This window comes from Paralichthys olivaceus, chromosome 18 (genome assembly GCF_024713975.1).
Source record: "Paralichthys olivaceus isolate ysfri-2021 chromosome 18, ASM2471397v2, whole genome shotgun sequence".
Lineage (NCBI taxonomy): Eukaryota > Metazoa > Chordata > Actinopteri > Pleuronectiformes > Paralichthyidae > Paralichthys > Paralichthys olivaceus.
The window spans coordinates 15,037,539-15,109,627 of record NC_091110.1 but is presented as its reverse complement, the minus strand read 5'-3'; the positions used below and the strand labels follow the sequence as shown (position 1 = coordinate 15,109,627).

General features: G+C 40.2%; 2 long non-coding RNA genes across 2 annotated transcripts; one reads left to right on the top strand and one right to left on the bottom strand.

Annotated features, from left to right (window-relative positions):
* The first annotated feature begins 15,810 nt into the window (after positions 1 to 15,810).
* LOC138405473 (uncharacterized) lies at positions 15,811 to 71,278 on the top strand. Its single transcript, XR_011239214.1, has 2 exons — positions 15,811 to 17,292; positions 70,009 to 71,278. It is a non-coding gene; the product is annotated as an uncharacterized lncRNA (long non-coding RNA).
* On the bottom strand, positions 52,473 to 53,997 carry LOC138405469 (uncharacterized). The gene is made up of 3 exons (XR_011239211.1): positions 53,735 to 53,997; positions 53,549 to 53,650; positions 52,473 to 52,800 (listed from the first exon to the last, which is right to left on the bottom strand). It is a non-coding gene; the product is annotated as an uncharacterized lncRNA (long non-coding RNA).
* Positions 71,279 to 72,089: the final 811 nt, after the last annotated feature.

Genomic DNA, 72,089 nt, shown 5'->3' with positions numbered 1-72,089 from the left:
GTTTTCAAAGTTACTTGATTCATACAATACAAATTTAGAGAAAAGAAAAGTGCATAAACAAATTTGATGGAAGGAGTGCACAGGCTCGAGTTGGGCAGTGAAAACTAAAGCTATCAGTGTGAAAGGTTCTTCTTATCACAGCCTGCTTTGTGAGTGGTGATGAGATGGGAGCCGGGACTCTTTGTCCACTTGCATTTCATTTCCCAGGATTGGAACATTTAGATGTAGTTTGTTGCAGACAGAGACAGAGAGACGGCACAGACACCTTTTCTTTTTAGATTGGTAGCCATACGGGAAACTTCATGCACTTTAGCGAGAGCTCTTAAAGTTGCATTACACAGAGCATGTCACACAGAAGATGTTCTCTTCAGGCTGCTTCTAACTTTATTCCTCAACACAGACACACCAATCTTCAACAACAATGTCTCTTCCCTTCCTGAATTCTCCTGGGGCTTCTGGGGTACACTATAAAACCTATTAGCTATACTTTTAGGTACCAGCTAAGTATGGCCGCACTATCTACGGCTATGATTCTCAAAGAATCAAAGCGACACTTTAGTAAACTGCAGATTTAAGGTTTTTCTTGTACTCGGTGTCCTCAGTGCTCCTGCACACAGAATCAAGAGTCTCCCACCTAATGTAACACTAATGTGATTTTATGTTATGGTCACTAATTTTGATTATTTGAACCGCTTTCCCGAGGAATGAGTTTCCTCAGGTTTTGCATTATGTTGCATTAAGTACTGCAATACCTGAGTCTCCAAGTAGCTAAGCAGAGTAAAAAATCTGAGCTGTAGTCAGTTTTAAATACTGATTTTTTTCTGTGAACAAAACACAACATGGTAGTTGATATATTTGCCCCAAACTGACACAGAATACGAGATTTCAGAAGTCAATTGATTTCAGCTGAAGTTTGTTATTGGTGTGAACCTGAGCTTCTCTTCACATTTTTACCAAATTATATATTTTCTGACTTTTATGATCACAGACTTCTTGCCTTTGACATTTTATGAAAGCAAGCAACAAGGAAGATCTGCAAGGACACACATGGTGCTTTGAGCTTAATGCTAACACTAGCATGGACCTTGTCTCTGTTTTCATCTTTGAAAGCTCGAAACATGTCTCTTAAATTTCACCTTTTGCTTTAAAGTCAAATGATAAAACATTGTATAATTTTTTGTAATGGTGGTCCATAGATTTTTTTCATTAATCTTCTAATGAAATGTATTTTAATCGCACAATCAAATGAAAAATGCAAAATCCACAGAAATTATTGGAACGAGATGGAAGACCTCTGCTTCCTCCAAGGCTAACGCTCATTGGATTCAGAAGAAATGGCACAATTACATTTTTAAACAACGAACAAATCAAAACCATCCGCAAGATACTTATTTGAAAAAAACCATCCAGCTTCTCTCCCTCATCTTATGAAAGCTAATATTTGCATCTGTGGTTTTAATTAGTGCTGTAATAATGCTACACATTTGAATTATTTAATCAAATGTAGGATATTATAAACTACAAATGAATAACTCTTGCAGATTCATCTTTTTCTTCATAAATGATTCAGTTTTTCCCCAGAGTAAAAAAAGGAGTCACACATCTTTGAATTCTTGCCCTTCTCTCTCTCTGTCTTAATTTGTCTCCCCGTCTCTTTTCTCATCTCAGCCTCAATCTGAGATCCCGCTGTCACTCTGCTGTTTGCTGTATTTCATCTGCACCTTCTCCCCCACCACCGATGCACTTTAAAAGTAATTTAATTCTCCCAAGCAGAGAGATTAGACTCACTATCACTTATTAACAGAGGTCGACATCTTTCAGCAGCTTTAAACTCCATCTAACTTTGCATTGGAAGACAGAACAGCTACTTTTGAACACGTTTTTTCACAGATACATTAGGGACTCAGGTGAGGACACAAGTTTGGGTTGTTAGAATTTAAAGTTTTAGAGAGACTATAAGTACTAGTGGTACGAGATATGTATAGTAATACATGTTTGGAAAGAGTTCATAATCTGTCCATATTCACGTACGTCTTTTGGGGCCTCCTGAAAGCAGTCAGGCCAATCACAGCTGTCTATTGGCGTCCGATGAGATTGCTATAAGCATTCTTTCATTAACAACCAACCCTGCAAAAGGTGAGGTCTTTTGAATCTGCTGTAGTAACAATATTTAGAGTGAATGCATATTTTCTCTTATATTCCTCGCTGTGTCACATGTTCTGTTGCCAATCCCCCATATCTGTAAAGGGGTAAACCACCATATCAGTGAAATGACAACAACATTAGAGCAATGCATATATTAGCCTCTGTACCTGATGGAGTAAAGACTGAAGAAGACGTGTCAGCCACATTTGAATCCTTGGTTTATCTTAACAATCAATAAATCAGTGACAATCCATCAAGTATCTGCTGCTCCAGAGGATGAAGTTTGGTTCTGATGTTGAAGCAGCACAGTGTTGAAGAACTAAGTCAATAACTTAATGTTTGATGAATCGCTTCTTTATATTCTCAATATGGGGGCTCTATATTTATGTGTGTCATTAAATTCACATTAATCATTTTCCTATCACTGTCTGTGTGAGCGCCTCAGATTATGAGAGGGGGTGTGAAGTGAGGGGCGTTCAGTTGGTTGGAACCAGCAAACTCACCGCTAGAGGTCCCTGAATCCTGCAGACTGAAATTAGTCGTAAAATAGTGTAGGCCGTGATTTGTTGGCACCGATCGGGCTGTCACTACCCGAATGGAACGACTGCTGGCTGCAGGGTCAGATATATTTTTCAAATCATTTCTTGCAGGGGGATAATGCACAGTTTTCAGGTATTCCTTCCGTCCATCTCATTCTTCTGAACACATTATCTCGAGAACGTCTGGAGTGAATTTCTTCAAATTTTATTAAAATATTCAGCTGTACTCATAAATGAACTGATTCGAATTTGATGGTCATAGGTCAAAGTTCAAACTCACTGTGACCTCAGAAAAGACTTGTTTTGCCTTGTGAATTCAATATCCACCTTTTTTCAAATTTGGTACAAACTTTCACTTGGACTCAAAGATAAACTGTTCTATTTTGGTGATTGAGGGTCAAAGGTCAAGGTTACTGTGATCTCACGCTTTTCAGAATGTCAATACAACTGGCTCAGATATTCACTAAGACACAAGGTTGAACTGATTTGAATTTGGGGGTCAAAGGTCAAGTTCACTGCCTCGTGAATACCTTATTTTAATATTAGGATTCAAACTGAAGATGGATGCTCTGGTAACGGATAGAGAATTGTATATGGGAGCAAAACTTCTGCTTTCAACTTTTCATACAGGGAGCCCACATGTAGAGGGATTGCCTCCAAGACAAGTACAGGAGTGATTTAAAAGAAAACATCTACACACAGAAAAACAACATTGGGAGAGCACTGCTTGAAGAAACTTTATAAAACTGTCAGTTTGTGGAAAAGAATCTCACACAAAGCAAAGCTTCTCTCTGCGTCTCATCTGAAAACCAAGTGTTATGGAGCAGTTTTATGTCTTTTCCAGGTCTGTCTGTTTCATATCTCCACTGCAGCGCTTGGCCTTTGAAATGAAACTTAGAATTCAGATGTCAGAAATGTAAAGAGGAAAGTCTGCCTGGAGTCTCCATTCCCTAAATCTCACACCCTACATAACCTCACACATGTAGCTGGCTTTCTATATTTACTGTGTATGGTGGTGAGTGTATATGTGGATATGTCGATAACATTCCGTTTTTGAGCCGTTATCCAACAGTCATGTAAAAATCAAAACTGTGCTGTGTCACTTGCTTCAAAAAGACAGTCTTATCAAATAGTTTGCATGTTCTACACAAAAGAACTTCATAATGTTGAAGGAGGAATGATGAGGAGGAACAGATGTAACAAAAAGGTCATAGTCATTGTTAAAATGTGTTTCCTTTTGACAGGCCTAACTCTGAAAGCTTTGTGTTACAGTTAGGCTCCAGGTATGGAGGTAATCAGGTGAGTGAAGCTGCTCCCACAGCAACACACACACAGACGTACAGGGAGAAACACCGGAAACACACGAGAAAAACAAAGGTTACAGCCGAGCGGTGACATCTGCTGTGTAAAAGGTCAAACTGGAGAATGATTGGTCTTCAAACCCTTGAGTTTACTAGAGTAGAGTGAGCAATACATTTATTCCTTTAAGATAAAACTTTTAAAAGAGTCCAGCAAAGTTTCTTACACCAAAGCTCACTGAATTCTTAAATGGATGGAGGCATGTCCGTGTGTCCTTCTTAAATAATAAGAGACAGGATTTAAGTAACTGTTCATGTAGAGTGTTTTCTTCCAAGTGGTGGCTATCACAGCTGTCAGATGTTCGATATTTTGGGACTTTGAATTACAGCGAGGAGGCTGACGTTGGTATTATTCCCACTTGGCTGCTCATTATTGCTGTCGGAACGCTACATAATGTAAACGTGACATAACAAGAGCGATAACGGTATAAATTCTGCCTGAACAGAAACAACAGAACACACAGAAGAGCTGCCAATCAAGCTCCTCTACCCACTTCTGAGCGCAGGTCTAACCAGGCACACAGATGAAAACCCCTGTGTGGGTGAACCAGGGATGTGACAGCGCACTTAAAATTAACATCACACACACGTGAAACTATTTTAATGTCCAACAAAGCGAAGATTAACAGCGGCAGAACAATTGATCTAAAATGTTGTAGTTTGTAAGGAACGATTTGTGCACATGTACAGTCACACAGTAGACAGCAGGTTATGGGTTATATTGTATAACACGTCTTTTCTGTGTGTGAAACAAATAGTGTGGCTTTTTATTAAAGTTATATGATAGATGCTGCTGTCATTAGTCGGTGGCTTGTATTGCAGCTTTTGTGTTTATATTTCTTTGAGCTCAGTGGCGCTGTACGTTGTTTGAAACTCCAGACGATAGTGACAAGTTTGTAGAGTGAAAATTTAAAAAGTAAAATTTAATTTTAAGCAATGAAATGGCTGTTGTTCAGCTCCAGAATTGTCTCTTTCAAATATACATCGGTGGTAACAGAAGAAAGTCATAAATCAGCCTCTGACAGGGGCAGCTGCCATTTTGCCAGAGGGCAGATAGAAATGCTTCAACTGTACCGAGAAGGAATAGACTGTGGATGAGAACGAGGGGGAGAAGCACATGTTTTTACATGTGTTCTCTCACAGCTGTACACTCCAGCTACTTCAACAACAACAACAGAGATCTAGACATCCACTGCCTCCTGGCATCATCCTCTAGATTTCTGAACGTGCAAACATGGTTTGAAACATTTTCTCTCTCTGGACCATCTATCAGATCTTAGACTTATTAGGTGTCAGGTGCAGTGGCGCTTAATCATCACAGCCAGTCTTGTTTTCTTTGTGTCGTTTTGAAAAATGAAAAACGGAAAAATGCAGACCTGACTTTATTCCAGGTGATTAATTCCGCCATTGCTGTTTATGCTAGGTTCAGGATTTGCTGAGTGATTGACTCCCTGTAGGCAGCAGCTAGAGTATTTCCACCGGCTGCTCATTCTATCATGTGTTCATCAATCCTTAATCACATCTGGACCACCACAAATACGCAAATAAATGGTACCTGCATGTCGGCAAAGAAGAATGAGATGTTTTAGTGGTTGGAGAATGTCCAAAATGTCCAGCTGAGTGAATTGATGAAGCATTTGTGCCTGAACTGTTTGAAATATATTCAAAATATTGTGTCCACAGTTTGAGGAACGTGCTTGTTTTCTTTCTTGGGGGGGATTTAGAGTATCTGCATTCATTTCACTTTCAATACAGAGCGAGGTAGCTTAGCACTGGAAGTTCAGTTAGTTGGCTCCTTGATACTGTCCATCACTACCATGCAGACTCTGGTTCCCAATGAAGTTAAAAGCGTATGATAGTAGCTCATGTATCCAGGATAGTGGCTCTAATCTATCTTTATAATCTTAACACTGACAGGCAGACATGTAGCCTCCCTATATGAAGCCATGAAGCATATGAATGTCCGCTGGTTTACAAAATGATAATCAAATGTTTTGCACTGGTATGATTCCTCTCCTTCTATTTGGTCTTTCTTTCTTTCTTTCTTTCTCTCACAAATACTGCTGTGGTAAATCAGGATATAGAAAAACAGATTAAATTGACAGCTTCAATCAATAGTCTTGTTCAGTGTCCTCAGTGTTATATACTTCCTCTCCTGCCTTCCTCTGCAGCCCAAAGCATGCACTACTTCTGTTGCCTGTGGGTCCAGACAGAGCCTGGGGACTGTGACTCCACACAAACACCATTATATCCTCCTTTACCTCCTCCACTCGTTCTCCTCTCCTCACATCCTTATCTTTCTTCCTCTCACCTCTTAATTTTTCCTCTCTTATCTCCTCCCTCCAACCCGTCTCCAGCCCAGGTGTTGGAATTATATCCTTTTTCCCGGCCTGTCTGCATGACACCTTGCAAAATCCTGTGGCAATCCACACAAGTGATCATTTCTCCCTAACTGCATGAGGAGGAGGAGAAGGAGGAGGAGGAGGAGAGAGACCTGAAGCTTAATGCTCTCAATGTATCCCACATCTGCGCCTGTCAGAGATGCTCTCAAACACAAGTGCAGGAGTAAATTGAATCCCACTTTTACAAAGCTGGGCAACAAACAACTGATAGAATCCATTTGTATGACAAAGCATGATGGAAAAATAAAACGGAAAGAGTAAAGTGAAATAAAAAGAGTTGCACTGGTTAATACATCGACGGTATATGATGTTTGATCTGTGTCCTTTCTGCAAACATGGTGGAGGAAGGATTTAGAACCTGTACAGCAGCCAGCCACCAGGGGGAGATCAAGATGCTTTGGCTTCACTTTGGTGGAACTGTCACGTCGTCTTTGTTTACAGTCGATGGAGAAATATTCCAAAACACCAAGCTCCAATTTACAATCTATTAAAACCCATCAAACAAGTTGGATAGGGGAAACATGTGGTCCACAGTCTGGATGAACCAGATAAAAGAAAGCCAACCTGACCCCCATCTTATTATTCCACCCTCGGAGCCCACAGGTTGATGTGAGACTGAGGTCAGTTCATTAAAGTAGACTCTTGTTCTCCTGAACACAGCAGCCGTCTCCTAATCAATACTCAGAACAGTTTCCTCATTGCAGCTCATATATGTGTAATCAATTTACCACAGAGCATCGCAGCTGAACTTCACCTCCACTGCTTTTACACTCCGGTGCAAAACAATCCTTCTTCACGCCTGTCACAGAGAGTTGAACCAAAGTGGTAAACGAATTCTTGAACGCTCCCAACAGCAGCTGCAGCTGTGCAGAGGCACCATACGCCGGCTGCTTTGTGCAAACAACGTGATAGAGCGAAGGTATAAGACAATAAATCATTTTTCACGAGGTAAATGTGATACTGAAGAGACGATATCTTTTGAGTGTCGAACACTTTACCTCCTGTCGGCCTAAATGGCAGCAGTAAAGGTGGTTGTTTGTGTTTCCTTCATTGAGCAAGCCTCGGTCACCTTGAGACAGACTTTGCAACAATAAACACTTTTTGAAGTTTAATTTAACATTTAAACTTTACTTCGTTGAGTGTCTGTCTCACGTCAGAGCCCCAACTTATTGAGTATGCGCTGTGTGTAAATGTTTGAGTTATCAAAATGTGCTGAGTGGTAGAAATATGTCATCTAATGAATAACGATCCTGAACTTTATCATATCTCACCCAAAATCTTTTACTATCAACTACTTTTTACACATCTAAATGATGTCTGCTGTTAGTCTAATTATTTTTTATGGAGTTCAATACTTCATTTTCTTAACTTCTAAATAAACTGTCATATTGCTGTCAACTGCGTCATAGATAAGACCGACTGAACCAGTGCAAACTCTAAATCATCAGTTTTATATTCTCAATCATTTACTGTGTCCAATTTAATGTGGGGTGAAGCGAAATCCCTGACGCACGGTTGTTGAACAAATTATCAGGTGATGAAATTTGGTTCTGTCATAAGTCATAAATGTTGAAGAGAATAAAAGAGAATGATTGAAACACCCTCAGTCATGTCCAGTGTGGGAAATATGCTTCAGTCTCTGTCTGAGTCTGTTAAACTGCTTTCCCGTTATACTCCAACCGGTTTACGATAAAGGATCTTTTACTGGAAACTGACTGTGGATCAGTCGCTGTCTTTTCTCGCATTAATACGAGAATATACAATCAGAGCAGAGTCTTCTAACAGCAACAATTTGTTTCCATGCTGTCTCTGTCCTATTTATCTGTTGTTGCCCCCCCCCCCCCTTCTTTCTCCAAATTATGTTACCGGAAGACTTTAAGCATTCATGCAAATAGAAATCAATAACTTAGCAAAGCTGCACTGTGAGTACACTGCTTCTGCCATGACATTGTTTAAATTTCATTAAATAATCACATTTCTCGCCTCATTAAAATGCTGAGTGTCCATTAAAAGTGCATCAGTCGGAAACTCGGAAACAAATATTTGCAGTGATGAAGTATATGTGGACCTGCAGCTCTGGGGAGTGGACGTCCAGGCTTCAGACACAGATGCATCTATACATCCTGAAGTGGTGGTCGGGATAAAACTAAATTTAATCCTGCTAAGAGCTGCTGTCTCACAGCATTTAAATTCTTCATGGGGAAAGGTCGATACAGGAGCATGTTCAGCTCATTATCTTCTCTTGAGTGTGAGGTCAGTATGAATGAATGAATCAAGATGTTGTACTTGACTGAGTGGTGCTGGGAAGACGGACTGAGGCTTATAAACCATTTGAATGTCAATGTTAACATTTTACGTCTGAGACCTGCTGCACACGAGGGTGATTTGTCCAAACGACGATTGCAAGGGCTTCTCTGAGAAATGGCTGATCTGAACTGATTCTTTGGCCAAATGATCCTGTTGTGTGAGGAGACATAAATTTAATCCAAGAAAACCTCTGGACAATAAAAGAAGGCTGAAGGAGGTTCTCCAGTCAGAGGGGGGAGGCCGTTGTAGTCCGCCTCCATGTTTATTTTCATTCTGAACTCGTGTTTGATCAAGTCAAGTCTCTGCTTTCATGCGTGTGAACACCAAATGTGTGATGCTGCGTCTCAACTCAAGTGATGCACTGATGTGTGATTTTTCAAGATTAAAAAGATCTGGTTGCATCTGTCATTATGTCTGTGGCCTCCCACGTTTTTTAAAACAAGTTAAGATTTGAAAATCCTCTAGTTTGCAGCAGGGATTATTTTCTTCATCAATAAACTCCCAGAACCACAACCACAGTCTGTTAGGTGGTAAACTCAGTCTTGATCATAAGTCACCCTCTGCTGCATTTGTGGCTCATTTTCAGCAAATGCTCCTTTAATTACGTTTCATTTGGAGACAACACATAAAGCGGCGCTGGCTTGAGCCACAAAGACGCTGATAAAAGCTAAGGGCTGTATATCTCTGGTGATATTTAATCAGTGCATTGATCACTTGCTCATTAGGAACACCTGAGATAAACAGCATGAACGCACAAGTACAAAGAATCTAATCCGCACCAGCCCTCCAAAACAAAATCCAGGTGGATTAGCAGGGTTTCATTAGGAAAACCATTGATATTTATAGATTCATTTCACACATTGTTTAACCTGAGTTTTTGAAAAGGCTTCTCTCTTTGTGAAATAATCATCGGAGCCCGAAAGGTTCATTAAACCCCTGACTAATCCCAGTAAATCCACCCTTACCAGAACTCTCTAATCTAAACTGTCTGAATTAACACTAAATAAAAGTGACACCTGGAGCATCAAGATGTTTGTCGATCTGTCCCCAGCGTTGCCAGATGGGAAGTGTTGAGGCATCGCACCAGAAGCTTACGATGATCGTATTTTGGGGAAAAATGATCATACGTGATCTGAGAAAACAATAATAGTAAATAAAGGAAAAGGAAAGGTTGACCTCCCGTTAAATGAGCAGGACGAGGAGTGTGATGTGTGTTTGACGTCCAAAGGTTTAAAGTTCACTCTTGAATTTTAAAACAGCTGCTGACAGAACAATCTCACTTCTTCTAGGCTCCATGTAGTTTCTGTTCTTGGGATCTAAATCATTTTTACACCAACATGCTGAGAATTCCTTGGTTTCCCTTTAATCTTGTCATCCTGGCCTCAACCTGGTAATTAATTATAGAAATGATGTGGATATTTTTGTGCCATAAAAACACTTTTGTGCAAACATGACACACGCATTCTGGATATTTTTGGCATCCTCTACTCCTCTTGTCACTGATGAATTCCAACATGCTGAATGCTGGGTGACAAGCAAATGCAAAAACGTAATGCGCAGGGTTTGCATTTTTTCAGTAATGCTGCATGTGTGGCAGGATGCAGAAGGTTAGAGATTCGACTGCTGAGACTTGGAGGATTTATATTTATCCCCTCAGAGGCAAATCTATCTAATGTGAAAGTTTAATCCTCTTAGAGACGCATTAACTGTGATCAAAGAAAGGACTTGAGCATTCAAACTTTTCCCCATGTCTAGTACCTCAACTCTTAACAGAAAGCCTAAACCCACCAGCTGATTGTTTCATCCCTCCTCTAACTCGCCTCTGGACTTGTACAGTAACTGTTCTAAACCTGCCTGTTCGGCCTGTGGTGATGCTGGTTGCAGCTTTTTTACTGAAACTGTAAAACTGACCTGAAGAAGTTGAGCTGCAGCAAGTGAAGACTCCATAAAATGTAATTAAAAGAATCCATTATCCTAATGCACACAATGGTGCTAATAGTTCCTTTTTGTGCTAAAATCATATGAAGGCCTATTTTTTCCTAAGATGCATTGATTGAGTCAACAAACAGGATATTGGGTTCAGGCCTTTTAGCTGAGTCCTCTTGAAGACAATTACGGGGGTAATTTGAAAGGCTCGACTGTGGCATTCTGTCACTGCGGAGAGCAAAACATGCAGCCAGCAACTGAGCTGGATAATCAAGGTATCTGAATAAGGACAATGGTGAGTGAGACATAAACGATTCATCCTGATGTCCTGCAAAGAAGCCTGATCTTTAAAAAGATGTCTCTGATGCTATGGATTTTATAAATGAACTAATAGAAACAGGTGTACTAGACACTGAGGTCTTCCCTGTAAAATAGCGATCCCATGCTTGTGTTTGTTTCTTTTGATTTTGTATTTTCTCTCTGTAAAGCGCCTTGGGTACCCTGAAAGACGCTATACAAACCCAAGTTATTATTATTATTACTGACAAAATTCTACACCATGTATACTGTACACGAGTTCACTACTCCTCATCGGACGTAAACAAGCTGTGACTCACCCATATTACAGCATTGGACCTCATTTGCAAACCGACTGTTACGCACATACCAGCATGTATAATTAATAAATGGAGCTCTTTGTTGGTTGTTCTCAGACTCGGAGGGCGGCAGCAGAATGCCATTCTGTTGCCAGGGACTTTCATCCAATTTTTGCGGTGTGTTTGACGGAAAGCACATTTGCATTCAGACGCTTATATGCACGTCTTGGGGAAAATGTTTGGGGATTGCAGGGGCCAAATTTCAGTCATCTTGACAGCTGGTGTTGGTTCCTGCTTGTCACTGTGCACACCCAGGGGAGGGTATCAAATACCCGTGTCTCTGCTCATCTCTAACTTGAAGACGACTCCTCATCAGGGACGCTTGAACCTCCACATGCCGCAGCATCTCCCCCAGTCAGATATAATGACGGCTTCCTGGTTCGAAATGAGCTTCCTCCTCTTTAAAAGAAACAAAGACAGGAGTAAATGGAAAGACTTAATTGCTGAGACACGTTTTGAGAATCCAAGCGAGGAAGGAGCGTCAGTCAGTCAGGTTCTCTGTGCCACATGGGCCATTTAGCGTAAAGCAGCTGATTTTCTTCCACACTGATCCCATCCTGCTTTCATTTAATTCTGCATTATCTTATGGAAAACTACCTTCATCAGAGCTACTGTAATAACTCATGTTCCATCTTGACATTAGAGAATCATGCTTTGCCTATGTACCAGTTTTTTTATTTACAGTGAATTCCAAGAGCAAAAAAAAACATTGAGACCTTAATTTAATTTCACTTTTGAGAGCAATGGATTGTCAACAAAATGCCAAGGGTCCAGCAGGGAGATGGAGGTCATGAATCTTTCATGCGTTCCCTAATGACAAGTGGAGCGCTCAGTGGCTGGAGAGAGAAGTGGTGAACGTCACTGCTGAAAAAATCGTGATTAATTCTTTAGTGTCGCTTTTGAAGCCATTCGACTATAAAATCAAAAGCAATTCCACACTTCAGACATGAACTGTGAAGCAGTGTCACAGGCAGAAAGGACTGTGACATGACGTTTGCTGCCGTCCACTCAACATTTTCTTCTCCTGAATGAATCTCTCTGTGGTAATAAAGTTGAATATAATGACTCCAAATTGAACCACCAGTATCTGTATGGGGCATCTTAATTTCGTCCATTTAGCTGCACTGTATTTGTCCTTTAGCTGTTATATCTGACCTTGAACTTTTCTGACAAATTTGTACTTCAGCTTTTTCTCAATTTATGGGCTGCATCTTTGCAGGCTGCATAAGAAGACACAAAGGCCCCGTTCAGATGCGGCTGACAGACGCGTCCTTCCATCCCTGAGAAATGGCCGCTCCAATTAGTGGAACCTTTTTAGGCCAACCTATGCTAGGAATCACCGTTTCTCAAAGAGGTAATAACGTCGGTAAGTGTTTGAGTATCAGGTTTAAACTCAACCAAACAGCTAAGAGTACTCACTTTAAAAAACCAAGGGGCACTGAAACTTCTTGTCGTGTCCAGATGCAGCTCTGTTCAGACAGCTGGAGAACACAGGATTTTGGTCCAGCCTCTGAATTGGGATATAGCTAAAGTCTGTATATGAAAATGGATGTAGACTCCAGGCCCGGCAGAGGGCAACTCCACTGGTAGCAAAAAGAAGTCTGTTTCTATAGGACTACACGTCTCGCTTGATTTATAAAGTCAGTAAATATTTTTCCAAAGAATTTATGGTCACTCATAGAAACTTTTAAGATTCTCTGCACATTCAGACAATAATCACTGTGGTTTCAAATATAGAAATTACACAATGTATCAGCCTCTCTTGTGTTTTCTTGTACATAACAGTCATTTGTCAACGTTGACTGAACGTCAAATAAAAATGAAGGATGCCGATGTTACATTTTTACCACACAGACACAAGAATTCTTCCCTTGAAATCAATTGAATTTGACTGCGATAAAGTTGAAGACTTTGTGGGAACCATTAATCATCTATGACTGATAGAAAGTAGTTTCATTGCATGCCGACAAGAAAAGGGAAAGGACAGCAACATGTGTTCGATAACTCTGACATTGATGAAATGTCTAATTCTGGGTTCTGTGTCGTTTTTTTTTTTTAATGAATCCTATGAAATATTTCCTCAAAACTGTTCTGGTAAAACCCCCAGGCTACAAAAATGTCAGCACATGTGGGAGCAACAAGGATATGTCGGCTGCTTGTATTGTAAAATCACAAGAGCGCAGCATTCTCTCCATTTAGTTCATGTTAAGGCCTTGATACCTTTTAAATCCTGATGTTCAGACTCAACAGTAACTTTCAGTTAAAGCTGGAATCCTGTGGTTCAGGTGTCTGGAAAAGGTCATTTTCTATTTCTCTTGTTTGAAGTCTTAAAGAGGAATTTACGCTCTTCAAGAGATTGCATCTCCTCTCTCTTCCCTCCAGGTAATGACGATGATTCATCACTGGAAGCAGAGAAGTAATGAATTATTGAGCCTTTCTTTTGCGCAGATTTCTGTGTGGATGTATTTTTCAGACAGCATCATCACAATAAAAATAAAAGTGCTGCATTGAAAGAGCTCCAGGAGCAAAATGACGTAGTTCCTCATCCACACTGGGACGTGGCTATAAGTCTAAGCTCACTGTACTCTATGCTGATTACGTCGCAGGACTGTTAGTTTCGATTTAAGTTATTTTCCTTTTCCCTGTAGATTTTTCTTGTTGGCATCATGTTCTGCAGTTTGTTTACAACACCATCCAGCCCGACTCGTTGTGAGTTGCATCATGGGTAGATAGCATCCTTGTACTGTCACCAAGAGTCGTTTTTCCGCATGATAAATGGAGATGTTCTCGCTCGCTGCCCCTCAGCGAGCATTTGGTTTTTGCAAAAATCCAAACATGAACAATGTGTCAATGTGATCCACTTCACAAGGCCTGTAATCATCACTGCCTTTGTGAAACTTGTTTCGTGCACATCAGAGACGTCTTGATTCAGCCCTGGTTCGTTGGATGATTGTAATATTTCTGACATTTGTGTCTGTATGTGTGAAGTCTTTCAGAAGGTGCATTTGAAATACTACACAAAGTAGCTGCATGTGTCTGCAGTTTACATCTTGTTGTTGTTATCTCTGCAACCTAAACAGAAAATGTGTGATTTAGTCTCAAACACAAAGAGTGACTTTACATGTATATATATATATATATATATATATATATATATATAACCAGAAATTTCACAGTTTCAATTGATCCCATGTTCGTCTGTCTCTCCTGCTGGCGACCATCACGGCCAGTGTCACAGCAGAGGTCAGTTTACGTCTAAGTGTCCACGGGGGCCTCAGGTCGAAACGATGCTGAAAAATAACGAGGCCGACATCTCTCACTTTCCGTCTCTTCAGGTCCACCATTACCTGAACCCCTGCTCGTCATAAATGAATGTCGTTCCGGGGCTTGTTCTACAAAATTAACAAGCCAAGGTTGTCACACAGTGAGTCACATGATCTTGTCACTCCCACGGACGAGGGCTGTAATCACGGTGTGCAATTCAAGTTTGAATGAAAATATGAAGTGCTTTTTTTTTCCATGCACACATTCTGCTCTTTATATTTTTACTTCAGTGATTGTGAAATCTCCTCTGAATCCTGTTCAGATGAAGAATGGATGGCAGCTACTCCCAGCCGAGTCCATTTTTGCGTGGGAGGAAAAAAAAAGAAAGATCTCATAGGAAGCTCTGATGAAATTAGTAATTAAGCTGGATTTAGGCCATTTCCACTGGACCTTTAACTTGCATGGTTATTACTTTTAACAAGCCTGCTCATCTGGTGAGCTCAGGCTGGAAATCCTCGCCTCCTCTCCACTTTAGACGTATTCATAAGGGGTTGGACGGCATTGTTATGAAATGGAACCATTTCACATTACTGCGTTCCATTACTGTGTCGACATTCTATTACGACTCCCACCTGCGCTGCTCAGAAAGTCATTTATTTTTGACGGAGCAGGGAGAATGGAAGCCTGCAGTCTTAAAATGAGACATAAAATGAGTTCTTTTTAGTAGCAGACAGTAGATCGACCAGCCATTGACGCTGTTCCCCTTCTAATCCAACAGGCCTTTTTTTCTCTGTGGTTACAGACTCATTTTACATCTTATATGGAGTGTGACACCTTGTTAATTTTCACAGTCGAGCCTTTTTTTTGCATTTCTGCTGCATCTGTCATTAAATCTTTCAAACATTTTACATCCCACCACATTCCCACCCCTCAACTATCACTGTTTATTTCTCTCAGCATGTATTTTGTTAATTACAATAATCAAATTAGGTTAATTAATAATAATATCGTGCAGTGTTAATTGCTCTGCTGAGTAAAATATGCGATATGAAACTGTGATGGTATTTGATTTTTAATTGGGTTCATTAAAAAGTCCATATTTCTAGTTTCTGATTTAATTGACTATCTAATCATCAAAGTATCTTTTTGATGTGACTAGGAAATTGAAGAAGCTTTTCAGAGTCATCTAAAATACTTCAAATATTTATCCTCTAATCTTCAGGAAGAGCAGTTAATTGGTAAAGGACAGAAAATAATAACTCAAATCCTCTTTGGATAAGCTCAGTACTCAGAAACTCCCTATTTCTCTAACTGGACACAAGTCATTTAATTGCATCAGTGGTAAATAGCATTCTTTGACTTCAAATCCAAATCACTGGTCTGCATATTTGCATATGTTCTGAACCCGACAGCAGCTCCGTAAATGCCTCAGATACCACCAAAATATGTTGGTCGGCCAAATCCCTTTTTCTTATCAGTCGTAAAGGAAAGTCCAGGTAACAGAATCAGCCTTTGCAGAGGAGGTCTTGTGATTAAAAGGCCGAAAACATCACAACTGCTGATATGTCCCTAACATCCGCTGGTGTTTGCATATATCTGCTGGAGGTAGGCAACTTGTCATCAACCTAGTGCGCAAGATCCTGAAACAAGGGCTACTCACCACCTTGCCCTATGTTTTGAAATGTGAGCCTGCAGTATTGTAAAGTGTAGTAAGTATCCATATAGACACACAGAAATGCTGTTTTTCAAGATAAGTGGAGAAAAGTTCGACTTCTCCCTCCACTCTACGTAGGAGGATAAATGTCCCACGGTGCCTGTGAGTTTTGCTGTCTGATTTTAGTTTGTTCTGTCTCCAGCTGACTGTGATGGAGCTCAAGACTGAAACATCCCCCCCGGGGGAGTGTGTTATTCACCAGAGTGTTGAGAAGGATGAGAAGGATTGAGGAGCCTCACAGGACCTTTGTCTGTGTGTGTGAGACTGGACTATAGTCAGAGTATAATGGACTTTACGGTGGATCGATTGATAACAGTGTTGATTTCTGTGGCATTTCTTATTCATGAAATACATTTAATAGTCAAGTTAAACCAGCTGTGACATGTCGAGTCCAGCAGAGGAACAAACCTCAGACATCCTCTTTTTTCAGCAGATCCTATTGTTTCAGCAGATCCTATTTTTACAGCGCTCTGCTAATCCCATCTGAAAATCTTCATAAATTAAGATAAGTTATTGTGTTGATTATGTTTTGAGAGGAACACAATTGACTGGATTATACTCACTGGTAACTGTTTTTCCCCCCTGAGGAATAAAGTGCTATATTCTTGTACTGACTCCAAGTGCAAGACTTGTGTCAAACTTTTGAAACCCTTTATATTTGTATTTGCACTTTTAAATGTGTTTGGAACTTTTAGTGGACTCCTTGTGTTGTTTTACTTGTTTGGATTTATATCTTTGCACTTTGAGTTCATTGTTTTATTTTGAAACCTCCCTCCTTGTGTGTGTGTTTCTGACTTCACTTCCTGTCCTTATGTGGTTTCCCTCCACTTTGCCGGCCTCCATTTTCTTCTCACCTGTGCTCTCTGTGTTTCCCTCTGTTCAGCTCGTCTCGTCAGTTAGTTTGGGAGTTTTCATTGTTTCTCAAGTTTTTGGATTCTACTGATTCTACAGTTTCTACAACCGACCTGCGTTCACCTACTCGTAAGTCAAAATCAACACAGTTGTTTGGCAGTTGCCTGTCCTTGTTTGGCATCTACATTTGGGGAGATTCTGATGTTGATTCTATGCTGAAGTTTAGGCAACATTTTCATTTTCAGTCAGTTCAATGTGTTTGAAGTAAAAGTGCCATGTCTTTGCTTCAAATATCTAAAGACAAGTGCTATAAATGTCTTAAAAACAACCTTTTGAAATGTTTAAGTATGCTTCAGTTGTAAGTGTGGACCTTTTTGGCAAAGTACATGAAATACATCCGTGAACATATTGTCTTTATGTTCAGTATTCACATTAACAGGTAAATTCATTAACTTAAACCAGGGGGCATCATGCTTTTCTCAAAAAATCTTGTAAATTAGTAGCATATGGCGGAGAGAGGCTTCCTGAGTAATATTAACCTTTACCTCTCCCCTGGAGGATTGTAATATATACTGGGTTTACTGTGACTTATATCCTCATAAATAACCATACTGCGTGTTTTGTCATTTAATGTGGCTCACTCTTGCATCTTGCACTTTTGATGTCATTCGGTGTGTCAGTCTGCTCAGGGGTTGAAAGTTTATTTGACATTTACTTGACTTTTTAGTTTGGTTCATGTCCCATCCACTTACATGGTTGTGGCTGGGTTTATTACCGATACAGCCGCCAGCCAGCACGGGGGGGTTCCAGGTGATTTGGTGACAGCTCACAATCTTATGTCGTCATTAAGTTCAACAAGTCTGTACATTCTGCACAATTACATCATACATGCAAGTTCTATACTCAGATTTCGTGTGCATAACATTGAATATGTGTGTTCTCCGTATTGTTAAAGTAAATTAGACTTCTAGCTATAAAAAAAACTATGAAGATGCTTGTTGGGTGACACAGATAAAGTATACTGAAAACTTTGTCACATCCACCTACACGCAAGTTACTTAGAATGTAAAAAAACATGCGCCAATTAATGCTGTGCGCAGTCTGCCGAAACAATCAGTGAAATAAAGCTACGGCCATTAGCGCCTGCTGATCCATGAGTGTTTACGTTCTCATTACTGGCGTCTATTCATCCCTGTGACAGCTGTGGAGGATGTTTACTGACCTGTGATGCGTCACAGAGAGGAAACAGTTGCAACCATTAAATTAGTCCTGGACGCTGAGGCTGCTTAATGTGGCTGATTGACGGTTGCTAATTTTCCAAAAACTGTGAGAAGCTGTTTTGTAGTTGTTGTCATACTTTAGTTTTTTTTATCAGAAAGAGAATCTTTTGTTTTCCCAGAGCTGTGATGAAGAGCTGCTTGTAAATTCATCTTGTGAAGTGGAGGGAAACTAAAAACCACTTATTTGTAGGTGTCATAATTCTGAAGGACTTGTGAGTCACACTGACAATATTGTGATAACAATGAGTCTTAATATAAAGCTGCAAATGCTTTTTCAACATGTGGTAGATTCAGCCCTCCCCATTTGGAGGTTTGTTTGAAGAGGATCATTCAACTAAAGCACTAAAGAGGATAGAAAACGTAAGAAAACAAAGATTATGACTTATGGTTTGTCATACTTGCTGCTGTTTACCCCTTTTTATCTTCTGCTCCTCTTTTTTGGTGAAGTTTCTTTTTTGCCCTTGAAGCTCTTTCCTTCATCATTTTTCCTCATCATTCTGTATCCTACCTATGTGCACAGCAGATGAGTGTCAGTGAATCTTGATATCTTGCACCAGCACCTGGAGGTGGAGGGACTAGGTGAAGAAAATTTTAAAAGTTTTACTTCTGCTTGTTTGTTTTCAAGTCCCCATAATTGAAATATCTCAGCAGCGAACTATAATACATGTTCATGTCTTTGTTTAGAAACGAATTTGTATCTGGTTGTCCTGTGTTGCATATGCGAGTGCAGTAGGTTCATTGCAGGCTCCCTCTAAATATAAATTTTGTCACAAACACGGTGTTCACACCTACAGCTCTGTGCTACATCAGTGCATCCCACTCCCTGCACAGAGCTGCATGGTGCATTGTTCCCGACTTCCCTCCTACACTTGGCCGTGTGTGCTACACACTGCATCTGATTCCAACATCAGCCTTGGGTCAAGAGCAACTGATGGCAAAGCTCACAAAGCTTTACATTCTCAGATGTTCCCCCCACCTCCTCTGTGTTTCTTTTTTCCAATTTGTGTTGAGAAGACATTGAACTGAAGCTGACAATCAACATCTAAACTCCACTTTAACACTTGATTCAATCATATTTTAGACTGTTGCTAGAGAGACTTCTCTTCAGACATCCATGTGCATCCTTTAAATCCGTGAACAGTTTTCTAACTGAAAAAAAACTAGCTCAAATTTATTAAATTAAATGAGAGGGTGGTGTTGGTATGTATAAAGACTAATACATGTTTCTGAATTATTACCTAAAACACACAAGACAAATGAGACCATAGGTCGCCACACAATACGACTGTTCTATGGGCCATAATAACCTGTTTGTGTAGATGATCTATGGGCTAATTTTTAACAGGACACATTTTTTATAATCACACACAATAAGACTGTTCATCCCATGCACTGCAACAAAGATAAACATATTAAACAAGCTTTTTCTCATGTCCCATCTGCCCCAACAGAACTGTCACAGTTAATTGCTGCTTAGAAAAGCCTGATCGTTTACAAGGGGGGGGGGGGCACAGAGTCTAATAACACATCTGCCCCCACTGGAGCCCCAAATGTGCATCCAGGTTGTTCATAATGATTTTCTTCTAATTTGTCCTCGCAAATGCAGCAGCGAGTTCGCTGCCAGTGCGCCTCCCTCTTTCTCCCCAAGCAATAAGTAACAGCTCCTGTGACAACAACCGCTCCATGCGCGGTCCCTGGATGAGCACATACTGCGCCTTCTGTCACCGTTAATGTGGCAGCAAAATCCACAGCTCTGTGCACTTTTCTTCTCATTAGACCTGCAAGGTTTAGGTCAAAGCTTATCTTCATACTGCATTGGTAATACTGCACTTTATTGGCTTTAATCTGGAAATAAATATTTATATTGTGGATTTAACCATCATTTCTAACAATATTGCGCGCATGGAAAAAACACTAATAACGTCTGATTGGGCAGGAAAGCAGAATGTGTGCACATGGCTCTGCCCTGGTTTAATGTGTGTAACATGTGCAAGATATTCTTTATATCATAAAACAGATTAATATTGTATATAGTATTACTACGTATTTGTATCTTATTTATTCCAGATTCTGTTTCTACATGAATACTTCCCCATCTTATCCTTTTGTTTTGTAGCATGACTCGAGCTGCATCTATGTCACACAACCCCACAGAGAAGTATGCAGGATTTTATTGTAACCATAACAACAATGAAGGTTTATTAATGGCACCAGAGTGCATCAGACCAGAGTTTGCATTCACAGTTGTGCTTGAACAGTCTGTTGGTTTGTGTTTATTAAACCAGACCACAATATTTTCCTATAATCCTAAAACTAAATACATCCATGATTTTCTTCAATAGTGACTTAAACTTAAAGGTACAGTGTGTAGGATCTAGTGACATCGAGTGTTGAAATTGCATGTTGCAGCTGAACACCCTTCACCTCACCCTCTCCTTCCAAACATGAAAAGGAACCTGTGGTAGCTTCAGTTTTCATAAAAACTCAAAAGGTGTTTAGTTTGTCCAGTCTGGACTAATGTAAAAAACATGGCGGCCTCCGTAGAGAGGGTCCCCTCAATGTAAATATAAAGTATTTAAATATAAAGGGCCTTTTCTGGAGTAAACATTTTACTGATTAATGTTCACCTGACACTGTAGCAAACATATCCTCTGTAACCACAGAAAGTCACAATGTTTCAGTCACTATGACATTTTCTGCAAAACATATTTGCAGTTGCAAATTACATGCAGACATAGTCATTTCAAGGAGACGGGGTAGATTTCATTGCTGCTTATATTAAAGGAAAGCTGAATTTCCACTTTGGTTTCCCTCTGGAAACTATTCCCAGACCATAGCCAACAGGTTTTACTGTGCATGTTTTCCTCTGATTAAACTCACTCTCAGCAGCGCGGTTTTCATCGTGAATAAATAAAGTTGATATTTTGAGTTTTGTTGACATATAAACAGATGATTTCTGAGATTACCCAGCTCACAGTGGTACAGGTTGTTCTGCTGGAGAACTTGATCAGTCAGTGAATCTGTTCCGTCAGATTTGTTGAATAATCCTTAGCTCATAATTTCTCGCTTTCCCCCAAAGTTCAAAGGTTTTGCTCGTAGCTATTCTGACAGCTGCGATGGATAAGACACTTTCTGCTCCTGCTTGCTGCTTAAAAGCTACAGGTGAATCCAAATTCATGCAGTTTATTATGTAATGGTAATTTCATATTACAATGTCTAAAAGGAAATAGAGGTCGGTCAAGGCTTGGTGAGATAATTTACATAATTTACAGCTCTTTGCAACACAAAGAGAAAAGCAGATGTGAGATTTCTGGGAAACCAGATAAATCTTTTTATTCCACTAATCGCCACACAGACCCTGAAAAGATGTGATTCATCACGAATAAATGAGGCCAAACACTTTCCTGACTTTTAAAACACATTGTGGGATGCTGAGAACAAAAATGAAAAATACTGCAGCAGTCTAATATCACAGATAAAATCACAAAACATCTGAACTTGCACATTATCCACTCACAGTGACTTTAGTATGAAGATCTTTCTGTATCGTTGTGTTTAGGCACCGTCAGCGTTTGGTAGAGGTATGAAAAGGATCATGGTCTGGTTTAATATTTTATGAATGAATAACAACTCAGTAGGAATTTCAGCTCTTAAAGGACAAACCATTCTGCTTGATTTGGCCAGCTATTTAAAATGTAACTTGATCACTTTCATGGGGTTAAAATACTCACATGTGGGAATAGTACACACCCAACAATGTGAAAGCAAACAGGTGTACATCTGTCATTCCTTTCAAAATCAATTCACACCCCCAGACAAGAGTTTCCACACCAGCAGAGTTGAATAACCTGCAGCGTTCCCTCGCCGCTCTCACCACAAATCATAGAAAACTTGCTGAATTACGTTGCCAGAAATGGCATCAAGCGTGAAGAGCACATGACCCTCGGTGAATAGGCTGATCAGAAATACATTTGTTTGACGAAACCTTTCTTGGTTTACTCCAGGGTTTAGTTGTTCTGCGATCCGGGAAGCAACGCAACACCTATTACAAGTTTCATTTCATGCTCCCCTGTCTCCTTCTCTGTTTGTCCCTGTGTTCATCTGTGAAAAACACAGATAACGGACCCTGGACCAACGCAATGACACACAGACACAACAAAACAGCTTCTGTGTCGTTGTCTTCTTAAAGCAACAATATCACTATTGAAAAATAATTGTTAAAATGTTTTCCAGTGTACGATTTGGTTACATTCACACAATTTAACAACTTGAGAATGGCTGCGGTCACTGGTCAAAGAAAAGAAACCAGTGTTGACACCTCATGTGTCTTGGGCAGATTCTATGTGATCTTAAACAAGCAGATTGTAAAAGCAGCTGAGAAGCTTTATTGTTCCAACCTCCTCCTTTGACAGCCATTTTCTAATCAGATGTTGAATCTATATATAATTTGTACTCCTTACACGTGTGATGACAACTGTAGGAAAACATCAAGAGAAAAATGAAACCATAAACGTTAACATCTGTAGCCTCCATGTTTCCTACCGACTTCGTCTCCTTGTTTACCTCCGTTCACAACGTGCTGCGTGTGACGTCTTGTTCTTCTGTGCATGCGAGTCACATCAGGGCCAGTTCTTATTGGAATCTGATACTTTACAAGATAATGTGAACACCTACATGGCTGAACTGAGCATTAAGACTTGCTGTGCGAACGTAGTGTTGATCTTGTTCAGAATTGGTGTGGTTAAGCAGTTTTCATGTACAGAAAACAAAGCCTGTTAATTTCTTGGAATAAACTCACACTGTAGAATAAGTAACTGAACCAGCTGGATATTCCCCATAATCCCCGGCCTCATATTTGAAGTCTTCTTTCCTGACAGTTTGGCTTTACTCTTGAACTTGATTCTGGCAGTTTAAACCATACATAATCCATTATCTGCACTATTATCCAGTTCAGGCGGGAGATCAGACCCACTTTCCTCACTAATGTATACATAGAAGTGAAACAGACTTCAGGGTTGGAGAGAGGAAATAAAAGAGGCTCCATTCTCCCTCTTTCGAGTCAGCGTACCATGAAAATGTCTTGGAATCTAAGGTAAAAAACACGCTTGGTTGAGGAACCTGCTCAAAGGGTTTTTTCATCTCCCTTAAACAAAAGGGACGTTTCGAGATGAACTTCAAATCTCCACTTCCAGTTTGGTTGAATTTGCTCAGTCAGTGTATGTCAGCTTTGGTTGAGGTATCCCTTAGTCATTGTTTCTAGTTTTCTTCTGGTACATGACTCATTCTTATTCAGACAGTTTTCACCAACCTCCCTCAATCCATCCATTCTCTATACTACTTATCCTTTGATGGTGTTTTCATCTCCCGGCTACCTTTATTTACTAGCTGGTCATAAAAAGCCAGAAAGCTGCAGTCAAATGAGAATTGTAGCTGTTGATATTTCTATGGTAATGGTTGCAAAACTATTTTAGAAGTTTAATAGAAGATTCTGTCAGTTTGCGGTTGGTGCGGTGTTAAATGAAAGCATTAAGCAAGAAAATCACGTGAGATTTCAGGACTGAGACATGCAGCAAACTTTTTCTTAAAAACCCGTCAGTGGTCGGTTTGCACAAGCAGGGCCCTTAACGATAAATAAAGATAATGAATGTTGATCACTGCGGTTTCACTCAGATAATGTGGGCTGCAGAGGAAAATGGTTGCCTGGGTATCTGCTCGCCTGTTTAAAATTTAATATGAAGCTATGAAACAACAGTTTTTGCAGTAAACCGTAGAGTTATAATCACACTGAGACTTTTAATTTAGAGGGATATAAGAAAAGTTTGGAGACCCGAAGCTCTTTGGTTATGCTTTCACTTATTTTCTTATCTTTAAATTAAAATTGTATTGAGTTTGCAATGGTCTGTGTGGGCTTGTGTGTGTGTGTGTTTTATTATTATTATTATTTTTACCTCATTAGGACCTTTTCCAGCATAAACACTGACCTTGTCAGGACCAGTAGACCTCATGGGGACCAAAGCCTGGTCATAATGAGGCAAAACCTACTTTCTGGGATCCTGGTTAAGGTTAAGGGGGTAAGATGTGAGTTGTGGTTGTTGGGCATGAATTGGTAAAGGAATATAAAACAAAAACCTAACTAAGGGCTTTTAACTAAGAAGTTAAAAGAATAAAGAGATTAAAACATTAAAAGTTTTGGAAGTGGGCTAAAGGAACATTAAATGGGTCAAAACGTTGGAAATTGCGTGAAAAATAGATGTTCAGGTGGGAGAACGGTTAAGATTAGGTGCAATGAATGGATAGTCGTAAATAAGGACAGCTCCTCAAACCTTAATGTGTTTTAGGTCTGTTTTTAAGAATCCTAGTGATCTCTGTCACCTGGTTAAATGAATTTATTGACTCCGTCTCTCTTGCTGCCAGAAACTGATTCATCCTTAAAAACACTTAATGGGGAAACTCCATCCTGGTTCATGCTGCAAAGTTATGAGGATAAACAGCCACTCAGACTAATTGGAGATTAATCATTAGAGCATGGTTACATTTACAAATTTGGCAGACGCTTTTATCCGAAGCAACCGACGGCTGAGGAGTCGCACTGGAGCTTCAGTGCAGTCGGAGACCTTGGAGTAAGCACCAAACTCTTAATCTGTTCAATAAGACAAAGTGTGAGGAGCTCAGGTGAAGGAGTGCACGGTGAGTTAACCATGTTGGAGTGTTAAAGGAGTTAGAAGAGGAGGTGCTCTCAGGGAAGATGAGTCTATAAGAGGTTCTAGAAGATAAAGAGGCTTGGATGGTATATGTTATTTATCCGTTTTCCCTTTTTCCTCATCTTTTCTTGGTGTGTCCAAAATGATTCACCTATATTCACTGAATAGGGAGTTTCCATGTAGAGAGCTGCACAGTGAGCTTCACAAAATCTAAAGACTTGTGGACAGTATGTGGGTATTTTTTTCTTTATGCACCAGTAAGTATGTAATTGTTAAGAAATGTTGGTATTTCACTTGCAGGATGACTCAAGTCTTTGTACGCCTGTAAGTACATCGTTAACCCTATTATACTGAACAAACGTTCCCACAAATATTTGGTGTCTTTTATGACGTTCAGTTCTTTTCAATCAAGGCTTTTCCATTTGTCTCTGTCCTCTATTGAGTCACATCATACATTGATTTCTTTTTATTTAGACATGCCATGATTTCTGTTTTCACATCACACAGTTCTAATTTTTTCCTTTTATCCGTCAGCCATCTATCTTTCATCAAGCCTGAGCACAATGCATGATGGTATAGCAGACACTTTAAGGACATAGGTGAGGAAGAGATGAATAATATCCAACCAACCCCAGCGGCTTGCGGCCGAAACGAGAAAGCTACTTCATCCCAGCGATTCCTACAATTGTCTATATTGCTCGCTGTGACCATCGGTTGACAACATTGCAAAATGGCAAACTCACTATATAGTGAGTAGTGACTGATTTTGGTCTCAGTCTTTTTGTGGTTACCGCTCTACCGCCAATTCACTTGCGGACCAGTAACTGTCACCGAGATGGTTCAGGCTCCAAGAACCAGGTCTCCTGGTCCAATAAACAAGATGATACAATCTGCTCTCTGGTGTCCAGAAAGTATTTGTTGCTCTTTTTTTCCCTTTTATTTATTTTTTATCTGAGATCTAATTACGCTCATGAGAATATAATATATCCGATACGAGCAGGCAGTTCAGCTCCCCTTTGTTGAGGCGCAGCAGGGTGGGAGCTGATGAAGAGACTGGGCTGAAAAAAGCTCTCACATCAAAGACTGTGAGCTGAGCTACATGCTGTGGTGGAGCTTTACGGCTTCTCTCACAGGAATATGCCAGCAAACAAAATTCCTAATTAGGTGCATAAAATGCCAATTGATTTAAGTGTTGTAAATCCTGTCTGGCCCGACCTTCTCCCCAGCAGCAATTACACACCTGCAATTAAATGGCAGTTTGTAGCACTTCACAACCTCATCCAATTCCAAAGCAGACACTTTACCTGATCTTATGTTACATAAAATCAAAGCGTTTGTGGCCTTCACCTATTTCAAAGCAGCCTGCTTCCTCCATCGGGACATAAACTTGTAATCTCAGTCAATGTGAATGGTTATTGTGGTCAATTCACCGCAGGTTTCCGATGGGTTGTCTGAATAGATTTTAAACTGTATCTTGGCTGAGAGGAGCATTTGTGGCTCGAATCTGTTATTAGACCGAAAAATACTTGGACATTATATTAAATGAATGACAATGACATTTTGCTACTGCATTCAATGCCAAGTGCCAGTGGTGGTATATAGTTCCTTCACTTAAGAAAATATCATCGCAACCGAAACGATTTCTTTACAAGAACAATTCCTGTACGAACATAAAGGTGGAATATTCACACAGCGCTCATTAAGCCAACTGTCTCAGCATCGGATAAACATTTTGATGCAAGTGAAAATGGTTTGCGCTTAAACAGCACATTTAACAACCTGCTCTACCGCCTGAGTCACAGCCGTAGTTACACCTGAGTCCTGCTGCAGACGTTTTGTTAAACCTGTCTTCCTCTGGTGCATATAACACATTCAGCTCCCTGTGGCATGTTACTCATTCTGTCATTACAAAGTCACAGCGAGGAATCGCCCTGCTGTTAGTTAAACGCCAACAGTTCCCATCCCCACCTGGGCTGTGTCACTGTGCCTGTAGTCTGCACGGTTTTGTTCCGCTCGTACAATCCGATTACTCCTCGGTATAAACGGTGTGATCCTCACTGTTTTTGAATTATTAGTCTTCATCAGAAGGATTTAAATCTGTAAACAACGAGACCTTTTCTTCAGCTTGATTCGATTTCTATTACCTCTGTAATGAGAAGGTTTACGCAAAAAACTACACAACCGAATTCCATGAAACTTTTTGGAGGGGTGGGGCGTGACCCAAAGAAAGAATTAAATACATTGTGGAGCAGTGGGTCCATACAAAATGGGTGGATCCAGATTTTTTTTTTTACTCTTCTAAACATGGCGAGATAGGACAATCGAATTGATATGCACTCTTCAAGCAACCCTCTAGTTAATTTGTTTTGTTAGCTCTGCTATGGATGGAAAGAACACATCAAATGTTGGTGCAGATCTGGATCAGTGAGTGGATCATGTACGCGGATCACGTTTTTTTGACATTTCAATAATATTTAATAATCATTTTCAATAATCCAGATCTATAGAATTTAAATGTGGTTTTATAAGAGAACTATTGTTGGAGGTATGCTCTCTACTCATTCTACAAATTCTGCCATTTGTTTTATTGTTAACAGGATTACGCAAAAACTATTTCTTCTATATTTCCACAATAAGAACTGAACAATCATGTGTAGGACTGTTCGGCCTTGGCAGCGGTATGCGCTCCGCTGGCTTTCATTCTTCTTTCTTTGTCTGTTTGTTTTCTCTTTAGTGAATATAACTTGGGTTATGCCGTTTTGCATTGGTTACTAGTTACATGAAGTAGAGTAACATGTTAAAACCTCAACAAAACAGTTTAAGATGTATAAAAAATCAGGCTGTAGGTTTTTGTGTTAAATCTAATACATTCATGGCATCACCTTTCCCTTAGCCTGCTGCTTTGAAGAAGTGCAAGTCTCTCCCTGGGTCCTCTGACACGCTGTGTTCAACCTGTCTTTGATGCCGTTATATGACTGTAGCACACACTCAAACAAACAGCAGTCGGTCTCATTGGCTTCACACCACAGTGCTGATTCATCTCCTCGCTGGGCCGGTCCCCACTAATCTTTCTGTAGCTGCGGAGTTCCACCCACAGCGAGGCTTGATCACAGGACTCCCGCCCACAAGGGGGACGACAAAACAGTCATGCACGCACCTCCAGCAAAAATCTTGAACTCTGAAACACCTTAATGAAAATTACCAACACGGCAGCCGAGGGGAGTTACATTTAGTTACAGAGCATGAGTACGAGAGCTCTATATGCAGATGGTTGCATTATGTTGCTGTCATTAGGGTGATGAATGCTTTTATTTCATTTGCTTGAAGAAATGCTAATTATGTCTGTTTATAATGGGCTGTTCTCTCGGCCTGTGGTAATCCTGGTTGCAGCTTTCTCTCAGATTTACTGAACCCTGAAGACCTGCTGCAGAAAGAGCTTTTCAATCATTTTAACATTGTGCTCTTTTGTACATTAGGTCCATTATTAAAGTTAAATTCTTACTTATTTTAGTGATAATTTGTAATATTAATTTAAATGGATTTCATATAAGACAAGTAGAGTTTTGGATTCTCTAACATTCAAATTGCTGCTTTTTGTATATGTCAGACAATATACTAACCGTCTCTCAAAGTTCGCTGTTAATTCTGTGTCTCTGCTTGTATCTTGACTTTTCCATTCTCAGCCCCTCAGCGCTGTGTGTGCGGGCCGGGAGCCAGGAGCACTCTGTACAGTTATTTTTTTTCACAAAGGGTTTCTACTTATCTGGTTCTCACAGACAGGTTTTCAGTGGCAAGCAAGCCACTGATACGGGCAATGTGAAGGTACTTCATTGATGTGTTGCGATAGAGGCTTTGCTTACCTTTTGCTGGCAGAGCAGTTTGCCAACCAGGTGACCAAGCAAAGCGTTTTGCTCTGCACTGTCTGATAAGTATAATGAAACCGCTGAAGAAATTAAGTGAATTTCACACACAGTTCTCCATGCAAGTTGTAAGTGAGCAGTCCCATACGCAAAGTCAGTGAGGAGTGTATTCTGCAGGATGTCTAATGCACATGTGCGCTACATAACTGGTTACACTTCTTTTACTTACGTCCTTATTTGTTTATGGGCTAATGCGTATTATTCAGGTTGTAATATTTGTATATAAGTGAATTCTGATGAGTACTTTTGATTAGATTCCACCAAAGACAAATAAGACATTTTATTTCTCTAGTCTCTTTCCATTCATTTGTTTTCTGCAGCTTCTCCAGGTTCACCAGACTAAGCAAATTGGCCCAAAGGCTCTTCTACCTCACTACCTCCCGCACCTAATCACAGATCCTCTCTCCCTGAGGCTTGATGGGATAGGTAGTAATCGATCTAGCGTTTTCAAGGTCTGCCCCAGGGTCTCCCCCTGTATTTAGATATGCATGGGAAACCTGCTGAGCGAGGCGTTCAGGACGATTCATAATTATTCCCCAACCAATGCACAGCGCCAGCAGTTGTGGCTCTTTGTTTATTTGTGATCTCCTAACCCTGTCCCCACGAGTGAGTCCAGACGACCTGCAAAGGAAACTCTTCTCTGTTGCCTGCATCAGCAATTTCTTTTTTTTTTTCCACAGACCCGTGAGCGTGTGAACATAAATCATCTAATAAATTTAGAGCGTCACACTCATGCTCTGCGTCCAGCACTGCATTCGAGAGAGGCTGCACTCACCCACCTGTTGAGGTTATCCACACTCTGACGCTCAAGGTGACATTTTTTCCATCCGATTCTGCGAGGGGCTCGGTTGCCAAGAGTACTGATGTGTGATATCACAACTAACTGAGAGCTTTATCAGAAGATGACAAACAGAGAGCAATCGACCATGTGTTTCTGTCCAACTCGCAACAAACAGGATCCGCCTCAACGTGTGAAAGTAAATCTTTAGAAACGCATGTGTTATACATGCACAGACTCACCTGACACACATGAACTTGCCTTACATTTTCTAGCTCTTTGCGCTGAATATCCTTTACTGTTGACTACACTCCTCTCCCTCAGAGAACACACTGTCTACTGTCAGTTGTCCAACGGCTTAAAGAGACAAAACAAAGTGTTTCTGACAGAGGTTGAAAAGAGGAGCTGCAGCAACGGACATCATTTCAAATTAAAATTATGACAAACGACTTCCATCTTGACATTTTTAGCTTCTTCGTCACTTTTGGAATAATCTTTCTACAAGGAATTAACTTCACAATGTGCTCATGATCAACATCTCTGAACAGTGACATTTGAAAAAGAAACTTTGATGAACTTTCATTGTGTCCATGTGTGAATACAAGTCACAAGACTGGGAAACAAATTACTGTGAAAATAATTGAAAGATAATATCAGTGTTGGAAGTTATTTTATATTTCTGATAGATTTGTGTTGACCAGATGTAATTTTGGCCTTCCACCGAAATTGAAAAACTGACCAATCTGACAACACAGCCCTGCTCCCTCTGTCTGGCAGAGTGATTGATCGTGACAGGACGGCATCTAAAATTAACCACAGGAAATATGAAACATGAGAGCAGCAATTATCTCTATCTGTCAAACTAAACTCACCTCAACAGGGGGCAAATGATTTAAAAGGACATGCTTTTACTGCCTGAAAATTAAATCACAAGAGTAATAACTATAGGGTTGACCACTTTGGTTTCATTATCCAGGCCTATAACTGTTAATATTTAATCTACATGAAATATAACCAGTAATTGCCACCAGGGTGGTAGTGTTGTGAAGCATGGCAAAAACCCTGCGGCAGACCTGTAAGATCAGTAATGGATTGATAGATGAACCTGTCTGGAACATGACACGATGAGGGACCTAACCTGAAGATCTTTTAAACATTTCATAGCAGGATCCACTTTTTAAGCCTCTTGGCATAATGTTGTCAGGTTGTCCCTCCATCCGTCCCATGCTTGTAAACACTATCTCAAGAACTGGAGGGAATTTCTTCAGATTAGGTACAAACGTTCAGTTGAACTTAATGAACTGGTTAGAGTTTGGTGGTCGAAGGCCAAGGTCACAATGACCTTAAGTTGTTGTGAATGTGATATATTAGGAAAACCCATTGAGAATTTCATTACATCTGACACAGAAATTTACTTGGACCCCAAGATGAACCAATTAGATTTGAGTGGTCGAGGTCGCTGTGGCCTCACAGAGCATTTTTTTCGCCTCTTGATAATGATCTCTCAAGTCTGCGTTTCGGAAAAGTTATCAAGTTTTGACTCAATCTTTGGGTCAAAGGTCACTGTGACCTTATATGAGTCAGGAAATAAAATGATGTGGACTGAAACTGCTCTGGTCGGCAGAGGCATATAACTGCAAGGGAGTAATTCCAGTTTGTTTGGAATTGAGTTGGACTTTTTTTGTTAAGCCTTTAGAAGCGAGTAAACACTTTTCTCACATGTAAGAATTTCTTCACGTCTCTCCATCACTTCGTACTCCAGGACTGCTGCTGAATCAGTTTCTCTTGACCTGCTTACCTTTCCCTGTGTTTTATTTTTTTTCTTCTGGCTTCACTCCTGACTCCTCTCTCCTCTACCCTTCGTTCCCTCTCTGGAAAAGTAATAAGCATAATGTCGTGGGCATTCAGGTTATGAGGTTTATGAAGTTTACTTTAAAAACGAACTTTAAAGATCAAGCTACAGTGAAGCAGCAGCTCCAAAAACTCCATGGACTGGTATTTGGACCTAAACCAACCTCTGCTCAAAGAGGCTCATGACTGGATACACACTGAAATATTAAGTGAAAAGAACAATGCAGTCTCCATTACTGAATGTGAAAAAACACCAAAAACATATCCCTCATCCATTTATTACCTAATTGTAACAATAACTCAATTCTATAAGCACCAAAACAAAGAAGAGATTATCCTTCACCTGAATATAATCCCCAAAGTGACTGAACCAAATGTTGCATAATTCTCTCATGTTCCGCTGCTGTTGATGAAAATGTCCCATCAGGTCGTTTTCTACACAACAAAACAACAAATGTGTGTTGGCGTCACGTTCCTGAATAAATCAGGAGACGGAATATGCAGAGCTGCAACAAAAGAGCACGGAGAAGGGAGCGGCTCCAGTGACCAAAACAAATTTCACTGATGGATGCCTTTCAGAGCCAGGGTCTTTGTCATCACCCGGCGCTGCTGCCTATCAGCTTCTGCAGAGCTGCTTTGTTTAGTCATTATAATCGTTAATATTTGCCGTCTTAAAACACGAGCCTTCTGAATCGTTCTGTTACAAATTACATGAAAATCTCTCTTTCAGTAAGTTGTGAAAAGTTAGAAGAGTATCAGCTATACCCAGGTTGGTTTGACTTGGTGCTGGATTTGAACCAAAACTTGTGGCATTGCGACTGGGCTCTGGGGCTGGAGCCTGTCGCTCTTTGGGCCGCCTAAGCATCCTCTTTAGTTTTAGATTTGGGTCATCGGCCATTTCTCCAAGAATTGTCAACAGTAACCACTGTCAGTGAGCTGAACATAAAGCGCCACATGGCGCCACATGACGCCACATACAGCAGCTAGCTCTGAGCACAGTCAGATAAGAGACAAACCCGGCGTCTGGTTGGTTTAGATAATGACCTAAAATGATGATGACAATCAGTTTGGACTGAAACACTGGTGTTTGGATTATTGAGCCAACTGATGATGGCTTTAATGTAGTTTGAACTTGTGCTCAGGCTCGTCACAAAAACTCTTCATGTCCCCATTCATCTTTCTACTGTGGAAAACATTTCAAGTTAACCTTTTTTTGGGGAACTGGATAGTTTTTGGCTGGCATGATATTTTCGAAAGGTGACTTCTCGGGAGTAGAAGAGTATCAGTCTGACCATCAGTCAGGCCACAGATGTAGATTACTGCATGTTCAGACATAAACAGATTTACTCCGTCATTTTGTCTTTTACATTTCACTTCATTTGAACGGCACCCACAAATCTGTTTATGACAATTGTTGAAATAACAGACTTGAAACACTGTGCAGGTTTAAATGAGGCAGAAAGAAAATCAGTCCAAGAATTTCTATTCAGGATAATGATTATTGTACGAAGGTCTCCCCCTGAGGTTCTGACATTAAAAACAAAGCAATTGACTATATTGACTGAAAAGTGCAGTGTTCAGGAGAATGCAGGTGGAGAGAAATGAAGCCTTCAGAATAATAAAATCCTTAACTGCAGAGTTTGTGTTACAGTGTATGGGGAATGCTAATGTTTGCTGGTGTATATAACTGCAGGACAGTTTCAGACACTGGTGCACAAATCAGCAGTACAGCACTAATGAAATGAGTGTCCCTCAGGGGATCTGTCGCAGATGTTGCTTCATCAATTGCAGACTTATACAATGATATCGGCTTTTTCTTTAACAGTCCTGTTAAAAACATAGATTAGGCACAACATTGATATAAAAGAGGAAAAACTGTGAAATGTATAGATCCTAAATTTCATATTTTCTGTGCTTATGGTCTGAATAGAAGAAACCGCAGGCTCTGGTTACCCTGTCTTATTTGAGGCTAAAATCTTTCCTAACCCTTGATAACAAAACACCAACACCATAACAATAGATGTGCTCTTACTATTTATCATAATAATCTATATGTCAATTAGCTACTGTATGCTCTTGGCACCATGTTACCTCAACTTGTGTCTACTTTTATTAGAGAACTTTATTTATCAGTTGATTGTTTTTTATACTTGCATCATATTGTTTCTTTCTGTATATCTATATTTTTTAAATCTTTATATGATGCAAAATGTTCATAATTTCAGAATGACAATGATGTTTTTTGACTTACATGAATTCAACAGAGAAAATGCTTCTTCTGGAGGTTTTTCAAATTTTTGCACAGCTGTTGCTTTGTTGAAAATTCTTTTAAAACTATGATGATACGTCGGCAATTGTCCCTGGGGACAGTGAGAGAAGTTGGACTTATTCACCAGAGATATTTATCTGTTTCTTTAATATCTGCGGTCTTTGTCTGTCTGAGGAGATTGCTTAAGGTTGCACAGAGCATGAAATGATTGTCTTTCCCTCGTGTGAAGACTGTCGATGACCTAAGAAGCAGATGTCCACTATGTCATTCTAACGTGTTCCCTCCCTTCCTTTGCGACCTAGTTTTACTGAATCGTCCTTCCTCTCCCTTTAAAGTTTTATTACACTCCTTTAGTTTTTGGCTTTTATTTCTTTTGCTGGCACACGCTGTCGTTTTCCCACATCCATGCACACATCTCCATAAAGTATTACAAAATCAGAGGCAGAGACGTTAAAATAAAGTTAAAAAGCAGAAACTTTAACAACAGCTTAACCAGAGCCTGCGGTTTCTTCTATTCGGACCACAAGCACAGAGTTACAGTGATGTCAAGCCAAGTGGGACACTTAAAAACAATCATGTAAAAAACAAAAAGACATTTTACTCCAACAATGTGAAGATATGTGTGACACAAACCTCAAGCGACACTCGACACTTTATTGTCCATCACATTAAGATTTTAGTTTTTTAATGACTATATCACAAGCTACTAAAAGCCTGCAAAGAGAGCAGAAAAACAGGAAAATGCACATGCCTGTTTTATATTAGAGTTTTGTGACTTTCTCTGTAACTGTTCTCACTCTTGTGGTCGCCACTTTTGGGGCAATAAAATGGGACAAAACTAAAATGACATGAGGAACAGTTAAGAAACGAGGTTACGGGAGGCCGCAGCCTCTGCAGCCCTTTAATTAGTTTATTCGTGTCTAAATAGAGACAGAAGATTTAAGAGGGCTCTCTTTACTTGTTCTCTGACCTAAATGGAATAAATTGGACTGGGATTAGTTCTCGGCACAACACTCGGCATGTGATTGGTGAAAAATGATTCCTCCCGCAGGACGTTGTCGAAGCCAAGAAATGGAAAAGCCCAAAGGAAATGAGCCTTCTTAGGTTAGCAACTTTCATTTGTTTCGGAATGACCCCAAATTACCATGATTTTCAGGTCAGATATTGATCATGTGCTTTTTTTATTTACCTGATTTATTTCATTGTCTTTTTGTTTAAAACATGAACATACAGCGTGTCCACCTCTGCAGGTGTTGGTTATTTTTCTTTTTAATGCATTGAGCAGCAGATGAGACCGACCACTGTTGCTATGGTGCTGGATCAGATAAATGAAAAATAGAGATCTCAGTTGAGGTGCTGCACATGTATTTTTCAGCGGAGAAGCCTGTGCTGTGGTAAACCTTATAGAAATAGTGTGTGTGTTCTACCACCCTCAAGATTTCAAATGTTTTCTTAGCTCCTCCAGTCGCTCACCAGCAAACATTAAGGGTTCCTATACAAATGGAATTGAAAGCACAAGTAGGTCCCCTGAGGAAAATATTGATCAGAGGAGACGTATAAAAAGTGATATGTGCTGGCGTCTTATTTCCTTTGGTTATGTGCCCATTATATAAAGATAGAAGGCAAGGAATGGGACTGATTTGTATTAGCTGATGTAATATGTTTTTTGTATGGTAATTTTATACAGCCAGCACACTTTTCTCTTCCATATCCATACCTCCCCCTCAATCCTCCAAGCTTTCATCTTTTATTGTTTTGTTTGTTTTTTTAAGATAAAAGCCGAACATACCTCAGATGGACATTTTGACATAAATCAGTTAGGATAGATATGCATAGAAAACAATACTGGAATGGTTATGTAAAACTAGCAGTGGGGTAACAGTTTCATTCTTTATCTTAAGACGAGGAGTGAAGTCTGATAGAAGGCTTGAAATAGCGAACTGTTTGAATACATTTACATTTACTACACTGATAAAAAGAAATGTTTCTGTAACATCACTGGAACTTTTGACCACCTGTTGCAGCATTCAGCACACCGCTGGTGGAAGTGATCCTGTGCTGTGTTTGACTTCACATGGTTTAGATTGACAATGTTGGTTTCCTTTATTCCTTTATTGCGAAAGAGAATGGCATACCATCCATTGCACTTCTGTGACCATCATGGAGATGGAAAACAAATCCTGAAGTCAGACACATTCAACTGACTTTCTAATTTATCCAGTTGATGTATCTGTTGTTGAATGTAATCTGTGTGATACTCATTGCTGTTTAAAGTCTATTAACATTACTGCAGATGACAAACACTTTGTCATCCTGCAGCCTTAAGTACCACGATACCTCCCTGGTGTCACCAGAGGAGACAGAGAAGATGAACACTGGTTGGTCAGAGACGCCAAACAGTTCAGTGAAATCTGATATTCCTGCAGAAGGAATAGGAACGGGAAGAGGATGGAGAGGAGTTTCATTACTCAGCATAGCAAAGATTCATCCTCCCCTGCTGCTCCAATGCACCTCATACTTTTTTGAAGGTCGTCTCATGGACGTATTTTGATGAGATTCGGAAGAAAAGAGAAACTGTTGCCAAACCAATCATCTAAACCAGATGTGGTAATGAGTTTGTGTTTGCACAATCGCTATTACAAGAATGTGTGCGTCAGGTGTACTCCTGAGATCCATGTGGCCTGTTCCTGCTGTACAGTAGCTGTGTGGTGACATGTTTTCTGGTATTTCCTGTGGTGCAGCTCAGATGTGAGCGTTGTTGCTGTTAAATTGACTGCAGCTCTGTGTCCTGCGACGCTCTGTTGCCGACAATGAGGCCTGCTCCTCTGGGAGGAGTGTCATCTCCGCACAGGCAACTTTGGCTTTGGCATCCTGCCTTGACACAACTCAGCCAAGTAATGAACAGCATTAGAAACCCATGGGCCAGCACATACAAACACACATACGAGCTCCCAAGAAAACAAATTTTGAATGCTGCAGAAGCTGTTTTTTGATTCACAGTGTTTTTTACACTTTTCTTTTCGTTTCAAACTTTTTATCTATGGATTTAATGAATGATGAAAGATCTGGGGCTACCTGGACTGTCTGATGGGTAACTGAATGCTAAAATTGTTACTGGATTCATTATGCATCCGAAGACAGAATCAGATTCTTTTTCTCCTCCAATGAACTCTCTCTGTTCTATGAGTTTGTCTCTTCCTGTCACCATCCATTCATTTACCAATTAGGATTCAAAGCCCAGGTTGGCTGTGCAGCGATGGTCAAGAGTCGACAGGGACAAAAATGTCTCTCTTCTAATGACTTGTTTTATTATGTGGAAGGTAGGAGGGTACAATCATAAATGACATGTGTTTGCAGAGCTGCATCTAGTCATGTAGTATGTTTATATTTATATTTTCAAGTTTTTAAAACGCTGTTTCACTGTAACGTTAATGATGCACATGCATTTTAGTAACTCTAACTACGAGTGTAAGTTTAGTTTCTAATTTCTAATGACCAGACCTATGTTATATTTTTTTGATCATCCAAAATGTTTCCAGCAAACTTCAAACTAAGAGCAATCCCAAATTTTATTCAAGGTAAATTATTTTAGTTGCCTTTTATTAACATTTATTAGACTTTATCTGTGGCTCTGCCGGGGTAAAGAAGTATGACGAAGGATAACAACAGTTTTTTTATTGGTCCCTCTTAATGGATCATGATTACGTGGTTTGTTATGGCTCTCCCAGTAAAAGCACAAACCAATGGTGGTGAAACAACAATTCCCATGATACCACGCTGCTTCATTACATCATCAAAATAAGTATTTTGTAATTGTTTTGTGTGACCCCTAGTGGCCGAGGTTACATACTGTAAACATCAGAATCTTAGTTAATCAAATCTACCTTCCTCATAAATGATCTTAAAAAACTGAACACTCAAATCAAACAAAACAAATGAAGTATAATTAGTTTTTCTATATTTAAACGATCAATATGTTTTTAGAACTTCTTCTTCTTAATGCAGCTACCGTGTTTTAAGGTTGTTGTAATTGCCACGGTGCCATCTTGATTGATGAGAGGGACAGTCGATAATCCTCCGGTGCAAGTCATTTAGCTGCTGCACATTAACAGAGCCTGTCAAAGCCAGCTAATTCAGGAGCGTTAAAATGGAGATGAGCGCTTGGCAGGACATCACTGATTGTCCCTGAGGATCTTTCTGCTGTTGGCAGGGATTATAATTGTGAGTGGGAGAAAAGACGGCCGAGCTTCGTATCTTGATAGAGCCACATTCTGTTTGTATATATGTTCATGACTATAAATATATTAGCTGAATATGCATTACTGCCATTTTAAGCCATTTTTCATATCTTATTATTTCACAGGTTGAGTTGTTGTTTTTTATTGACTGAAATTTTAGGTTTTTCAATCAGTTCAATGAAAGGAGCTGTCATACAAAATAATATTATTTACACAGAAATGGTAAAATGCTCAGTCATTTTGATAAGAGACTTACAATTGAGACAAAACATACTCCTCCCACATAGCAAAATAGTTTTAGCCCAGATTTGGCCCACACTGCCATTCAGCCAACATTCTGCGCGAATTGATGGCCCTGGGGCGTTTTGTTCCTTTACCTGAAAGGCCCATATTTGTTTTGGGATATTTGAGCCACACTTGCACTTTAGGCTCAAAATACCACATTGTTGCTTGAAGTTGCCCACATCCGTATGCTATCTGTGTTTCTTTAAGAATAAAGGTGTGAATTTTGACTTCTTGATATACATGAAGGATGTCAGACTTACCACAAAACATAAAACAAAGCTCTGACATTGGTCTTAAACCTTTTTCTACTCATTTAGGGACTTTGGTTTCTTTAGGTGACTTTCTTTGCATGTTGTCAGTGCACAGATGTTGGGTTTAGAGTTGTACTGGTAGACGTGGCATAAAATAATCGTTCTTTGATTGTAATCAAGGTAAAAGTTTGAAATACTTGTAATATTGATTTGAAGTCATATCACCCAGCTCTGGTTCAGAGTGTGTGCAGCAGACGAAAGCAGAATTCGTAGTCCGGGGATGCAGCAGTGCCAAATGAGGTGACCCTCAAACGGATTATTTGCAGACAATGAGAAGTAGATCCTGGCAGCTTTGCCTCTTTTTTCCTTGTTTCTATCTCTCACTACAATGCCTCCTTATCAGTCTCTACCCCTCATATCACAACACGACACCCTGGCTGGCTGATGATGATCTACCCCCACACCCCTCGGTCGTACTATTGCTTTCTGCTAAGCAATCATTTTTCCTTCTATGAATACTGCACCTCTTGCTTCTTGTTCACGCAGCCCCTTGTCTTGTAGCCTTATCTCCTCTGAACTCTGATTCCACCGGAATAATTTAGCTCTTCTTGCTCAGATTATGTCTTTTGTCCTCTCCTTGTCTCCTCGTCTCCTCCTGCAAGTCTTCCAAACTCCAGGAAACCTTTCTGACTGGTTTTGGCACAAACCTACATCTCCCTTCATTTTGTGTCATTATCTCTCTCTCAGTCCAAATACCAGATAATATGAAAACAGAGAGGTAGCATCATCATCCCTTTTTTTCTTTCACCTTTTTTGTCCATTCGGCCTCATCTCTATTCAGTCTGCCATTTTTCTTAACACCTCTTTATTCTCTTGAATTCTTACACTTCCCTCTTTATTTCTATCTTTCTTTGACTGTGGCTTGATGCTGAGTCACTGCAGAATGAGAAAGTGACGATGACGATGATGATGAAAGACTGTGGAGAGTGAAGATAAATACAGAGTGTAACTCCTCGTCTTTGAGATAGACAGGATTTTAACAAAAAAATGACTTTATCTGAAACACACCAGCTTTTGTTAGTGAGATTTCCCACAGTGTTACGAGATACTGCGCAACATGGTTCAAGAGTAGATGTGTGCAAGTACAACTGAGGTCAGTAGATAAGTCATACATTGTGCAAACATCTTGCTATGTACAAATTTGGACCAAATTACAGTTGTTTAAAAGTAAATTGTTTCCAAATGTATTTAATATTTTGTGTAAATAACTTTAACTCAGACAGGCGAGAATATTCCACCTGTTTCCACTGAAAACAACAAAGTTTGCTTTGGCTGTTCATTCATTGTCCTGCTGAATGAGAAAATGTCATCCAATGTATTCTGATGCTTTTGGCTGGATCTGAGCACAGGAAGCTCCTGTTTACCTCTGCATTCACCCGGTTGCCTCTGTCAACAGGAAATCATCAGTAACTGCCAGTGTGCCAGGTCCATTAGCAGCCATTCATGTCCAGAGCATAAGAGAAAGCACCGGCATGTTTGACAGATGAGGTGGTGGCTCTGGATCATGAGCCGCTCAATTGTTTCTCTGCATACTTTGTGCTGTCCAGCATTGTGATCGAGGTCGAAGTGTTTCAGTCCAAAGAACTTTGAAAATGAAATCCACCGGTTTCTTTTGATGAAATGCAGCTTGGTATTTCTGTCTTTTGAGCTTTACCAGAGGTTTGTGGTGAATCATGACGCCAATTTCCAGGGAAGCCTTCTCCACTTACTGTGCACTCATTAGGGATATGCAAATGTTCTTCTGGTCTATAAGACTCCTCTGTCTTCTGGGTCGTTTGCCACTTTCTTGTGCAAACCAACTTTTTTATGGACCCAACCGCTCACTTTGGAAGAACAACTACCTCTTGCAACTTTTTTGAGGCTCATTATTATCATCTTAACTTATATTATGGCCTGTTCTCTCCACGTATTGATACACATCTTCACCTCAAACAAAATGGCAACACTCAATCAATACAAGGCCTGTGTGGCCATTGTTTAATAACTAACCTTAGAAACAACACACAGCTCTCCAAACCAAAAACCTTCAAGTCAAATGTCTGTCATCCACCAGTTGTTAAAATATTTCAGTCTGAACCAAAGTGAACTTTATTGAGATCTCTGGAGATAAACTTCTACCATGGCTGAAATGCCAATAGTAATTATTGGACTATGATGGGATATAAACTGATCTACTTACAGTCTGATGTTCACATGCCCATCTGCCACCCAGAAATCCACATGCTTAATTTCCACCTTAAAGGGCACAAAGCTTCCAGACACATTACAACTCCTGCATTGCTGAATCCTCCAGTATAAATCTAATGATTAAGGACACAGGGTTGCATCTCTCTGCTGCAAGTCTTTGCTGCCATGGACAAATGTCCCTTTCCTTGTTTGAAGCTGTGATTCCTGCAGAGGAGAAGGGTTACAGACGGTTACACACGTGGGTCTGTAGGGATATTTCAGATGGAGACCCAAGTTCTGCAATAATAAATGGCTCATCACAACAGAACACAAGCATCGAACGGTTAGTTGAGGCCAACACTTTTTGTTTAAAACACAGTGACGCCATGGCAGCATTGTTCTGTTTATTTTTAGCCCCCACTCAGCATGATTATATTCGTATTATTAACAGATGGAACATTCAATCTATGCACTGCTGTTGTTAAGCTAAGGTATTATCGTCATGGTTGTATATTTTTTGTATCGCTGAGAAAATGGCTTTGACTAACATTTCAAACTGAAGATTGATTCCTTGCAAAAACAAAATAAATAAAACATTAACAAGCAATTGTCTTTACTGCATATGACTTCAGGAGTAACGTTTGAGGTTCTCTGGTTCAGAGAAACAGTTGCTATGACACACAGTGATTAAATGAATCTGTACACGCTTGGTAATTTATTAGGTACACCTAAATAAAACTAACACCATATAATACAACAGCCCTGCAATAAATCCTCCCTCCATGAGATCATTGTAATGTTCAGGTTTTTATGGAATCAGTTTCAGAGGATGTTGTTTATTTTACAGGCTGTAATTTGCGGTGCAGTCTGTGCTGGGTTACACTCGGATACGTTCCGAATCATTTGCTTGCCTTAATTCTGCGACAGTGCCACAGCAGTTTGTTTCAGAAGGATATTTATAAATCAAGATCACTGATAGAGTTTGACCCTCGTTATATTATTCCCAGGGTGGAGATATTTATCTGAATCACACGGACATGCCAGAATTCAAAATGCTTTTATCTACTCTATTAATTACACTGTCCTACAATATTCTTTATATAGGTATTAACACAGTGCTGTGATCTTCCTTATCTTATTTTTAACTTGCATCTACTGAAAACATGATCAGCCCTGCATGGGGTTAGTTATTCTTAGTGTATTCTGACAGTGGTGGTAATTAAAGCCACTAACGAAGGCCTGAAGGCTGCATTGTTCAGGATAACCTGCAACATTTCTTTTTCTATTTTTATGAGGATGTTTTTTTCCTTTACCCTCTCTCTGCAGGAAGAAGGTAATAAATTAAAGCCATAAATAAATAAAGGCATTTTGCTTCAGCAGGAGTCGTTTAAAAGTAATTCAAATGATACTTGTATTTCTGAAGATTGTGTGTGTATATGTACATATATATCATACATATATTTTACGTAACACTGTGTCAATGTAGCTTTTTACCTTGATGTTCAAATGTGTTCCTAGATATTAATACCAATGTATTTTTGCTACAAGAGCTTTTTACTTGTGACTTCTGGTGAGGCAGAGCTTTGTCAAGTTTCTATAATTTGCAAATTAGTACGGAGCTGTGCCTGTTTGTGTCAGTAGCTACACAGACCTCATACCACCCGTGAATTTCCAAGGAAGATTTGCAGCATGAAAGTTTTACCAGATGAGAGTCAGTGAGATTGCAATTCTACCCGAGCATTCTACATACATTGGATTTTATTTGGAGTTCAAAGTGCATTGGACTCGGTGAAGTTAATGCAAAGCTGTGTTAGTGTGTGAGATCATGCACGCACACACCGATTCTGAACGCTCATCAATTTTCATTATGAATTCAGAGAATCCTTTACAAATGTTCAAATCTGATTTTGGACCCAGAGATCACGATACATTTGCACAGAATTTTGGTACATTAATGACCCATTTTTTTATTGTTACAAACTAAATCATAAGATATTAATGACTTATTAACATTCACAATATTATCATGTCAAATTTAATCAAACACTATCGCTAGTGACAAACAAAGCATAAATTAATCACTGATGTTTGCTGTATGAATGTTAATGTGATCTGTGATGTGGTATAATGAGCTCTTTGTTTTCTTGTGTAATTTTGAGACTTTGGTTTTCAATCTCCAAGAAGACAAGTATAAAGCTCATTTAAGTATCATAGTGAGAGTCAAACTTTGTAACAGGAAGTCTGATAGAAGACTTAAAAATACCGTATTTAATATGGAGGTAGCAGCGTTGATCGGTTTTGAAACAAAGCCACTGAGTTACTTTCCGACTGTGACTTAGAGCCAAGTGGACCAATTATTTTTTTATACCTTAATAATAGTTTGAAGAGAGGTCTCCTTACATTAGTCTGTCAAGCCTCACCGTGAGCTGGAGCACAGTCGTTCATGGGATTAGGGTAAAAGGGAAATCTTTCAAATATCTTCTTGAAGTTTCTACAAGACCACGAGGAAGGAAAAAGCAGGAGGAGCATTAATAACATGATGAATAGGAGCCTTGGTTTGAGACTCTTGGTAGTTATTAGCTTGGAGACGTGGTATAATGGGGCCTATATTTTTGTGTGCAGGCAATTTATCAGAGGGGATCTTTTGTCTTGGTTTTCCAGGGAGCAGCAATATCAATGAGGAGAAGCAGACATGATGGAACTCATTTAGTAGTCGAGCGCTGAGGAGATGATCTCACATACCCACACATCACATAAATGTTCGGTGTAAATAGGTGCCTTGTGTTTTCTCCTGAGCGTCTACAAATGAATGTAAGTCTGACACATCCGGAGATTGAGTCATCTACTTCCCGACAACAATGTGTTTGGTCAGTGGCTTTTTCAGTCTCAGTGTTTTAGGGGCTCATTTATTATCTCAATTAGAAAACGCCAGTGGAGAGATGACAGACAACAAGGGAGAGAGATGATGCTGTTTGTTGTTTACGCTCGACGTCTTATTCCCTGAACCACAGAGGAGAAAATGGCTAATGCACTAATTTGGCCTTGAGTAAATGTAATTAGGCAACAGTACAACAATGGATGCATCACAGCCAACAGCTGAGTGTTACTTTGGTAAACACATTACAACAGAGTGAAAAAAGTATTTTCTTACAGATTTGAATTGATATCAAAAGGATTCAGACTCCAAGATGTGTTCAGTGGGCTACACCCACAACCTGCCCCCATTGGACGGTACCTGCTGTCAATCACAGGATATCCAGTTGCGTACCAGGCTTTTTTGTCTAATTCATCGCAAATGGGATCAAAATTTACAAAATGAACATCGTGCTGTTTATAAGAAGACTGGAAACTTCAGATTGAGACCATGAACTTTTTTATTAAATGTTTGCTGACGTTATAAATCAAGTGAGAATCAGGGTCCATTTCTCATAGACTTCGTTTAGCTTGAAAGGAAATTGAATCTCTGAAGTAACCCCCTCAAAAATACGAGTTTCCTCAAGAGAAACAAACTCGTAGTTGTGTGAGAGTTTTTGAACCAGTTGGAATTTCTCACAAAAGCTTAATTACTGTAGCTTAAACTGGGAAAATGCACAAGTGGAAGTGCTCATTTTAATACAGCCATCTGTGGGTTATCTCACTCGCTGTACCCACACTTTCCTCTGACATTAATTTCCTCTCAGAAGTTCAGGCCAATTTGTCATTATCAGCTGGCTGTAATTATGCCCACTTTACGCTGCCATTCTGTTGATCCTTTGAGTCAATTCTACAGATGGAATCACTTGAGTACCAGGTTTTAAGAAACACTTAGAATAAAGAGAAGAAGCCAGAAATCAAGAAAAATCGAAAAGAGGAAGCGGTCTCCTTTTTTTTCTCCCTCTTTTGATCAATGAATCTCTATTTCTTTCTCTCTCCGTCCTCGTTGTTTATCTCCTTCCGTCACGCTTTTCTATCCATTGATCATCCTCTCCTCCTCCCGTCTCTCTGTCATTTCTTCTCCCCCTCTCTATTAGCAGCCTAAAGATTAAATAAACTCTGAGGCCTTTTCCACCCTGCTGGGAAAACTTAAATAGATTTTAATATCAGGACACATCAGCCTATATCTCTCTCTCTCTGACACTGCAGTCACTTTGCTGCAGTGTCACAACAAGTGCACAAATACACAGTAAGGAGAGGACAGTGGCTCGACAGTGATTCACATGAGAGGACATGTGTGAAAGACAGACTTTGGGTAAACCTTGTAGCCAATTCTCCAGATTTATACCAGCAGGTCTGAAAATCACCTTTTGTCTGCTTCTGCTTCTTAGTTTTTTAACCAGCATTCATTTTACTTTACCTCATTTGTTTGTATGAAAAACTACCTCACCAAAAACATCTGCTTCCCTTGTCCCTGACGAGCCGGGTCGTAACTCTACCTGCTCGCCAGATGTCTTCCCACATGCCCTTGTCTTTGTGTGCACACTCTCACAGATGTGTCAGGTGACTTACTAGCTCCTGTGTCACACCGTGGGTTTGTCGGCTGCTGAAACTCTGAGAAAGTATGACTCGCTCTGCACTTTTCTGGCTGCAGACCTGATCACACAAAGATTTTACTCTGAGCTATTGCTCTCTCACTTCCTCAGGACAAAAGACGTGTTCAGTTCTTAAAGGCAGCAGACACCTACTTACTATTTATGAAAAGATACCGTGACATTATCAATAGGGCACGATCCAGACTCAATGAATTATGCAGCTTCTACTGGCACCATCCCTTAACACACACATGTTGGAGTTTAACGATTAGTTATAAAAATCAATGTCTCCTATCTGACTGCTCTCATGCTGTCCACTTTCATTACACAGATCAGATGCAATTCAAGCCACAAACAATATTCTACAAATCAGGAGAATCACTTTCATTAAACCCAGTTCTATTGCCTCCATTGGAAATTGGGAATAATGCTTCCAGCATTCTAGCACCAGGTTTATTTTACATTGTGACATTTAAGATAAAGCAAAAAAAGCAATAAAGAAAATGAACGAGGGCTACACTAACATACGTAAATGCTAAAGTTTGAATAAGGTAAAATCTACATCTATATGTAATATACTCCAAGTATCACCATATTCGGAACGGTTAGTGTGAGTGTGAATGTTCTGACAGAGGCAGCAAAGTTAAATTCCATCATTACTTTTTTATTCCTTTTGTGTCAACTGAAAAAAGCCAACTCTCACTTTTCAATGATTACTTTTTTATTTGAACACAAATTGGCCCTAATTGTCACATTGAAGTGAGAAAATAAACTAAAACATGTTTTGTGCTCCAGCACTTCTTATCCAAAGAGGCTAATTCTGCTTGTGAAACAATACAAAGAGGAAACAAGTACATTTTTAGTCACAAAGAAAAACAGCATCTCTTTTTCCCCATCGACCCAAACGACAAAAACGATGAGTTTAGAGGAGACGCCTTTTTGTCTCTTCTTTGGCTAAATCTCCTCTTTTTTTAGTGTTCAGCTCAGTTTTGGTTGTTTGGGGAATGTAGTAATGTAATGTAAACTTCGCACAAAGTCACAAAGCATTTTTTGGATCTTGGCGAAAAAACTACCAGAATGAATGTGTGGTTTTATTTCTACTTTTACCAAATACATTATTTCAAAGAAGAATGGATGGTACAAGGGAGAAAAAGTGTTGAAGTGGACAAGGACAATCTGAACAAAAGTGCACACACTAATATATACAGTATCAGTCCCCTGAACATGTCTCATCCTGATTTTTCATCAGATCCATGTATTATTTTCTGAGAAATCAACAAAAATTCTGAAAAAATCCCACTCTGTCAATATTACAAAAGAGAAAACTAATTATGGAGCCACTCTGAATGTCATGGCTCTCCTGTCCACAACATTTCATTTAAATCAGTTCTGTAGTTTTGTGATACCCTGCTATTAATCAAACAAACAACTTCCTTGGTGGAGGTAATGAATGTGTTATTTCTTATTTCATACATTTTATGAAAGAAGAAAAAATGCACAATGTTGAGTTAAAGAAGAAGAGAAAACAGATAATGAAATAAACCAGAGCTCAGGCTGCAGTGTGTTTATTCATTTGTCGAGCTGAAGTGAGAAGCATCGACCAGACGGCTCAGTGCTGCGATCTCTGAACGAGCCGGGCATCGCCTCAGTGGGACTTTTTATTTTTATGCTTTATTCTCAAACAACAGGGATGCTGTCACTCTCGGAACCAGATATTTTATTGTGAAAATTAACCCAGCACGGCAGAGGGAGGAAATAAATTTGGTTGTGTATTTATACAGCGACAGAAAAATCCATCCGTTCTTCTATTGCCTGTTTGCTGCTCACTCTGTGCCCAGCATGCACTGATTAGATGGCCGGGTGCTTCCTGAATAGATCCATTAAAGGGCTTCAGTTATATAAAGACATATAACTGAGAAAACCTTTTTCAAACTTATTAAATCTACTCAGTGAATCATTAGCAGCACTGTTCAACACCTACACTGCCTCATCATGTGCAGCAGAAACAAGACACTGGAAAAGAGAAAGAAAACAACATATTGCAGTGTACTTATATATAATTATGAGGAAATCTAAACTCGGTGGTCGTCGGCGTTTCTAAGGTGATATGATTTGTCATTTACAGATTCATTCTTTGGACGTATTGGTGCTTCCACTCACACGTCTACCAGAGGCCCACGAGCTGAACCGTGGCATTGTGTCTGGAATAAATTGTGAAAATTCATCTGCCCCCAACCGATTGAACCTGGGATTGAATCAGACTGGCATTGTAAAATCGGCCCAAACCGATGTCTCCTGGCATGTTCTCACTGTCAAGTTTGAAAATTAATATCCGAGGCTCACGGTTAGTGAACGTCTCATATTTTCCTGCCTTGAATCATTTTATTTTATTTTTTTTTTTTGTGGGAAAAGAGCGATGTGATAGAGACATAGCAATCTGAGCCAAATGAATTTGGCTCACCCACAAGTACAATCACATCACAGCATGCTGCATTTGATTGTTCAAACAATATGAAAAAGATAATTGAGAAACACACACAACTTGCTTTTTTTTTTCTCGACGCAAAACAAATCCGACACAAATAAATTGTCAGCATAAGAGAGAAGGAAATAGAGCACTGATGGGAAAAGCCCTCGGCTTTTCGTCAGCTTTGCACGAAGCTATTACTTTCCTCACACGTGTTATTGTATCAGAAGATGTGAAATTAGGTCTAGACATCTCAATGCGTATGTTGCTTTACTGCGGGATCGTGGAATAAGGCCGAAGCATTCACAACATTATGTGTTTCCTAGCACTAATGAGGCCATCTGCTGTTGGGCTGCATGTGAAATTGTGATGCAAGGCGACAGAAAGCTGTGTAAATCTGAGGCGTCCTGTCACTGGACTGTGTTTACTCACTGTGATCGCTGCCACTCTTTCCTACGCACCAGAGCTGCAGCTCGACCGGCCAAAATAAACTAATGACCCCAAAATGACATTTGTTCGTGGAATTTGCGATGGGCTAACTGGACGCTGCCAGTCCTGGGGGGGAAGTGCCAGAAATAAACAGTTTTGATATTTTACTGAACATGGGGCCTGGTATCAACTGACTGTCAGGATATTTGCTGCAGGAAAAAGAAAAAATATGGTATAAATCAGCCTGGCCACACGCACGCTGTATTATTAAACCAGTGACACAAAGGTTTTACATTAGACGACTAATGGTGGTAATTTTTATGCAACTAATGGATTGCATTAGAAAGTTCATGATATTTTGTCCTGCCAGTAGGGACGGATGGAAAATGAATTCTGGAAGAGAAACTATTACATCTGTAGGAAAGGACTTTTCAATCCTCCTCCTCCCTCTTGCACTTTTCTTTTTCTTTAGTTGTCGATTTCACCAGGTGACTTGACTAATATGGAAAATCTGGTACATTATTTTTGGTGGATTTAATCTCTTTAGACTAATTATCTGTGTGAATGTGCAGAATCTCTTCACCAGTGACAAAACTTTGGGGTCAGAATCCGTCTGGTTTCCGTTTCTAGTTTGACCAATCACGTTTGAGCAGGCTCTGGTTGCCGGAGAATAGGGAACACATTGATCGAATTCATATGTAGTATGACATCAGTTAATAGAGATTCCCTTATCTGTTATCTCTATTCCTGGCTTTGTAAAACTGTCACAAACCTTTGTGATATGTGGTTTAAAATCTACATAGATTTACAAATAGAAGCGATGGATTTGACAACTCACCTGCTGCAGGTGGATGTTGCTCATTGTGCTGATGCTGCTGACAGTTCTAACCTTACTGCAACCAAATGCACACTTGTATATCTTATCAATAATGCATCAGCAGCTTGGTTCACAAGTTCAACCCAATTCAGTGCTGAGATTTCATGAGTCGTCAGTGCTGACAGCTGCCGTACGCCTACATCTTTATTCACAGCTGAAACTTTAACAGCCCTCACTCTCAAACCCCATAAACACATATTAAACATTTCAATAATATATTTCCACATATAAAAATTAATTAATCAAATATGTAAGAAGGATGAATCTACATGCAGCTCACTCTTGATTAACTTAATGAATTTATAGCTGAATAATAGCTATTTTTATGGCAAAAAACAATTTGTGCATTCAACATCTGGATGCGATCCGGTGATTTTCTGGTTGGAGGATGACCGCTCTACCCCTTCAGCCACAGCCGCACCATACAATTACAATATAGATTAAAAAAAAAAAAAAACATGTTAAAATGTAATTCAAATAAGAAGAGAACTGATTTTAAAATGTTCACATTTCAAAGAAAAGGTTAAAAAAGATTTCATAAAAAAAAAAAACATATTAAAGACAAGAATGAAAGTGATAAACATTTACTGAGCTTCTCTGATGTCTAGCAGCAGTCTGTTCCACAACTTATGAGCGTAGTTTACAAAAGCTGCGTGTCATCATTTTCTGTCGGCTGTTTCTGGGAATCTCTGATTGACTTGCTGCAGATGATCTGATTGTTCCAGAGGGAACATTGTTAACCACAGAGTCGGCTGCGTAACTCGGAGACACTCGACTCTGACAAAGTCCACATGGTAAAAAGTGCGCGGCCTAAAAAATGTTGTGTCACTCTGAATGCAAACTACCTGCAGTCAGGTCAGAGTCCAGAGAGCGTTATTGTTCCAGCTGATGGAGGTCAACAGAGTGTGAGCGGAGAGTCTGTGTTTGGCGGCGGCAGGCCTGCAGCATCGAACGCCCGGCGAAAAGGGATCAACTTTCACTGTACCAGATGGAATTTTGAGCTCATTCTCCTCTGGCAACAGGCTACACACACACACACACACACACACACACACACACACACACACACACACACACACACACACACTCACACACGTGAACCTTTCCACTCATTCAGCTCGCTGCTGCTCTATCGCCCTCCACTCAGCTCTGATTAAATTGCCAGTGTCCACATGAAAGCAGTTTTCCATTTCCTGTCACTCAGAATTACACCAGTCATCCCTTCTTCTGCACAATCCTGATTCGTACCTGTGTCGTCTTTGTTCTTGCGCCGTCGTACCGCTGCTCCGTCTTTATGGCTTCATTAAGCCTTATCCCCCAAGACAGATTATTGAATTTATTTTTATTTTTGTGTCTCTTTCTTTCCTTCCCTCTTGTCTCTCTCCCTGGTTTGGTTCCTCTCCCTGCAGCTCCAGGAGCAGATAACACTGTGCAGTAAAATAGCTCCTGTATATTCTTTTGACTCAGCAGGTCAAGTGTGTCATTAATACTGCAGAGGTGATGGATTGCAGCTGAGTGGATCAATTTATTTTACTTTTATAGCCCACGTAAGTGATACAAATGCTGTAAGTACACTTCTGGCACAGGAATCTGCATCAGAACAGGTTTTTTTTCTTTTTTAACTATATGTGATGCGTTCACCGGGACCTTCAGCACCTCTGCCGCCACCCACACAGCACCTCCGCTGTTTAAGAAGGTCATCTCCATCTCTGTTTGTTTGTGACTCCACATACATGCACGCCAGATGCAGCCTCATCCACACTAGAGTCTTTTTTTTCTTCTGTTTTGTGCCCTGCACCAGGTTTTCTGAGCTGTTTTCTATCGGGATCAGAGTAATCAATAAAGAGGTTAGGGTGACGGAAGGATGAAGAAATGTAGGTGGAATTATGAACATCTGTTTATACAGATTTTAAAACCGATGGATTCCATGAGGTTTAAATTTGTTATCATTACAGTTTTTACTGTCGTAGAGAAGAGAGTTCAACAGTTTGAGAAAGGCAGGAGAAGTATTTCAGAGTAGAATTATACAATTCTCTGTACATGGAGCTACTGTCATCACTTTGTGTTTCATTTGTTTAATCCTCACAAAACAAAAACTTTTCTGTTCTCTGTTTTTGTTCTCTCGGAAAACCTTTTGAAGTGTTTTTGAAGAGTGTGCTAGGATTAAGTTTTCTATTCACGCAATGAGGGATATATAAACTACAAGTATTGATTCTGGATCTGTAAAATGTTCTTACAGCACAATGTCTGTCTATCAGTTGGTTTGTCCCCATGAAACTAAGTGGGAGGATGCAGTTTGCTTTAGGGAACAACCCATAACATTTCTGTGCAGACTTGGATCAGGATGCGGAACCAAGAATTGTTTTTCACTATCCTCTGGTGTTTTTTTGACCTTTTCACCAATTTCCTAAATAATAATTTGTTTATAATTTTTTTTTGGCCTCCAGTCTAGTTTTATTGTTGAAGTTATTGTGTAGGTCTGGTTTAATACAGTCATTTAGAATATAATGCATTTATTTACTTCTACCAATAACAAATATTATATATATAACCTTAACCTCAGCACAGACAGGACTGAGGATCCTGGTTTTACCTCTGGTACCAATAAGAAACACAGCGATGCCTTCGAACTTCACGCAGCCGGTGGTGTTGTTGCCACCACAACATAATTTGGAAGACAGTTTAATTAGTATATGAACATCCTTTTTGAACGTGCCAGATCATTTCATCTCCTGGAGCCTTCGCTCCATCGACTTGTTTCCTGGCAACCTCATGATACTGAGGAGACTCCAGGAAGTAAACAATGTAAGTGTGGTCGAGAAATGTCAAACTATTCCTTTAAGTTTGTCTGCAGAATGGCTGGTTATCAGAAGGTCAGACCTACAGTAGTTCATATAGTGCATAAGACTTCTTTTTACCCATGTGCCCTTCAGCAGTGTGAATGGGTCGACACTTGAATGACATTTAGTGCTCAGGCTATTTTTTACTGAGATGTCCTTCAGCCTAATTGTGGGGAAGTTTTTATGAGGTTTGGTCCCTAAGACCTGAATGACTGCATGAACAGAGAAGCGGAATGATTCAGTTTTATTATTAAATGCTTTGAATGTGGGACATTTTTATTAAGATATATCAGAAAATGTAATTAATGAGAATATTCCCTCTGTTCAGTTTTGGTTCACTCATCAACGGAACAATTTTTCTTCATGTTGACACACAATAAATCACAAAATGAGTTTCCACACTGAGACTATTTTTTATTTCTTCCCGGGAAAATGACTGAACGACCCCCAGGAGCAGTGCCTCCCGCTGGCACATCAAATTTGTAATAACAAGCAGAGAAACGCATGTGCAAACTGTCACTGCTGCAATTTTTACTGTGATTTTTGTTTTACAAATTGTTCCCCTCTGATAGATCCAGTCCCTCAGCACGTGGTTGATGATGCATGTGGCATGATCTAATGTGACCAGTTGTTACAGCAGGTTTGCTGTTGAAAAATACCCACACAGATTTCAATATACCAGCTCCATAGTCCTTGATTTGGACGTGTTGAAAATACCTTGTAGAAAAGAACAGAAACATTACCAACAACTGAGTAATGTGATAGTATGTAATGTAATGTTTAATTCAGTCATTAATCTGGCAGATTTATACATGATTCCCACCTAACGACTCTATAATTATCACAAATTATGAGTGTCATTAACTCTCATTACTGTGTTTTTTGTTTAGACCACTTGTACTTTAGTATTTTTTCAAATCAAAAATTACAGTTTTGCATAAATCTTTGACTCTTTTACATGATTTGACTTTGCTATAGTGGCACTAGAGAGGCTGACGTCTATGGACATCTGCTATATAGTGTCCATATGTGGAATTATCAATAATTCAATATCGGTTAGCGATTATCAGTTGTATGCACATGATGATTTTATTTAATATCAGATAATCCTTTATAAAACTTGCTGTGTCACACCAACAAAAGGAGAAGTGAAAATAGACAGGGAGTCAAATCAATAAATAAACAAAATATAAAAACAAGATTTATATTTTAATAAAGTAAATAATTAAATAAGCTGAACCTGAGTGAGATGTTCTGGTGCATGTGGTCTAGTGGGAGCAGCTCTGGTTGTACAGTCTGAATGAAGCAGGAAGTACCGACCTGCGATACCTCTCGACCTGTTTACTCCAGTAAAACTTCTTTCAAGTAAACAGTATTTTACTTTTGACTTGTATTTTCTAGCCCTGCTGAAAACCAGATATGGTTGAATATGGCTACAAACACAGTTAACTACAAGCCTACGCACCATCCTCCTGCTTCTCCTCTATTCGTTTGTTTCCTCTCCCTGTGTTCATCTTAGACGTATTTCATCAGGAGCCTCGGCAGCTTCATTATTGGGACACGGCGTCTGGGGAAGCATTGTGACAAGAAAACTAAAGAAGCTCACCTTCAAGCAAAAAACAATAATAAAAAAATAAATCTGCTTCCATACCTGAATGAGAGAGAGAGCGACTCATCAGCTGTGAGGCCGACACATGTTTTTGGTGCAGGGAATTTTAAGTAGGGTAAATAATTCATAGACCACAGAGTCTTGCATCCTGTTCAAGAAAAAAAAGAAGATTCTTATTTTCTCCCAAGTGATAATGACATTCTTTGCTGTATTCCTTAATTGTGAAGCTGCCAGCTGCCGGAGGGCTGTATTGTATCCCTCTATTAAGGGCTGTGTGTTTTTTTTTGTAACTTTCATTTCTCTCTGCTGCTGTTTTTCTTTATCATTTCTTTTCCCAGCTGTCTCTCTCTCTCTCCCTCTCCCTCTCTCTCTCTCCAGCACCTTACCAGTTTCACATGAGAAACTACATTTATTCTTCCTCTTTTGTGTCTCAGCTGCTGTTTCACAAGCTTTTTTCTGCGTGTTTGTGGTTTTGTTACTTCCATATTTCGGAGCCACTTCCTTGTGGAAACTGTGCATTAAGTTGTTTTTTTTTTTTGTTTTTTTCTTGTGCGGTGCATTAGAAAAATGGATCAATCAGTCCAATGAAGTTCATCTAACAACAGTTAATTAAGGACTGAGTTTATTGTTCACAGGATCAACATGGAGAGGAGGATTGAAAGGAAACTGCTCTCAAGCTTTTGTGTTGCACAATGCATTAAACACAAACATACCTTCTAGATAAAGTAGGCTGCTGTTCATAGTCCTAAATAAAATGTAGAGCAAGGTAGGAAATAAATGAGGAGCCTATGTGAGTAATATAAACTAGACTTGACATGTACAAGCATTGAGTGAATTATCCTCAGATTTATTGTTATTTATTCTTTCATTCTCCTGCTATGCTTGATCTGCGTATATTAAAACACAACACTAGACACAGGCAGCTAAATCTGAAATATTTCAACATGAACCCAGACTCTTATTTAAACCCCACATAAAGAACAACCTGTAATCAGAGATAGATTTCAGTTTGAGGTGAGGGATTGTCGACCTGTCCAGGGTGTTCCCCGCCTCTGGCCCAATGTCAGCTGGGATTGGCTCCAGCCCCCAAATGACCCTTGGATGAGGATAAGCAGCATAGTTATCGGATGGATGGATGATGGTCCCTTGACAGTGGATGTCTAGAAGCTTAATGGTCCAGTGACCAGAGACACATTTTGTATTTCTCCTTGCAGCCATATCACCTGATGTAAATATTGACTTCCAGACAAAATCCTATAATTTAGATGATGATTAATAATTTTCTTTTAGTGCAGTTTCTCCATCTTACTATTTGCCCAGAGATATATGGCTGCCCAGTGTCTATTTCTCCAGCATTAAGTAGTTAGACTGAACAAAGTCCACTGTGACATCCGTGTAGATGGACATTTGTCAAATTTAATTCCATTCCATTGAGGTAGAAACTGAAAAATTAAAACGAGAAGGATGTTTGAAGGTCCTTCACCAAAGCTAAAGATCTTCCTCGACACTCCAGATCATAGACTTGCCCTTGAGAACCCTGGTGCTGTATGTAATGTGTCTGTATCTGTAATATGAGGTTATAAGAGATTTCCAGTGTCCTTACTCTGACCTTTAAAATGTTGGCACCTTGCAGAGCCGTCCCACTGTGACACTGTGTCTCTATCAAAACAGTAATTCATTCAAACACTGATGCCATTTAGGATAAAATAGCACCAGTAACTTTTTCCTGAATAGCTTTTCTTCAGCTAATCATTTTGATACATCCTCTTCGGCTGGATTTCTGCGGTCTGAATGGATAAATGGAAGCTTAACACCATGTGAAAAAGGTCACGGCGGGATAATATCTCTCCAATCCAGAAAATTGCCCCATTTGCCAGCTCATATTCTTTGTCCATGTACTGTCTGGTAATTTTTACTGCGGCACAACAACAAAGGAGAATTTTATTTTATTTTTTCCTCCCCGCCACTCACCAGTGGCTCAGCGAAAGCTTCCGCGATAAAGGATTTCTATCTGGATGTTTCTGGCCTGAAAACCTCAAATAATCCCAAAGTATCTGAGATCACAAAAGGGCCTAATTTTTTGGCTCTTCCTACTTCCATGAGTGAGTGTCGTGCCCTGATATGACGCGACACATGGGTCAAAAAATCCTGCCGTTCTCCCGGCCAACTCTTTGTGTGCCAGCGTGAGAAGAGTTTTATTTGATTATTATTGCCTTTTTATCTGCCTCTACAGCTGTGCTGGCTTTGATCGAGCGGAGACGCGTAAGTGTCCGCTGTCACAAAGAATGAAGAGATAAGTCACATCGTGTGGAGCGAGGACACTTTCCTACAATGAGCCTTTATCCTTTTATTACCACATCACTTGCTTATATTCCTGTTATGTGCATGCGTGCAGATTGTATGACATTCAACACTTCCAGGCATTATTCCAGATGTCAAATGCTCACCGTTAAACACCAGGTGGGAAACTTTTAAATGCCACCTTGGTATGTCAGTTAAACCTCAGAAAAAAGTTGTAAAGTTTAGATTTATTTATACAGCTGTTACGTCCGGCACCAGCTTCCTCTGCGCAGTCTTTTACCAGGTTTTAATAAGGTCTGATGACAGTTAGCTCTACACTATATAGTCAAACTGACACGAGAATATAAGGTTAGTGTATGTCCTCTAGGATAATGAACACTATTTCATATGACGACTTTAATAAGAGATAAAGATCACATGGTTTCCACTGACCTGATATTAATTATAGAATGGCAAAGGAAGGAGGTAACAGATGAAGATCACCTCAGTTTCCTCTGTTGGACTGAATCCTGCCTCCTTATTTAAAGAGAAAGTTAAATAGAAATAAGAAATATTTCAGTTTGGATGCATGAATCTTTTGAGTGGTTTTATCACTCTTGTTTTTTTTTTTTACAATAAAGGATAGCAAATATATTCAACCACGCTTTAAGGGCTTGTTTACAGTCCTGCGGATATTTTTTGAGTGCATGTGTTCCCTGTCTGTTTAGTAAGACAAAATATCTCAAAAATGCTCCAAGAACCCTGCCGGCCCAGTAGGTGGCGATAAAGTGAACATCAATGATACCAGAGAGTAACGCTGTGTTTCAAGTGATATCGTACTCGTAAAAGTATTTGCTTTGTCTTCACTTGGAAGAATTGAGGTTAGACCATTGACATGTAATTACGACAAGGTTTTCGTGTGTGTGTGTTTTGGTTTAATTGCATTGTGATGACAGATACCTGCTAACACAGCGAATTGAGTCCCTTTAAAAGAGAAAAGACCATTGACTCAGTGTTGAGGCTTGTTGGAATAGTTCCACTTTGTGGTCAATATGCTCATTCGCTTCCTCGCTGGGAAACTAGTTACTGACATGAGAGGATCAATAGGTTGCCTGGCAAATACTGTGTGTTAGCTATGATGCATACGTCAGAGATTGACTGTGTCTCAATTCAGGCTGCACATCCTTCAGAGGCCTCATTTAAACAGCAGCAGGACGAGACTGTCCCTTTTCGAGGGCTTCTTCAAACGTGTGCTTCAACTCCCAGAGAAGCAAAGGCTCCAACAGGTGGATCCTTAAGGGCGGGGCGAGCTGGTGACGGCGAACCAGTAATCCTCTGTTGACCAAAGTTGAAGAGGTTGCAGGTTGAGTCCCTTGCTCAAAGGCACCTAAAAAATTGCCTTTATCCATTTGTAAATTGATTACCCCCTGACCCCTGTGTTTGAGCATCACTTAATATGATGTAACCTCTGATTACTGCACATTATAACTCTGTGCTCCGCAGTGTCCTTGACTTTTCAACCCTAAAGCGGAAAAATGTTAAGACCAGTCAGGATATTGTAAATAATTAAATAATAGGTAAATGTTAATTGGTTGGCCGTTTGTTTGACCCTGTGATTTATTTTCACAGGCTTTGACATTCTGCTTTGACTCCTGGTGCGCTCTCGCCTCCAAAAGGTTGAGAATAATGCTCCATACGCCACCAGAAATGTCACTGGGAAGGGCTGAGGTGAAAAATCTTCTCCCTGCAGTCACACCAGAGGTGCTGTGATGTTCTCCTTTCTTTTATTGTGTCTTTCACTTTGGATGAGGAAAGTCTGCTAAACGCCCAAAGTCTAAATCCTAAAAGTAGTCAGACTGAGTCCTGGTCAAAGTTAGTGTGGAGTTCAGTACTGCTTGTTTTCAACGTAATCACAGATGTATTCACAGATGTATTCACTTGGTTACCTTTACCATGTTTGCTGACATGTTCCCCATTTATTTCTAGTGACTTTCCAAAGTGTTCTGCAGTTAAAAAACATCAGAGTGTGTGTTGTTTATGAAATAGAGGCTCTACCTAAGAGAACACAATAATAGAGGGGTAATGATAAGAAATGACAGTGTGCACAATGATAGAGAGGAAATAATTGTTTCAGTCTCACTGGCTATTGAACTGCATTAGAACTGGAAGTCTGTAGTGTTTGTTTAGGAGAACATTTTCTTCCGAGGCCTCAGCTGGATGTTTCACGGTGCATGCAGGAACGCCAATCGAACTGTGACTGAAACGGTGGACAGAAGCAGCAGTGGTGGTGGTGGTGGTGTTCCTCTTTCACCCTCCATATATCCTGTCTTTCCTGGTGTCTGTTGCAGCCTCTTGGCCTGTTCTCACAGACATAGAATCGGTTTTCTCTGGACTGCATGCTGAGCAGATCATCCATTGTTCCCCCTGAAACACAACCTCCTTCATATCCAACCTCTCAGCCTCCAAACTCTGGGACAGTGCTCTCGAAACAATGGCCCCTGACTGAGTGTATCCATTAAAAATGCAGACAGTGCCGCTGTAATTGGAAAGACCTCTAATGAATGAGGCTGAATGCTTGACCATGGGCCAACACGCCTCAAGCAGGGGGTCAGTATTGTATTCCTCTCACAAGGGTTTGGATGGGATAAATTTAGTGCTGCATCTGTCAATAGTCATATTCCTTTGTAATTGCACTTCATGGCACCTCACATCCTCAAGAATAATTGGAGCATATTATTGATGGGTCTGAATAACTTCGTTGTTCCCAAAGGGAAGAGACAATAGTGCAGGAAGAACAAAAACAAACACATTTAAAAACAAGTCACAAGTGTATCAGAATCGATGATGGGCATTGATACCAGACAAAAAGGATGCACCCTACCTTCTGCAAACCATCACTGCAAGGGATTTAGGATTTAGTTCTTCACATTAAAAAAATGTACCTGCAGAATAAGTTTCCAAGGTCTGTCTCTTGCGCGGTCAATGAGAGGCTGGCTGTCCAGTTACATCTTTCAGCAGCCCTGCTATGAAATCAGTGGAACGGGGGCCCTCCGTGTTCTCTTTGATTCCACCATCCTGAGGTCATTTCATTTCATTTCTTTTTGCACATCCTTCAGTTCCTCTTTTCACCTCCTTTATCCAGCATCATCGTAGCGTCTGAGGCAGCAGCAGAAGCTGTCTCAAGTCTTTTAGTTGAGTGCGACACAAGTGGGTCGTGCAGCGAATTTCTTCTTGAAAGCTAGTATGACCCCCCCAAGCATCCATGTTATCACAAAAGTCCACTTTTAAAGCAGACATTTCTAGCTTCAGTTCTGACCACACTTCAGCAATGGGCCTCAAGAATATTGGATTCAGATTGTGTCTTTTGTTGTTGAATTGCCATTGGCGAATCGCCTTTTTCTTAACCCGCTGCATATCTCAGGATGGTTGCAGAATCCAAAATATTCACCCTTGACAGTGGGTCCAACTCTACTAATTCTTGTTGGAGTCATGAGTTAATAGCCTTCACTTTGCGTTTCTATGACCTGTATCTTAGATAAACTCAACTGCCTTTTTCTCCGCTGCCAAATGATGCAATCAAGACACAACCACACGTTTACTTAAATTAATCCTCCAAGCTCTCTATGATCACCTTTCTTTCTTCGCCTGCCACAGCGGCGGTCTCCTGCTCTGATGTTACACGCCAGCCTCTCCACATTCAACAAAGAGCGAGGTCGCAACCTGTCTGAGCTTCATTCTGACTGGCAGGCGTGATGGCCCTGCTGGGTTTCCCTTTGGCAGGAGTAGTCTGCATTTAATCTGGCGTTGACAAAGCAGAGCTGGCAATGTAAAATTTCCGACCTAAATAAGATGCATGCGGGAAAGCCATAACAGAAACATGACACTGACCACCACTGTCTTTATGAGGGAAAGACATTTTCTTCTGTGTTTAGACGACTGTACTGACACATTGACTGCTGTGCTCTTTTTCTTCAGTTATCATAAATTGAACCCCATTGTCTGCAGTTACAACTGACTAAAACTCCTCCCCCACATTTGAATAGAAATGAGTAACTGTGGTCTCATGAGGATGAGTGCTGGTGAGAAGAGGGTCTGCTGGTGATTTGTATACAACAAGTCAGTACCTCTGATCTTGGCACACTTCATAAATCATGTGCTGCAGAATCGTCCACAACGGATGTAATTGCAGGGGGCTGATTTATCATCGCTCTTTTGAACAGCAGCGTGATTGAGCAGTGTGACGTCGGTCGCAGCAGTGTGTGCAAACTGAAGATGAGTTGGCAGCAGCGGCAGAGCAAAGGTTGACTGTGCCAACCTGGGAAGTGATGCGATGGATGTGACACTTGAAGGGTATTTGAACTGCTTTTCTCTTCTCCATATATTTTTTAAATTCACATTTCGGTCAGGAATAGATGGCTACACAAAGAAGGTCTTCTTCTTCTTAATAATATTGATTTTGCCGATTAGGACATTGACTGTATCTAAAGATGGACAACATGTCTCCACTTCCTCCTCCCAGAGGTTCCGTCGATATGCACGCTCGACCAATCACAAGTCATTCTGAGCTGTCAATCATCACCTCATTTTATAACAAATTACTAATTAAAGCCAAACTAACTGCAAAATACATCAAGATGTAAATACATCATTGTAATAAGAACTAGCAACTTTTTACCATGGACAGTGTCCCATTCATTTACCATGAGGAGGCAGATTTATGACCCAAAACGCTTTGGGTTCACTTTTGGGGTCATCCATCTTTAAAAACGTTCTTTGATTAGGACAATTAGTCTTCTTTGTTTTCCTTAAATCATATTTTGAAACCACTTCTGTATCAATGTCAGGATGTGTTTGCTCCAACGTCAGCAAGACAGACTCCTGCACATTCCTCATCCATCATCCAGTTCATCCAGTTCATCCTGGTGATGTCCTACAGCGAGGGAGGTGAGAGCCAAACATCTCCTCGCCTGCTCTCCACAAGTGATGAGGGAAGTAAAACTGTCACTTCTAATCAGCCACACTTCTGAGTCACAATGATTTTTTAAGGGCAGAACTGTGTAGAAACATTTGTAGGAGTGATGATTTATGACCGCCTTGCTCGCAAAATCACACACACACATACATAGAGACACAAAGGGCTGTTAGAAGCTCAAATAGAAAAACACCGGGCGATACTACCCCAATAATGATCGGGTGCAGATTCGGGGCCATCAGTGGCCATGAAATCCCTCAATTTTCATTAACTCCGAACTGAACCTGGAGAACAAGGGAGGAGGGACTTCACTGTGACTGCTGGGCGGACAGGAACATTTACAATTGCACCTCCTAGATGTTTTGTGGCTGTACGTTTCCTCCAGACATCTAATTGAAGTATTCATAATTCGTAATTACCACAGAAATGAGCAAACCACACGTGTACAGTGGCCAAAGGTGCCCAAACAGACAGTTAAGCATCTCCCTGCGACACTCGCTTCAAGCGTTTCATTAAAGACAACTGGGTCTGTAAAATCCACTTATTTATTCATAACACAGCATCAATGAAGCACAGTTAAAATCCTGCTTGGAGCCATTTTTCTCTCCAACTACATCATGAATGTACTTAGTCAACATCTCGATGGCAGACGATGGTATTTCAACGTTGCTGCACCGAGGAAGTTATTATCCCCACTCAGCGGCAATCATATAAACTATCTGGCTGCATGAATGTAAGGAAGGATTAATACAAGTACGAACGAGGATCCATAGACATTCCCATTTTTCAATTTAACTGGATTATCATCATCTTTTTCTTCAGCTCCATGAAACCGTCTAAGCTGCATTCACTCTGATGCACTTTTGCCCACAGACACTTCTGGGGACCTTAAGTGAGCAATAGACGAGATGGGATCCATTACTCTTTCCCACACAATTCTGCTCGGTCCCATCATTGTCTACTCCCCTACATTTTATCCACTCTCACCCTCCCTCTGTCATGTATCTCCTCTCCTCGGTGCTGCCACTTTCTCCATCACCCATCCTTCTATCTTCATCCATTTCCTCAAATGAATCTGGTTAATGCATCCAGTGCTGGTGCAGCTGAGCACAACAAAACCCTTTGAGATGTGCACTAACAGACACAGCAACAGACTGAAGTGCATGTGCTAAGGGCCCACACACATACATTTAAGCAACCATGCTCAGATCCAAGAGCCTTTTATTAGATCACTGCACGGTTGCTCAGATGATTCTGCAGCTGCAGAGATGCATTTGATTTATGTTCCCTGTGGAAGAAGTGGGTAACCCTGTCATAGCATTACTCTAATTAGCAGCTGATACAGGGTTAGGGTTCGTGAGTGACAAGGCGAGCTGCGATGGCATTGACTAGTTACGAGATGTTAAGGTTTTCTCCTCTATTACTCATCTGCTAACATTTGTATTATTGGAGATGCAAAGGGAGAACAGTGCAGTGAAGCTCACATTCTCCTCCCCCTTTAGAAATCTCAAAGACGGCTTTAAGAAAATGTTCCCATCATGCATCTGCTCCCATTCTTCCTTGTGTGGTATTGAAACTCCACCAACCTTTTCAGTCTAACTGCATTTTTTCCAGACTCATGGTTTCACTTTGACCTTTGGCTCTCATGTGTTTTTTGCGGCCACAGTGACCTTTGACCTTTGACCACCCAAATCTAATTCGTTAATCTGTGAGTCTAAGTGAACATTTGCACAAAAGTTCTTGAGATATCATCACAAGAGTAGGATAGTGTAGCATGATAGTTTCCTCTTGCCTCACATAAACTGTAACTGGCTACATCCAATACCTGTCTGTCTGTTTTATCATGTATCCTCTGTCTCCATTATATCCTGTCAATATTGCAAACTGCCTGGATTCCCACAGAGAGCATGTGAGGCGTTAACATCAATCGTGGCACCAGTAGTCGTCGTGTGATCGCTGTCTAATGACCCTGGATCCAGCTGCTCACACATGCTTTTTTCTGAATTATAGATGTGACGAGCCGGTGCTCCTTCCACTCAGCATGTTGTAGGTTTCATCTGTGTTCACACTGAATCAGAGAGAAATAGTCATCACCATTCACAATTCATTCAGTTTTTCTTCACACGTTTTCCTTCCTCACTCTTCGATGGTCCTTGACTTGGGATTGTAGGTAGAAATGTACGTTTCCTCAAGAAGCCAATGAAGTGGAATTAATCTCTGAATTCATATGTGGTCTGCAATTAATTGAATGTTGGATAAGAGAAATGAAGTTGCAGAAATAGCTATGTACTCTTCTCTTATTCAGATTCTTCTTTATTGGTTCATTTACAGTCTGAAGGGGATGCACCCTGTCCACCTCTGTCTCATTGGTCAGTACCAGTCAGTGTTGTTGTTTGGCCTCATCACAGAATCTTCATCAAGCATGAGTAGGTGGTTCATGGCTTCTTCATGTTCATGTTGTGATCCAGTGGAGGCCAACATTCATCATGGTTTAGATGATTCTACACTAAATATCTACCTAGAAGGGCATATGGAGATTTTGTACCTGACACTCTATCCCGACATGTTAAAGAACGTGAAAAAGATTCATGAATCTGTCCATTTATCTTGATCCGCTCCAAAATGATTGAATTCTTCCTTGGGTAATATCCCACCCCTCCACAAATGCACTGAAAATTGGTCGAGTAGTTTTTGAGTAAACCTGCTAATGCCAAGTTCAGAAAACATAGAATTGAAAGATACACGTACAGATTCATGCACACACACACACACACACACACAAACACACACACATTTTAGAGTAGAAGAACATCTAGTCCTTCTAGGATCATACACACTAGATACAATACGCATTGTTTCACTAATCTGAATCACACACACTTCATCTTCTTGTCACATCCTTTTCAAGAGACGTACGTTCTTGACGTAGGGACCATCTTAAGATCTGTATATTCCTCTAGGAATGAGCTGTTCTCACATACACATTTCCAAACAGATTTGCCCACAGGCTCCGAAGACCTCAGCAGCCTTTCTCCACTTCTGAGGCCTTAAACTGTGACTCACCCTGCTTTCCTCTGATCATGTCCCCTCACCCACTGTCCTCCCGTGACTTCAAAACCACAGATATCATGAGCTCATCAGCGACATAAAGATGAGGAGGCTGTGGGATGAAGTAGATGGACCAAAAGGTTATGTTAATCTATTTTAGTGAGTGTGTGAGTTTTTTTGATGCTTCCATTTTAGGTCAGTTTGTAAAACAAAGCAAAAAAACTAAAGCTATTTAGTTTAGTTCACTATTTTAGGTCAATATTAAAATCGTGGATCCTGATAATGGACTATGAATACAACAAGACTTCTTTCAGTGTTGAGACCATGACTTTCGGGCCATTTGGACTAAGCATTGTAAATAATGTAAACTTTTGTGTGGATCTGGTCAAAGGGAGAAATCAAAAAGAAATCAGACATATTGATGCTCATTATCAGATTACTGCTTCCTTTTATTTCTATATGATGTAAGAGGGAGACAGACGTGTAGGATTGTTTGGCCTTGTTGAAGTCCTGAGCTCTGCAGAGTGCCATGTAGTTATTTATCTGATCAGGACATAAATTGTTCACAACAAGCATTTTGTTTTTTTACTTTCACCGCTTTTTCCACTCAGAAAATTACTGGTTCACAGAGAGGCTTTGTACGTTCACTTCAAACACTTACAAAATGAGTGTGTGCAGTATTCCAGTGCTCTCACTGAATACAGGCGCACTCTGTTTAATTGACAGCAGTCAGTGATTTGTGTTCCGTTGTCGAGCTGCATCCTTCAGGGGCTCTGAAGCAGCTCCTCGCTCAGACATCGTGCATCTCAATCAGCGTTTCCACAACATCAGCAAACGGCAGCAAACCGCCATCCCTCCTCATCAGTTTGTTATTGGCCAACCATGAGAGGATGGCGGCTGGCGTCACGGCAACATCAGCCACACACAAACATCCTCAACCCGCTCAGCATCTTTGTGATGTTCTTGCTCGTCGCTTCATCTCAAACTCGGGACTAATCTCGAGGGGGAATCGATATTAAAAGCTGCGGAGCTTCCATCTCAACTCCAGAAACATAGGGACACTTGCTCGCTTGTTTTATTTCATGTACATCTTTGATCTTCTTGTGCTCCTGCGTCAAACTGCGCAGTCTGGTTGTGGAAATAATTGTTGTAGAATTACAGTTGATTGTTTTTAAAAGTTGATGGTGAGATAACATCACCCGAGGGAGTAGGTGACATCTTGTACATTCGTGGAGCGCTGAGCCGAGTGAGAGAGGACATGAAAAGGAACACAGTGCCACATTAAATAGTGGAAACCCCATTGGCTTTAGTTTTAATACTTTTTAAAACAAATTATGGTTAAATGGATTTCAGTCTACTATTAAACACCATCCACAATAATGCAGTATAATAAATTTTCATGGTGTCCTTAAACTTTTTAAACGTTAAATAAAATGACCACTAAAGTCTGAGAATTAAGAAAAAAGGCCCCAAGCAATGATTGAAGAGGATATTTGAAATCAGTCATGCTAGTGCAGTGTTCCATTTCCTGTGGTGATGCTGGTGGCAGCTCTTCTTTCTGAAACTGTAAAAGTGAACAGCAATAACTGAACAGCAGCAAATAAACAGCGACTGCAGGACTCAGTCTGAAGAAAACTGAAGCTGCACCACTGCTGCTGCACAAACAGCTGTTCATATTTGGCCCTGAACAATACACACGCCAAGTGTGTGGGTGATAAGATACGTGGTTTGCAAGATATGCAAACCATTCTGGAAATAAATTAGATATTTGTGGTTAATCCTGTGACATTCAGAAATCTGATATCTTTGTTAATTATTATAAATTGTCAGGATCTGGCATATAGAAGTTCTCATTAGCTCTCAAACTAAAGGTGGTTTAGGTTTTATATAATTTAACAATGACACTAGCGTAAGATGAAGAGGTAGCAGACTTAAGTCCATTTGTATACTTGCAGCTAAACTATAGATGGATTATCAAGAAGAAAAATGTTTTAATAAATGTCATGATATAAATTATTGGGCCTCGGAAAGGGCAAGGTGAGAAAAACCTTTTTCTGGGCTTTTATTCCCTTGCAATACTTTTACTTTCCATGAAAATTTTATTTTTATTCCCTCACATCACTTATTCACTGGTATTACTTTTTTCCATCATGTCAGCCAACTTCCTGGTAAAATGTATATTCAGCTTTTTCATTATTATGGTGTTGTTGGGTGTTGTAAGAGAATATAATTGACTGAAGCATGAACATGATGGGATACAAAAGGAGTTGTGTGGGAATGCAAAAAGATGCTGAGGCTTGATCCAAGCAAATAAATCCTGTTCAATTTATAACGATTGCTCCAGAGGACAGGAAAGATATTACCTCAGAAACAGGCCTTTAACGCCAGGTGGATTTCGATGATGAGGATTTAGAGCTCCGAATGAGTCGGTAACAATATGAGCAAGCAGCACAGAACTTACTGATGGGCCGAATCCAACGAGACGGTCCTCCGGGCTGAATTTGAAATATCTCTCTTTGTACCCCAGACAGCAGCCTGCAGCACAGAGGGTGATTGCAAAAGGTTGAAAAGGTCCAGCAGCCAGCCCCCCGGTCAATAGGTTTATGCAATAATCTGTTCAGTCCTGAGGCAACCGAGGGAAATGACATCGACACCTTTACCTTTCCTGTGCAGCCGTCCTCAGAGTGAAAGCTCCCCGCACACTGTCCCAATCTCCAATACTGTGAGTACAGCTTCAGCTGGTCAGACACGATGCTTCCAAATTAAATTCACCAACTCCTGAGGAAGTTTCCAATCGTCAATACCTCTGGATAATAGATGTGTCCTGCAGTTGATGGAACCCGGCAAAAATGTAACTAAAAGTATGCACACTAGGCTTTACACGTATGAACCGTTCAATCCTATCTTCGACAAAACAAGTTTATTTTATGACTAACTTTCTTTGCCATATACATTTTTGAGGATTTGCAATTGGTGCCTGGATTAATGTATTTTGCTGAAGTTAAATGGAAACACTTGGATAAATTGTTGAGCTGTAAAAGGCCAAATTTGTGACACTGGATACGAGAGCCTGACTAATGTGGATATAAATGGGCTGATACCAATATTAGGGATTAATAGAAGACAACAACTCACATGATCCCACGCTGCCTTATGACATCAAACTAGGTCTATTGTTTTAGTGGCTAAAGTTACATATAGTACGTTTAACTACAAACTTTATTGTTAACAAATATAATACACAAATACAATCAACTTTTTTCTATGTACAATATAAACCTGTTTTACCTCTGACGTTAATTGTTCTTCCATTTTGTAACAAACTTGTGAGGAGCAGAGTTGTTGGCTGAGTTGCTGCTCACTGACTCTCGTAGATTTTCTCCCGGATAAAAGGAAGTGGTTCAGCCAAAATCTGGACTCACAAGCTTTGCCTCCTCCTCCTCTCAAGCAGCAGGGAAACGCTGTGAAGTTTGTTTACTTGCACTTTGATGATTCTATTAATGATAATTTAACAGAGGAATCAAAGGGGGAAATGGAATATTTTGAAAGCTCAAAGCAGAGCACATTCATCTGAACTAAGTTCCTATGAATAAGTGATAAGAGGAGAAAAAGGTTAAGATCAGCTGTTAATACATTTACATGATGCTAATTGTGTGTATAGAGACAGGGAGTTGAAATCAGAGCCATCATTGTTGAACAAACACATAATACCTGCAGCATTCGAGCGACATTTGATGGATGTGGTGAAGCAAGAAGAAATAAGGCTCATAGTCTTTAACTGGGGATTGTGTATGTCAGATGTGATAATATGAGATTTTTTAATTAGTGACATCAAACCAATTTAGAACAGGCTGAAGCTGCTGCTGCTCGTTGAACCTTATATATCTTCACAACACATCTATGAAATAATATAAAGAGTGTTAAAGTGTAACTTTGGTACTTTTCAACGCGGGGCCTATTTTTATATAAGCACTTTTAGTGGACGTTTCATGGACTGTCACAGTTGCCCCATAAAATTACATTGAAGCCACCGCTGCTGTGTCACAGCGTGGGGGTGGAGACACTCTTTCCCTCTAAGTGTATTAAAGCAGCTTGTAGATGAGTCTGTCAACTCCGGCCCCCACAAGTATTAACACTGATAAAAGTTTTGGATTTGAAATGTATTTTTCACTAAAGCTGCACACCTATGATTTTTTATTTTAACTTCATCTCTTACCAGTTCAATTCCAGACTTTTACACCCAATTAATGTCTCCGCTCTTTTCCGACAGCTGGAAGTGGACCCTCAGAGTTCTCTAACAATCTCTCGGGTCTTTCATCATCTTGTTATCCGCAGTGAGAGCTAAGAGCCGGCTGAAGCTGTCATCGTATAATTAACACAGACTGAGTCACAATTCATTTGTTGTTGTTGTTGTTGTTGTTGTTCATGTTGGTGCAGGTCAGCGTGTTTAAACACAGACTGCTCAGTGTCTATGTTAGAAACTCTGCAAAGGATTTAAATGGTTTTTTTTCATGTGGTGAGTTTTTAAAGATAAATTAGTTTGGTCATCCTCATGTCGGATTAGCCTGTCGTCTTTCGTCTATACTGCTTATCCTTTGAGGGTCACAGGGGCAGCTGGACCAAATCCCAGTTTATATGGGGCCAAAGGTGGATTACACCAAGGACAGGTCGCCAGTGTATTGCTGAGCCGATATATAGAGACAGTAAAATCACACACAGCACATCCATGAACAACTCAGAGTCCAGAATCTATGGGAGGATGAGCGTTCAGAGAAAACCCCACACAAGTGTAAGTAAAACAGGCAAACTCCACAGAGAACTGGGGTTCGAACCCAGGCACGTCTTGCTGTGAGACAGTGCTGCCCACCAACAAGAACCTCCTGTCCACATTGACATATTTCTCGGCACAGAAAATCAACTGTGAATTGAAACCAATGCAGTTCTATAGTTCCTGTGAAGAGCCTGTTCAAACCGGTCCGGGAAGTTGATGATTTCATCATAAATACTTGAAAGACTTACTTTTATGGGTCCGTTGCTCCCAGGCACAATAAGTCATTGTGATACTGGTCCCAAGAGACCACCTGGTAGCCATCTCCCTACCAACACGGCTGAAGGACCCCCGAGAATCATCTTCGTTTCGTGGGGTCTCTGGGGACGTATTGATGTTCACAGAGGCTGGGCACAGGTAGTGGAATGGGAGCCTCAGAGGAGAATCCCAGCGCACTGATACTGACAGGTTTCGCAACATGAGGCAAAGACGCAGCCAGAGATGGCCGACAGATGTGGTTTCACACAATGCCAGGACACTGTGACGCTGAGCTGTTGAATATATATATAAATATACTGTATGTGCATAACCACAATTATTCCTCATATCGTGGCACACGCTCGCACACTAATGGTTCATAGCCTGATGACTGAGTGGGACAACTCAATCTTCATATCACTGATTTATGAACTGTCTACATAAGCTCTTTTTATGCTTATTCAGCATTTATTGTTGTGCAGAGGGACCTGAAATGTCTGTAGGCCGAACTTGTGATGCGCTATCGATCATCAGTGAATCACTTAATGACACCAGACCTTCACTTAATCCAGGTCACTCTGAGTCTATTGTGCTGAAGTTTGTTTGGGGAACTGCTCTCTGCAGTGGAGTCTAACTGTAATTACTCGGTCAGCATCTCAGACAATAACTTTGAATAGAGCGGCCATGATGGGACTCGAAGAAGATTAATGGAAGAATCAAATCCCACGTTACAAAGACTAATCTCCTGAAATAGAATTGTTTTAGGAGGATGATTGGCTTATTGGTGCTTAGTTTTATTTTGCAGTGAAGTCAGTTCTTTATTTATGAAGGTCAGTCTGAGGCTGAAGATGCTGCAGTTTCTAAACACTCTATACTTTCCAGCATACTCAAACTTAGAAATTAAAAGTGGAACCAAGAATACAAAGAACGACTTCACATGTATTCCATTCTGCTCTGATGATAAGATCACAGGTCAATTTTTCCCTGCAGTGCACCAAGGGAAAGACTTCCCTGCATGACGTATCCAGGCAGTCCTCCACATCTATTGCCAGGCAACCAGCATCCATTGCCTCCAGGGGAGACATCTGGTCATGTGGCTGGTGATCATCTATCTTCAGATCTCCAAGCAGAGAATAATTCCTCAATTCGGTTTTGAGAAGAGGAGCATGCAAGGAGGAATTATATCATGATACAGGACATGTAAGGAGCCATTCATTCACAAGACGAGAACAGTGGAAGGCAGCATTGCCTCAAATGATGACATACACGGTCGCCAGGCACCAACAGCCCTCTAATGAAGTCTTTCATTTGGTTCATCAAGAAATGTCACCACGTTTTTTCTGTAGCATGTGAGCTGAAAGCTGGTATGTGGCAAAGGTCTCCATTATTGGAGATGGCGGCACACATGGTGATATTTACCTGGAAGACAAAGTGGCCTTCATCCACATTAATGTGTGATCGCCCCTTCAGCTTGACGTTCCACTATTCTTTAAGTAAAAAGATTAAGGCAAATTATAGCGTTGCAATACTAAATACTTGGCTAAACACTTTCCAAGTGTATTTTTTGGGGCCCGAGGAATTGCAGAGTTGAATTTGGTACAAGTTGAACATGCAATACGAATATTAATCAGGGTTATGTGGACTGAGTCCTGCCACAGCTTATAACTGCAGGTTACTTTTGCAAACCTCATGTCATAACCGACCTGATGACTCTCACATAAGTTGGACTGATGAAACAACTGCATTCTAGTTTGTTCTGTCGATAGGGCAAAACCGTAAAGCAGTGTCAGATGTCATGGCTGAATTTCATTTCAGACCTTATTTCCTCTCTAATTTTTTTGCAGACTCCTCTTCCTCTGGCCTCTCTTCCATGGTCTCCTAATCTCATTACGATCCTCTGGCCTATTTGAGTCACACTTGCAACAAGCAGCACAGAGGTGGATCCTGTTATCAGAGGATAAGGAGCGATGACTGATTGAAGAGTTGTACAAAGGAGTTTCACACATTAGAGATTCATAATCGCAAGTCATTTCCTTGAGGTGTTAAACAGTTCATTCAATATGGTTTTCGGGTTTTCTATGAGATGGAATTGTCAATTTTAACATGGTGTTAAAAAAAAAATGTGTGAAACCATGTGTCACATTTGCATTCTGCCTCGCTAATGTAAAGATCATCAAATGCAATGATAACGTCAAATGTTACCCGTCGGACTATCTTAAACTGTGGTCATTGTTCGGGAATAAGTGATATTTTCTCTCTCCATTGTCACCGTCTGCTCATTAGTTTTTCTATAATGATTTACGGTCTTGACCTTGCAGTGTAAAGTGCCTTGATATAATGTATGTTGGGATTTGTCGCTAATATACTAATAAGATTAAGAGAATCCACGTATGGTGTGCTCCCTAACAATTCTGCTATCAGGTCACCCCTAAAACACATATATTTTTATGTGTTTTTTTTTTATTCCCTTGCTCGTCGGAAACAAGAATCCCTATCCAAGGGTTACTTAGTAAGATTACAAATTTAGATTAACAGCCTGACAGGTGATATCCTGGCAGGATGTGTGATGTGAGGAGGAGATTTAACGCAGGGTGAAAAGTAAAAAAAAGAAGGCAGCAGGCTGACAGGAACATTGCTTTCATGGTTCTGTAGTTGGCTAAATCCCCCACTGTGCTGCTCTCTATTATCTGTCAGGGTCACACAACTGTTGAACTAAGGCGAAGAAGGCAATTCTAACTAGCCCATTCTGTGCTGCCACTCATTAACATTAAAGAGACGAAGCCAAGTTGTCCTCCCCACACCTACACAGTCCGTGCTGAGTACAGATCTGTAGTGTGTACTGAGGAAAGTAAAGTAGTTGTACTTTTAGACCCGGTTTCAGACCTGGTATTAGAGTATGTCCCATGATCCCATCACAAAAGTCAGTGTAGGTGTCGTCGTCTGGGGAATAGTTATTCTGTATAATTACTTTACTAAATTAAAATTTACTGAATTTATCATGTGAGACTGCCCTTTGAATCAAATAGAAAAGACAGTGGGGGTCTGTGGGTCCCCTCTGCTCCCTAACAAGA